This window comes from Lagenorhynchus albirostris, chromosome 5 (assembly GCF_949774975.1).
Source record: "Lagenorhynchus albirostris chromosome 5, mLagAlb1.1, whole genome shotgun sequence".
NCBI classification, from domain to species: domain Eukaryota; kingdom Metazoa; phylum Chordata; class Mammalia; order Artiodactyla; family Delphinidae; genus Lagenorhynchus; species Lagenorhynchus albirostris.
Window position 1 is genome coordinate 20,525,184 of NC_083099.1, and position 72,089 is coordinate 20,597,272.

General features: G+C 36.2%; 1 protein-coding gene and 1 pseudogene across 1 annotated transcript; both read left to right on the top strand.

Annotated features, from left to right (window-relative positions):
* The first annotated feature begins 8,995 nt into the window (after positions 1 to 8,995).
* On the top strand, positions 8,996 to 26,750 carry PLSCR5 (phospholipid scramblase family member 5). The gene is made up of 7 exons (XM_060149147.1): positions 8,996 to 9,049; positions 14,415 to 14,578; positions 18,991 to 19,033; positions 19,965 to 20,185; positions 22,193 to 22,354; positions 23,978 to 24,139; positions 26,668 to 26,750. The coding sequence occupies exons 1-7, from the start codon at positions 9,037 to 9,039 to the stop codon at positions 26,704 to 26,706; spliced, it is 804 nt and encodes a 267-aa protein (XP_060005130.1). The 5' UTR covers positions 8,996 to 9,036; the 3' UTR covers positions 26,707 to 26,750.
* Positions 26,751 to 30,639: 3,889 nt separating this feature from the next.
* Positions 30,640 to 32,388, top strand: LOC132520394 (tigger transposable element-derived protein 1-like; annotated as a pseudogene).
* The last annotated feature ends 39,701 nt before the right edge of the window (positions 32,389 to 72,089 follow it).

Below are 72,089 nucleotides of genomic sequence, written 5' to 3' on the forward strand. Positions count from 1 at the left end.
AGTTACGGACAATCTAAGCTGCTTACAAATCTTCACCACCACTAGCTATCATGAGTGTCCCTTATGGTCCCAACAGAAGAATTTCACTGAGATATCTGCCCTCGGTATATACCCAAATACTGCCAGATTACTCTCTAGAGTGGAAACACCTATCCACACATCACACCAGTTAAAAATTAGAATGTTGCCACGACTTAAGGATCTACTTGTAGGTCTCTCCCTTTCACATATCTTCCTTATCTCTCTAAAGGTAACTAACAATCTGATATTCACTTTATTTTTCTAAAAATGTATACTTTTAGTTTTATGTATGCATTTGGTTTATAGCCCATTTCGAACTTTACAGAAATGGAATCACTCTATACAAGCACTTTTTTTTTTTTTTTTTTTTGCGGTACGCGGGCCTCTCACTGTTGTGGCCTCTCCCGTTGCAGAGCACAGGCTCCGGACGCACAGGCTCAGCGGCCATGGCTCATGGGCCCAGCCACTCCATGGCATGTGGGATCCTCCCAGACCGGGGCACGAACCCGTGTCCCCTGCATCAGCAGGCGAACTCTCAACCACTGCGCCACCAGGGAAGCCCTATATAAGCACTTTTTGATGACTCACTTCTTTTGTTCAATATCATGATTGTAAGAAATAACCATATTGCATGCGTGTAGCTGTAGTTTATTCATCTTCATTTATGTGGAGTATTCATTATATAAGTATGCAACTATTTGTCACATTTTTTGTGAATGGAAATTTTGGTTGTGTTGGAGAAGGTAATCAAGTAACTGAGAGGATGTGACCACCAATTGACCCTCAAGCTGGACCCAGGCAATCAGAGGCTCCTCAGTCCCTCCCCTGTCCTTGGAATGTGTGTTCTTCTTGCCTTCCCTAAGCTAGAAGTTGCCCCATGGACACAGCCTTGAGATACAAGGTGTTGTTGAGAACATCTGGACAGTATACATGACTGAATCCAGTTCAAAGCCTTATATAAGTTTTAAGACTCTAGTGAGCAGTTGTGGAGATCTATTCATTTTGCAGACACCCAAGCAAGCTGCCTAAGTTCCCTTGCTTATTAAAACTACCACCTACCAATTTGGAGTGGTCTGCCTCTTTCTTTGGTCTCTCTTTGTCCTCCATGTACAAGGGCCAGTTTGCAAACCAACAGGTTGCTTCCCATTGGGGGTTATAATGATCAATGCTTCTAACGAGTAGTCTTCCATATTTCTCATGTGGGAGATGTGCAAGGGTTTCTTTGTATATACCTTCAAATATACAGTTGACCCTTGACCAACACAGGTTTGAACTGCCTGGGGCCACTTATACATGGATTTTTTTTTTCAATAATATACAGTCATCCCTCTGCATTTAAGAATTTCACATCCACTGATTCAACCAATGACAGATTAAAATTTCCATCTGCTGTTCATTGAATCCATGAATTCAAAACCCATGGATATGGAGGGCTAACTGTATTCACTATACTACACCATGTTAAAAAAAGGGGCTTGAGCAACTGTGGATTTTGGTTTACCTGGGGCCTCCTGGAACCAATCCCCTCTGATACCAAAGGATGACTGTACTAAATAATGCCAAACTGTTTTCTACATCCTTGTGGCCATACACACACTCACCAGCAGTGCATAAGAGCTAACATGCTCCATGTCCTGTCAACACTTAGTATTGTCAGTACTTTTAACTTCTGCCATTTTAGTAAGTGTGTCATGGTATCTTATTTAATTTTTCTCTGTTTACTACAGAAGCTGAGCACAGTACAGGTCTGTTTGTATAAGATTTCATATGTTTAGAAATTCTTTATATTCCCATATTTTAAGTAGAAGAATTTTTTTAACCTAAAAATATACACATAAAAGTTAACAGTAATGATTTGGGGAGGAAAGGAACTGGTATCAGGGGAGAAGATAATCTTTTACTTTTCATTTATCATTTTCAGTATAATTTCAATTTGTTTGCCCTATCAATGTGTTACTTTTACTTAAAAACTATAAATTACAAATTGAAGTTCAAAATTATCTTAAAGCACATATGTATTTAAACAAACACATAAGCTTAACACACAACTTTTAATCTGTCACCAGCCAAGCCGTTTTCTGGATAATTATGCTAGAATTTCCATGTCCAGTACAGTAGCCACTATCCACATGTGGTTACTGAGCACTTGAAAACTGACTAATGCCACATGTTGAAATTATATGTTTGAAATAGTTGGTGAAATAAATCATTTAATTTCACCTGTTTCTTGTAAGTTTTTTTAATTATTTTTTTAAAAGTATTTATTTATTTATTTTTTGGCTGCGCTGGGTCTTCATTGCTGTGTGCAGGCTTTCTCCAGTTGTGGTGAGTGGGGGCTATCTTTGTTGTGGTGCATGGGCTTCTCATTGCGGTGGCTTCTCCTGTTGCAGAGCACAGGCTCTAGGCATGCAGGCTTCGTAGTTGTGGCATGCGGGCTCAGTAGCTGTAGCTTGTGGTCTCTAGAGCGCAGGCTCAGCAGTTGTGGTGCACGGACTTAGTTGCTCCGTGGCATATGGGATCTTCCCAGACTGGGGACTGAACCCGTGTCCCCTGCACTGTCAGGTGGATTCTTAACCACTGCACCACCAGGCAAGTCCCTCTTTTAAGTTTTTAATGTGGCTCCTAGAAAACTTTAAGTTACATATGTGGCTCAAAATATATCTCTATTGACAACATTGCACTCGAATCTATTTAGTAACTAGAGAAAAACATGACTAAGGATATTGCCAAAGAAAAAATACAACTATGCAAAACATAAATATATTTCGCTTTAAGCCAGCCCAAAATTATTTCTAGTTATGCCAAAAACACAAAGCGTACTTGGATACATCTTATTCAAATCACAACTGACTACAATTTGAGGTCAGGTGCAAGATTATAATTCTCATCAATTTTTACAGTTCATACATTTGCTTGTAGACAAAACATGGAAAGAAGTCCCAAACCACAAACAATGCTTTTGGTAACATCTACTCCCTCATTCTTGGAGTTAACATTTCATGAATGCCTATAATGGGTCAGGACCCGCATTAGACAACAACAAGAAAAAGGATGTTCACTAATAAACACAGGCCTTCCTTTTCCAACCCCATTCAGTGAAGCCACATTCTCCGTGGCTTATAGGACACGTCCCACACTTTTAGCCACCACTTCGCAAAGCATGCATTTAAATGCAGTAACATTTTCAGGATGATCTAGCCTATAAATAGCACCAGAAGAAAACACTAGATATGCACCGTTAAGCATAAATTAACTCTAATGTATGTTGTCTATGCACTTAATGCATATTTGTTATAATAATTATCTCAGTTTCTTGGGAACTTTGCTCTTGGGGGGATCCAAGCTTGGGGAAGCTTATTTTCGAGGCTGGAAATGTGAAGGGAATGTATTGCAGAAAACAATTGGTGTCCTCTGGCTGGCACTGAGCTGCAGCTGCACCGGCTGTGTGTGATATGGCTGCTGTCAATGAAGGCAATTGCATGCAGAGCACTGCTGGGCTGTCGACTGCAGCCACGGAAGGGTTTGTTGCAGTATTTTGGTGATGTCTGAAGATGCAGGCAAATGTTGGGAGGACAAAGCAACCACACTGAGCAAGGCACAAGAACCCAGGCACAAGGTAAGTATATTTAAAATAATGATAGAAATAAAGAGATTTTCAAAATGGTAAAGCAGTTCTTGATGGGGGGCACTGGGGTTTCTGATGATTTTAAATGTCTTCTTAATTCTCCCTATCAGTCTACTTGGTAGCTCCAATTCCCTTCTGTTCTCTTTCTCTCTCTCCTTCTCCTTCTCCTCCTGTCTCTCTCAGAGACACAAACATACACCCTGAAGGACATCTAAATAAATAATTATTGATATGTCATATGTCTGTACAGTTTTCTGCTTGCAATGCTCTTCTTCTAGTACTATAGCTTGCAATGAGCCAGAACCTCTCAGAAGATTCCCACTACTTTTAGACTCTTTAAAGGAAAAATGCCGTTATGAACTGTTAAAAGTTTACATTATACATAAAAGGTCAGAAAAATGCCAGAAGACAAAGTACAGTAAAGACAGACTACTTCAAAGAACTCCACTCAGCTTAACTTCATCTTACCTGAAGAAAACGTACAAGGCAGAAAATTTTAAAAAGAACTTCTATGGACAATCTAAACTTTTGCTTCTGCCTTGGGCTTTACAATCTACTGATTATGCGATACCCTTTGTCCCAGGGAGTCTGTGCACAGGACTCTAAATTAAGAGTCTTTTTTTATGTCATCTTGGTGAGTGGGGACCCCTCTAGATATATTTGTTCCAGAACCAGCTTCTCTTAGTTTCAGACAGATTCTTCTCTGTATCTAGGATTCTTTTCCATTTTTTTTCTAGTCCTTTAAATCAATCTCTTTTTAAGTAGGCAGAAAGAGAGAATGCAAGAAATCTATCCCTCATTAGCAACCAAGAAGCATGATCCAGTATACTATTCTTTCATTATTTAAGAAATAATATCTTAATAGTTACTATTTTTCTGTTTTAAAGTAACAGAGGAAAGGAAAATTAGACATGTACATGTGAAACAAAGAATTGCTCATTTGAATGATACATTACTGATTCTGATTAGCTTGGTTTTCAGAGAGAGTATGAGTTGTGTCATTTTATTTTCAGGAGGTGGTAACTGACTCTTACTTTTTTAAAAAAACAAAAGGAGTATTGCACCTCTATGCTGTGATCCTCCACTAGAGTGGAGGTCATATCATTACAGTCTGTAGGCTCCATATGATATGCCCACAGTAAAAAGTTAATAAATAATTATTGAAAGAATGAATGAAGCATTGTTTCAAAAGGGCAGGTCTGAATAAGACAGCAAAGAAAAGCACTTTGATAGGAGGTTTGCAACATGTGGACAGATGGCTGCTGAAATAGGAGTTGTACTTTCCCAGGGAAGACACATCCAAGTTCGCATTAAAAGATTGGATATCTTGGACTTCCCCGGTGGCGCAGTGGTTGAGAGTCCGCCTGCCGATGCAGGGGACACGGGTTCGTGCCCCGGTCCAGGAAGATCCCATATGCTGCGGAGCGGCTAGGTCCGTGAGCCATGGCCCTGAGCCTGCACGTCCCGAGCCTGTGCTCCGCAACGGGAGAGGCCACAACAGTGAGAGGCCCGCGTACCGCAAAAAAAAAAAAAAAGATTGGATATCTTACATCCACAGTGTAGTTGCAAATCAAATAACTCTGGAAAAAACATTTATACTAATGATATTTCTTCCCATGATTGTGTTAACTAATTAATTAGTACCCACCCTGAATTGTTTCACAATGAATTTTAGTATGGGAAATTATATATCCAGAGATAAGATTTATGCATAGGAATGCATGCCTTAAGTGCTGCAAGTTTGCTAAAAGTGGATTCACGTTTTAGCAGATCCGACCATGAGCCTCACTGAATGAAAGGAGTTATGTTATCACTAAATTGCAGTCCATTACCATACCATTCCTCACCTGTAGCAGTTACTTGTATGATAAGCTGTTCGTAAAATTTGCTATTAATTATTCTTGCATGATATAGTATGATAGGAACAACTGAAAATATAAATACATGCAATCATGTTTACATATATCAGATTATAATGTAATTAAGACTTCTAGATGGTGCCTTCTCATAAATTAATACTTAGGAGTCCACTAGATATTCCCCACTATGGTGACCAAGCCAGTGTTGAAAGGGATATGTGGAAATGGAAATTCTTATCCCTTACTGTTGGGAATGTAAATTGGTACAAGACCATTGAAGATCAATTCAGTGATACCTAGTAAAGATGAAGATCTTCATATCCCATAAGCCAACATTTTTATTTCTGGATATATATCTTCCAAAGGACTGCTATACATGTGCATAAGAACCATTGCCTTACATAATGGAAACAACTAAACATCCATTAAAATGGCAATGAGCAAAAATTGTATTCATTATACTCATAAAATGTAATAACATGCAGTGGCTGAAAACAATGTAATGCTATGCATTATCATAAATTTTTAAAAACATAATTTTAAGTGACTAAAATGTGTTTGAGTTATACCTAAAATAATATTTATATAAATCAAGAAAAACAAGTAATTCTCTCACTTCATGTATATGTATATTTAGTTATATATTTACATATATATGTTTATGTATGTATGTATGTATATAATTTCTAGGAACACATACTTTTATAGTAAAACCAGAGGCAGAATAACTATTAAGCTGATGAAACAGCCTAAAAGTCAGTTCCTACTAGTTCTGGTCCTTGGTCCTGCCCCAGACCTGCAGGCTTACATCTTAATGCACTCCATACTCTTTCCGCAAAGGATGTCATCGGGAGCATATTGCTGATTTTGTTTCGCTTCGTTGTATAACAGGTAGCACTTATTTGTCACTATATAGGCTTAAATAAATAGGCAGTCTCTCCCTTTGTACTGAGAGAAACTATTTTGGTGAGACTTTTCAATCATGAAAATTTAAGTCAAACATCTCACAACTAAATAATTAAATAATGGGGAAGTTCTGAACAGTGATGTAACATTGAATGGATGGACCTTCTGAAATAGTTTTGACAGGTCCTGGGAAAAGGCCATGGGCAGGCATGATTGTGTCAAGATTATGATGGAATTTTTTTTCATTTCCTTTTGGCTGAAACTGAAGATGGAGGATATAGAGTCTTTTCTTTCGGGGGGGGGGGGGACAAGGACAGGCAAGGCAGGACATCCTGAGTAGATGAGCACGCCCAAACAACAGAGCAGCAGAGCTGAGGCTCATGACAGAGAGACCGGTAGGGAGTTTCCTGGGAAGGGGCAGGCCCACTGACACTAGATTTCCTGATATTCATTTTCGCGTCTCCTTTTGTGTACTTCAATCCCACCATGTTATCATCAAGCCCTGGGTCATGTCTGTTGGACATGCCCAACTTGCACTGTCTATATTTCATGGAATCAAGGGAGCAGACTGAAATACTGTAGCCTGCTGGCAAAATAAAACTGAAGCTGCTTGAAAAAGCCCAGGGCTTCATAGCACAGGGGTAGGAGGATTGTGTGACCACTTGGAGTATTGAGAGTGGTCCCGGTTCTTCCATAGAGGCGGCAGGTGTTAGGGGAGTTGGAATGAGAGCACTGTGAAGGTGAATGGCAGCAGGAAAGCAGCAGGATGGGGGTTGAGGGCAACTTGTGGAGCACCATCTCCTGTCTGTGGGAACACTCAGTGACAGGACACTTGAACCTCTGGGAGGTCCCTTAAGGAGGGTTTGCAAGCCTCTCCTTGAGAAAGGCTGGGAAACCGAAAGGAATGGAGGGAAGGGGAGACCTCAGGTTGGTATCTGCTGGGCCTTTTTTAAAAAGAAAAAAGGACGTTGGTGCTGTCTTTGGCAGGACAGAGGAAGGAAGTATAAAGGAAGAAATAGGCAGTACCTACACATCATCAAGTTAGATGGCCTGGAAAGTCTTTGTTGTAGGTCAAATATTGAAAGATTCAGTGAGTCAAATGGCCATGTCCAAACGCATAGATGGTTGGCCTTCTATAGGCCAAAACATATGTTTAATTCACTTAGGTTTCTATATTTTGTTTCAAAATTGGTGCTCTGTTGAAAGTCAAAATTAACTGGTCTGTTATGACCATAATTTAAAATACCATGTTTTTTAAATTAATTTTTATTGGAGTATGGTTGCTTTACCATGTTGTGTTAGCCTCCAATGCACAACAAAATGAATTAGCCATACACATATCCCCTCCCTTTTGGACTTCCCTCCCATTTAGGTTACCACAGTGCATTAGGTAGAGTTTCCCTGTGCTCTACAGTATAAAATACCATGTTTGATAGTGCTAATAACAACTTAGTTTCTTTGGATCAAAGTTTTTCCAGATGCCTGTGGCAAACATTAAGAAATTTAGGAAACATATAATTTAATTTAAAAATACTAATCATATTTATACACAGTTTCTGCAAAATGATAACTCAAATAATGGCAGCTCATTTTAACCTCGAACATTTCAAAACAACAACAAAAAGAAACATCTCTTTGCCACATAAGAAGAACCCAAACTTTTGGCTGTCTACAGCCTGTGAGCTGACTTCATCATTTTTCATCACTATCCATGCCTTCTCAGGCCACTTAACTATTTTTAGAAGCAGACAGTGTCGCTGATAATGTAGTATATCCTACAAGTTCAACCTTTGCAAATCATGCCATCCAGGGCAACTGACTTGGTGAGCAAAATCTCCATGGTCATTTAGAAATATGAACTGTCTAGTCAAGTTTACAGTGCTTTTTTGTTTCCCCTCAGTGTGCAATGCAGTTAAATATTACCTGTATGTTTCATTTAACTCTATGAGATTATTGAAGGTTTCTATTTTCAAATTCCTGATTAATCAAATTCAACTAAAAATAAAAATAAATATTCATTTATGTATGTAAAAAGTAGGAAATAATCCTTTTCTTGTTACGGGGAGAGTAAAGTGGGGAGAAATCCAGAGTAAACATAAAAATATTGCCGTTCAAACATTTTCAAAATTTAAAAAAAATTATTTATAACTGTCAGAAACTTACATGTGATAAGAATGTTTTATCACAGACTCTGGTACAGGAGATTTCTAGAAATTAGAAAAGTAGAATATTTCTATTATAGTAGTGAGGGCAAAAATATATATTCCAAGAAGTAATTTTTAAACACTAAGTGGAAATAAGGCCCATAAAAATGAATGTTGTATGTTGTATATTTTCCTTCCTGGTTTTTATTATTTTGAAATTGGTCCTTCAGCCATCAAGTGGGATGATGGTTTCTGAATAGTGTTTACTTTTGATGATAGCTTTGTCTCCCCCTGTTGTTCAAAATGATAAAATACAGCACTCTGGAAACAGCAAGGCTCTCCGTTCCTCCGGTATTTGTAAGCTGACAAGAAGTATACAGATACCCTCTGAAGTTTTATGCCTGCTGTGTTTCTCTCTTTGCTGCAAGAGGAGCCTTTTCTTTTAACCTGCATGCCTTTGAAGAACTGACTCAGCATATTCATGGCCTCTAAAGGTAAGAGTAAATATAGGCAGCTAATAAATTTTTCCTTATATTATGACTGAAAATACACAGTTCTAAGGGTGTTACAATCGGTGAGATTGATACTTTAAAACCTGTCATTTAGTGCTTTTCAACGTTGGAATTTTTAACTTTGAACTCCAAGGAGCATGTTGCATTACATTTTTTAAAAAACCCTCTATCTGATAGAATGTAAAAGTTAAGATGCAAAAAGTGTTTTTGTTATCATAAATATAAACCTAGTGACTTGATGTGAAAAGCTGCAGAATAAAATTTAGAATGGGAATATTTAATGCCAAACACAAAGACAAGTTGATATTCCCAGTTTCAAGGGATTTGTAGAAAACTTTTCACACATAAGTTAAAAAGTGTTAAAGTACAGTTCAATATTTAAAAATTTCCCATTTGTTGTTTAAAATATGTGATACAGCCATTTCTTATAGAGAATTAAACATGTGTTTTCAGGAAATCCTAGTAAATTTAATGGACTAGAAGTAAAGATTTCTGAACTATGAAGCAAAAATCTTTCAAAATTTCTTTGATGGTAAATTATATCTAAAAAGCAAACAGAAACTAAGCAAGCAGATTAAAGACTTTGGGAGGGGGAACTGGTAAGTTTTCCTCAAATCCCTAAAACTGCAAATATCATTAGTGTTGTCTCACTTAAAGAACTTCTCAGAAGACAAGGGATGTGCTTGTTTTAGGTAATGGGTTGCAATCTCACAAAAAATATTTGTGAAATGATATAAAAATGAAATTATAATGTGTTTTCATTCCATTATCAGAAGAAACCATTAAACTCTAGGCTATAATGAAAGTGAAGAATTATGATTAGTATAATTGGTGGAAACCTTTTAACCTAATTACAAATAGGATAATAGAGTTCACAATTTAAAATATCCTAAATTAAATTAATGATCCATTCAGAGAAACATGTATGCTTATTTGCTTCCTTTATCAAAATAGACTTTGGATGATATTTAATTTGGAACAAAGGAAGTAACCTTTTCACTTTTTGTCAACATGTAGCATACACCAGTCCCTGAGTATCACTGGGAAAGCTCAAACAAATTGTAAAATATAGACGTGAAACATCAAAATTATGAATTTTAATACATGTGTACTTCATTTTTATATTTGAAGACAGACAAAAAAATCTTGGCAAGTTCTTTCTTTCATTTAAGACTGACACTAAGACTTAGTCCAAAACACTTCATCACTTTATCAAGTAAGAGTTACAGCAACAACTGCAGCCTGTAAGGTAAAGAGTTGCAGAGTATGTGAAATATTTATAAGCTAGTTATACATTTTTAAAAGAGTAGATAGAAATTCAAAGCCAGATAGAAATTCAAAGGAGTTCCTTCTTCATTTGGTGGTCTGAGTCTCTGTAGAAACTTGTGACTAGAAAGCAATATTATGATCAAAATACGATTAATCTACCAAAAAAGCAGTGATGTTCAGTAATGATAGGGGCTCAAGACTAAACTTAGAGGCAAAACTTATGGTAGAAAACTAACACTCTTGCTCCATCTCACTCAAAATATTTAACAGATGAAGTGGGTAAAACATCTGTGAGAGACCCTATACTACTTAAAAGAAGTGAAAAATGAAGTTTCTTTTTGAATTAGAAATCTGGTTTTAGGGGGCAAGTTGGTTTATCATCATTATTTACCTAAAATATTTTTGTGGAGTTTTATTCAAATATATTTAAAAACATTATTTATAATGTCATGATGTTTTCTGGCCCATGAAACTGTATTGGCAATTAGCATTTTTCCAGGGAATACAGGCTAATTAGACATTTCACACATTTTGTAGGAAGGTCAATCAGCACCACTAAATCAAAGGACAGTCTGGATACTGGATGCCATTAGAACTGAGGAAATATTTGTGTGGTCTGGAGTCCCCTGGTTTAGTATAAATAAACACAATTTAAGAACAGCTTGGTCTCAGATTTTAAGTTTGAGAAAAACAGGAGTTTCCAGGATGATCTAAACTGAACAGAAGCTTCCTTCGGTTTAGGTCTTCAGAGGCTGTGCTGCTCCAATGTGAGCTGAAATCCCAGAAGAGAAAGCAAGTGATCTCAGAATGGTGATCCCAGCAGTCTCTAACTGAGCCTCTACTCCCCAGTAAAGACTTTGGACATGACCTGCTCTGGGCCCCAGTGCATTAACATCTCTTAATGCCATGACATCTAAGGACCTAAAGACCTGGGTCAGAAATGTAGAGCCACTTGCCAGACACTCAAGAATCTACCACGTTTTGTCACAGCAAAATAGTTTACAAGATAAAATTGGAGTAATTTGCTAATCTTTTCAACAATAAAACTGGCAATGAGAGAGAATCTAAAAGTCTTCTATCAGCTATTATTAGAAATTAATCCCTACACATTTTTTTTAACTGAAGGATAACATGTGTACAGTTAAGTGCATAAAGGCACCAAACTTAAGCTCCATGATTTTAAAAATCAGGATGCACTTGTGTAACCACCACCAAGATCAAGATACAGAACATTTCTGGCACCTCATAAAGTTCCCTTTCTGGTCAATAGCCATGCACCTCCACTCCCAAGATGAACCACTATTCTGAATGTTATCATTATGAACTAGTTTTCCCCAGATCACAATTTTGTCTCTGCTTCTCTGAAAGTCAATGACAACAGTGTTTTTGGCACTAATGCCAAAGAAAGGATGTTTGTTGCCTTTTATTATTTTCTAGCTGTTATTGCGGTAGGGGCCATTTGCTCCTCTCCCAGATTTTACATGGTGTTATCTAGTCTTCCTCTCAGTTTACTCAGTTAGTAGCTCTCGAGAAGGGCTAAGAGCAAGAGGAATTCTAAAGTCTATATCCTTTGTGTCTGCCCCAAATCTGAGAGAAGTTCAGGATGGGGGCCTTTGGGGAAGCAAATTGTTATAATATTATCAGTGTGGAGCTCTCTTTTCATGGGGCCAAATGACAGGTTTGCTTCCATTCATTCCTACCCCTAAAGCATGTCCAAATTCTAAATGTCACAGACCAGTATAATCTTAGAAATCCATATTGGTCTCTTCCCACAACCTTATTGTTAAATGAATAAATGAATCATTTGGCAATTAATGTCCCTCATTAACACTAAATGTACACATGACTTTAATGAGCCAATTGTTACTAGAAACAGTTTATGTCAGTGTCCAAAGGACCACTCCTTAGGTGCCTGTGTTCCTTCACCAGGTTTGCTTGGGCTTTTTTAATCCCTCTCAGATGCTCACCCAGGCTATGCTTGAGAAGAAATGAATGAAGAGGAATTTATAATCTCCAAAGGAAAATCAGTCCTTTCTTCAGATTTATTTTGTAGAGGTTCAAAAGATTCAGAAGAATACCTCCTCCCACTTCACAAACACATATTACATGGACCTGGGTATCAGTGCTGAAGAGAGACCATGCTCATCTACTGTGAATTATATAGCTGTCACTCCAATTTTAGTATATGTACAATGAGTGCTTATCCAAATCTTTGTGCATCTGTTATAAATTTCTTCCTCATATTAATCCAGAGCCAGTTTCCTTGTCCTTCCCATTCATCGTTTTTGTTTGTTTGTTTGTTTTTTTGCGGTACGCGGGCCTCTCACTGCTGTGGCCTCTCCCGCTGCGGAGCACAGGCTCCGGACACACAGGCTCAGCGGCCATGGCTCACGGGCCTAGCTGCTCCGCGGCATGTGGGATCTTCCCGGACCAGGGCACGAACCCGTGTCCCCTGCATCGGCAGGCGGACTCTCAACCACTGCGCCACCAGGGAAGCCCCATAGGTTTTTAAAATAGTCTAAATTACTTTTCTTCATAATGGCTTCTCTGATATTTGAAAACACCCGTCATGAACCTTGCTTGCTCCATACCTACACTCAAGCTAAAACAGCAAAGTGTAAACGAAATGAATGCACATGTGAGAACTCTGACAATTTGGCTTAATAAAGATGAGAAGTAAAAACACTGATAGTCTTTGAAAGAAATAATGGTATCTAATGAGGGAGACAGCCAAATGGCACTCATGTGAGAAGAAAAGGGAAAAATAATAGTAGAAAGGTAATAAAGTATATATATATATATATTTTTTTTGCGGTACGTGGGCCTCTCACTATTGTGGCCTCTCCCGTTGCAGAGCACAGGCTCCGGACGCGCAGGCTCAGCGGCCATGGCTCACGGGCCCAGCCGCTCCGCGGCATGCGGGATCCTCGCGGACCGGGGCACGAACCCGCGTCCCCTGCATCGGCAGGTGGACTCCCAACCACCGCGCCACCAGGGAAGCCCAATAAAGTATATTTTTAACGAAGAAGAAGAATTTTGCACGCACCACGTACATGTCTTATGCATAATATTAGGCTCCAGACTAAGGCAGTATAAATAGCAAATCTCCGAATTTCAATCGAAGAGATAATTGAAACAGTAACAATGTTACCTGGCAATAATATAATATAATATAAACAGGTGATTAAAAAATCAAAGCCAAACATTTTAGAACTCTGTAATTCTTTTATCATTTGTAATTTTGGGTGAGCTACAAAGGGATTCATACTGTCAAAATTTTTTCGGATGCTTTTATACCAAACACTAAGAAATCAAAGCTAAATTAAATATTACACTGCCCTTAAGAAGCTCATAAATTAGTTACAAATATTCCCATTTGTTCTCAAAGTATATATCGTCAGACCAGCAGCATTAGTTTACCTGGGAACTAGTTAGAAATGCAAAATTCTCAAGCTCCACACCCACTCCAACCACAGAATTAGAAAGTCTGGAGTGTGGCCCAGCAATGGGTGTTTTAATAAGCCCCCCAGCTGGTTCTGGTGCAGGTTAAAGTATAAGGGCCCTGAATTACATCTAGCCATAGCAGTATGATTGATAAAAAGAGACAAAATATCCTTGGAAATTATGAGGCACCTTCATAATATTTGAGGAAGGGAGAATATGCTTGAAAGTCATAGTTATGATTTAAAACCTATGTCTAAGGTTATCCTTTTATGAGTAGAGAACATCTAGTTTCTTTTGCCATTGATTTTCTTTTTGCAGTGTATAATCTTTTAGCTCTTTGAATAGAAGTTTCACTTGCCTTCAAAAAATATACTTTCTAAAATCATTTATTTTGCCCAAATTATCCAACTTTTCTCACAACTACCTCTGGTAGTCTTCCACAGTCCTTTATCTCTGGCTTCGGGGTCAAGTGGTGCTGACAGTGAGTAGGAAAAATGAAGGAAAGGGCACTGCAGTGAGAGGCTACTGTGGGAGATACTCTACCCTCTGAATTAAGAGGAAGCAAATATTATAAGACAAACTAAACAAGATGGCCTACATTTAAATACGGACTGGGATGGTCATTCTCTTGCAGATGCACAGAACCAAAGAAGCAGAAGTCTGCCTGGTTTTCTTCCGGGAGCTTCAGACCCAGACCACGACCTTCACATCTCACCTTCCAATCCAGGGAACCAAGTGTGGCAGCGGGGTCCCCCTCCACCAGGGAGTCTCCCTCCTGGTCTAGAATATTTAAGCCAGGTGCTTTTATCTATTTCTACTAAGTGTTTGCCCTTAAAATGAATATAAACTTGATTTCTTGCCTTTCAATCAAGGCTGAAGAACTTCAACAAATAACTTACTGAAGTGAGAAAAGCATTATAAATCATGAAATTATAAAATCTGTCTTTTATTTATTTCTGTTATTTGGGAAGAAACATTTTTCTTTTATGGTCACTTCTAATTTCCTTATTTAATTGTCAGAGGAAGAACACTAAACATTTTCGATTGAGCTGTTTAGCACACTTATCATTTTACTGCTCATTGCTCAAGGTGTCAGCACATTTGGCCTGGAGAAACTGTCTAATATGTCTAGTCACCTACAGCTATTTAATTAAGGACATTGAGTACCTGTCTTAATCAAGGCACATTAATGGTATAAAACCTAGTCCCTCTCACCCAAACGTTCTGCAACCTCATTGGCAAAGACAAAAAACGATGACAAAAAATGCAAGGCTGGGTACTAGAGCCAGATAAGCACACAATTTTAATTTGCGCAGGTGTACAGAGAAGAGAAACGTTGTTAAAGATCAAAGTACTCAGGAGAGACTTCTGCAATGAGCTGAGAGCTCAACATCTTCAACTGAATCTCAAAAAGGTGGATGGAAATCCAAGAGAAAATCAGCCTATCAAGTCAGCATTGTCTTCTGATGCTCTTGCATCTCCAGGCCAATTTGCTTGAAAGATCATATTATCATTAGGTATAGCCACTGTTCTAGTCATTGGAGGGTAAGCAATGATTCAAGCCTTATAATAAATCAATCAAGAAATATTATCACCTGAATTCTATGGCACATAAATGGCAATTGATATTTATGTATATTATTGTTGCTTTTGTATTTATCCTACAAAAGATTAGAAATACACTTACACTAATATTGAGATGTCAGCACATCTGCTGCAATTTTCAGCTTGTTTGGCACTCTTTCAAACTATAAAGTCTATCTCCTTTATCAAAATCAAATCTCTGTGTTAATTCCCTTAAGGTGCAAGAGATTTCTGTTATGCCTGATAGGGTTTAAGCTGCACGCAGCATATGTTCCCGGGAAAATGTTTATAATTGCAGATGCCTTCTCCAGAAACCCACTGGCAGACAAATGTACTTTAGAGACTGGAGAGCTCAGGGAGATATGTAAAAGAGCTGGAAAGGCTAACCTACCATCTTCCATCTGCAGGAAGGATCAGCTGTAATAGCTGACTAGAGTTGATTAACTGCTGCAAGCCGTTTGGGAATGTTGTCAGACAAGGTTTCGCCGAGTATAAAAGTGATATACCAGTGCCAGAGGGCTGAGGTTTGATGATCACATATGGTCATCACATAGTCTTCTTCCATCCATGAATGATGACACACCCGGAGCCAGATGCTTGACATGAATACACTTTTTTCATATTTGATAGAGATATGAACCCGTTGGCTGCAGTTCTAAAATGAAGTCAATTTTCCAAACGTACACCTTTGGCAATCTTTTTCAGAAAACAAAAACATGCCACAAATTGATGGATATTTTACTTCAAAGGGAAAGAAAATTTATAATCTTTATACTAAAAGAACACTAATTTGCTTTAAAGTGGTGCGTATAGAAAAGGATGAATGCACATTTTGGAAGTTTAATACTACTAGTTTGTTAAGAAACATATATATAAAGAATTTTATGAGTTAACTTTTATCTAAAACCATAAGGTTAAATAAAACTATGAACATTTGAAAATAGTACATGCTTCAATAAACAAACAGGAAAATATTTAATAAAAATCCTTCTAAGTTAAAAAACTCAAAGTAAAATTTAAAAAAATATCATCTATTCTCCTTTAATCAAGACTATCCAATGACTACTACTGAAAATCATGTTTCCATTAATAATTTGAAAATAAACTCCCAAGCGGTGTGTGTGTGTGTGTGTGTGTGTGTGTATACATACATATGTACATGCACATACTTATATGTCTAGACATGCATATATAAATGTTGTTCATGTAGATTAAACTTAAGAATAAAACCAATACATTCTCTTTCCAGATGGATTAACATGTTCATAATAGTCAATAACATTATATCCTATAAGCGTCAAAGGATAACTATTTATAATTTAGTCACCTATAGCTAAGAGTAGTGAATCAAAGTCTACAAGGACACATGTAAAGATCACATTTATTTTGCTACATGTATTAAATGGAATCAATGATACCTGTAAACCTGATAAATTATACATAAGAATTGATTCTTAGTTACATATCCAAGGCTGTAATTAGGTTTCCATTCTATACCTTTCATACTTCAGGAGTCCTTTACTTGCCCTGACACCCGAATACATGACACAATCTCTTTAGACTTTCCAACAATTCCCAGTTCATCAATTAATAGCAAAAGATGAAAAGGGTTCTTTTGGACCATGGTTTATAAGTGGCCTGGGGCGATTTAAAGGAAACTACAAGAACAACCAAAACCAAGACCCTCAAATCCAGGACGTTTGCCCACAGAGGTAGATTAAGTCAAATGTTATTACAGAGGACGGGTGAGTATAAGAGTAAATAGGGAGGAAAGGTACTCAGAAGTCCCATAGCATCACTTAAGAATTGTTTCTCCCAGTTCCTAAGATTAGTTTAGTGATGTGGTACAGCAGAGTAAAGAGCACGTCAAAATCAGCGGCATTACTGCCTGGGTTCAAATCCCAGTCTAACCACTTATTGATACATGCTCTGTGACGTTGAGCAAACTACTTTCTCTCTCCGGGATTGTTTCCTCACATGTAAAATGGAATGATATCTAGTTCTCTGATGTGTGTGAGGATTAAATCAGACACAGCGTCAAAAAATCTGGCACAGCGACTACCTCATGGTAGTCATTAAATAAACAACTGCTATTATTAGGTATTAGAGAGGTACAACTTCCCTTTTCAACCAATAGTCTTTAAATTTCAAGGCTGAAAACTTGATCCATGACACAAATAGTCAAAGCTCCTAAACTCAAACTTAACTTCTGCCCCCATACTCCTTCTCTATCTCTAAGTTACTCCTACATAGATCCACTGCTTAATAATCGTGCATGTCCTTTTGAAGCTTACCCCTTCTATTTCCTCAACTCTCCATTTTCCTCAAAAGAGGAGAACAGAACTAACAATACTTCACAACAAAGACCGATTCAAATTTTTTTAAAAAACTTTGTCATAGTTGTTAAAATATGTTTTAGAATATCTTAAATCATAAATTTTGGAAAAAATATTTTTGTGAATCTTAAAATGGAGGTCACATGTACTTTTATCAATAATAAGACTTAAATAGAAGAAATGATATTAGTTTTTACCTCCACCTCAGGATATACAAGGAGAGTGAAGGAAATAAGGTAATGTCATATTTTCTGCGTTTGTGATGCCCAATCAATTCCAACTGTTAGTATTGATTACTTTCATTTAAAAGTTATCAGTGAGTATATTAATGTGAAGGGAGAATAAAGTGAAGAAAATTTTAAGGCAAGATAGAAAATGAAGCACTTAAAAAAGTAATAATCAGCATTGCACTCAGTGATTTTACCTTAGTGAATCCTCAAGTATTGAATATCAAAATGAAAACATACACAAATAAAATTCACTCTAAGAACATATTTTAAATATTTCCTTTAAAAAGCAGTTTGCACTGTATTCTGTTTAATAAGTCACTCCTCAACTGTGGCTACTTTATCTCTGTAAATTAACTTCATTTCTAATTACATAGGCAAGTTTTAATGTGTCATGCATTTAGTGGCTTAACTCTTTTCTGCTTAAATTGGTACTTTGCTGGCATCAGCAGGATTTCTGGGTTTTCTTCCCCTAGTTCAAAGGAAGATGTGAATGAGAAAATTTTAAAGAATAGCTTTTTTCAGCTTTAACAAAGACGTTTCATCACTGTGAGGAATGAGTTACTGCATGACAGAGTGAAAGTAGAGTAATAGGGCTGAGTGGAGAGGCCATGCATGCAGGTCATTACTGTTTTGTTTCATTTTGGTTCATTTCTTTTAAAAAGAGAGAGAAAGAGAGAGAGAGAGGTTTAAAATCTTATAGGCATTCTTATTCAGATTGTTTAAAAATATTCTCAAAGATATTGTTTCCAAGAGCTACACTTTTATCTGATTACCACAGAAAAAAACACAGAGCTAATCACAGTTGCTAATGTTATTCTGGGCAATTCTGCCTTGAAATTTTCAGGGTTCTTGTAATTTTTAAATTTTACTTGAATAAAAACCATGTTAACTTCTTTTTCATTATAAAATGTGAGCTGTTTTCAACCATTTCCCTCACAGAGAACATGAAAATCATCTAATTTCAGGTAGTCTAGTAAACAGGTTAATAGTAATAGCTGCAAAGGTTTTCAAAGACCTGTGATGTAATACTTTTTATTTCCTTTATGTCGTCTTTTAACAGTTAGACCTGATAATTATACACCAGCAGGTGGAGCTTCTTGGAAGTAAGTATATTATATTCTGTAATTATTAAAACTGTTGAAATGTTTTAAGTTTCAGAAGTTTCTTTACATCTAAATATTTTAAAATGATAAAGTTAAATGTTTAAGATAGATTAAAAAGAGCACGAGGCTTATTTTTTAAAATAAATATTGAAGGTAAAATTATTAGTCTGATATAGATAAACATAAAAGCATAAAACTCCCCAAGTCTTTGATGATATTGTCACTAGGAATCTAATATTATTTTTAATCTTAAAGTAATAAAAACTATTTGGTCATTTCCATGGCTGCTAATAGTTTAAATTTTCTTAATACTGTAATTTCAGACATGGAAATCAAGGTTGAGACTAAATAACAAAAAATCATCAAAACAAAATATGTTTTATCATAGTGTCAGTGATTCGTCAAATAGGCAAATCATTTAACAATACACAAATTTACAATGATGACTAACTGAATTCAAATTAATCAAGTATTTTTGTCCTTAACTAAGATATGTCAAAATTGTAATAGATAGCATGCAGCTGTAGATATAATAGCAGATAGAGATTTTAGACAAAATCATTACTATCAGTGTGAGTTGTCCCAGTAAATTCCATAACAGTGATAGAATTATTATCTGAGTATTTGATTCTTCTTTACAACGTTGCTTCCCTAGTTGAAAAGTGGTACTATATGTGTCCAAGTAGGTCATATATCTGTAATCAAAATTTAGTAATTGCACAACTTTGTTCTCAGAGTTTACTTTGATTTCTATGCCTAAATCCTCAAAATTTCGAGCACAGAAGTAGATTTGTCTGAATAAGATACCATATACTTAATAACTGATCACACACTCTGTTTTCTTTTAATAACACAACAATTTTTACTCATATAAAGTTCTGATAGTAAGCAATAAGCATGATTTTGATAATTATTTTTTTTGCTCCATTAGTGATACTTGGCACTGAGACCTCCAACAAATATGAGATTAAAAACAGCTTGGGACAAAGAATTTACTTTGCAGTGGAGGAAAGCATCTGCTTCAATCGTACTTTCTGTTCCACACTGAGATCTTGCACTCTGAAGATCACCGATAACTCCGGTCGAGAGGTGATTACAGTCAACAGGCCCTTGAGGTGTAACAGCTGCTGGTGCCCTTGCTACCTACAAGAGGTTAGTCTTTGGCTCTGGGTGTGCTTGTATTTTTCCATGTTTGGAAAGATCAGCAATTATTTCTTAAATAAATGGCATTCATCTGGAGATATGGGGCAATTAACCTTTCAATTGGTTGAATTAGAATGTTGCTCCTTTAGGATCAGAACAGCTTGAGGATTTGGTGATTCACTAAATTTTTTTTCCTTTCCAACCAAAAACTATAGTGGCTTCTGTGATGTTAATCGGTAACGACAGCTCATGCATCATGTAAATGAGACACATCCTCCTGAATCTCTGTGTTAGCCACGTAATTGTAATAGCTATAAGTTCCACCATTAAGCAAATCTACCCTTTTTCTTCTCTTATCAGTGCAAAGTTCAGGGAGTGCTGAGTGATACTAAACTCTTCTAAAGTATTCTCTTGGGTAGGTATTATTTTTAGTACAGAATCTCAGGTTCCATTGACCCATTTATGACAGACTTCAAGGTTTAGCAAAGACTATGTTCTTGTTCTAGAGGAATCATCTGATTCTTATATTTTTAATATATAATAGATTTTCATCACGAATAGATCTATAGTAATAACTTTCATTGACATGATGCAGCTAAGTTGATATGGAAAATATACTTACTTTGATGTTTTTGATATCATAACACCTCTATAAGTTAGAAGGAATAGATTTTACTCTCTACATTTTGCAATTGAGGAAACTGGGACTTAGAGAGTGGAGGTGGCTTACCTATGATCACACATCTAGAAGATACAATAAATGGAACTTGATCCAGGTGTCTTTATTCAAGCCCAAGCTTCTCTATTGAGGACCTATGTATAAATAGTCTACTTAGCACAAAGGGAAATAAATAGTAATATGGAACTCTCCTTAATTAGAGAAGTTTCTCACAATATATATTGAAGCTAATTCTCCATTTATAGGCAATTACCTGGCTAAGTGATAGGATTGCTAAGGTACTTATATACGGAGCCCAAGAATTTTTATACTTTTACTGGGGATATTCAAGATCTAATATGCCCCAAGATGCTAAACTTAGTATAATCCAGAATATATGCCCATTTGAAAATTTCTGATAATTGATGTTTTATTTCAAAGTAGCTCCATGTCATATAACTTAACCATAAGATGCATCCTAATACTGATTAATATGTTTTTTAATTTGGTTAAAATCACATCAGTTACTTTAAAAGTTATCCTAGAACAAATCTGTATAATTCTAAGAAGACTTGTTGAAACCACATTTGTCCATCTGAAAACACTACAGACATGCACATAAGACTATGAACTTAACAAATAAGGAAAGACAAAAGGAGATCAGATGATGAGCGCTGGTTTGATCTAAAAGCAAACAATGTTCATCATTTTCACCCACTTCCAGCTTATTTTACAAAGTATTTGATTTGGTTACATAAATATGTTGAAATAGAATATTATGGACAATAAAGAAATCAGGGGAATAAAGGATGATGGAGTAAAATACTAAAGTCAGCCCTGAAAATGCAAGTGCTAGTCTTTAACACTTTGGACAAAATGAAACAAATCAAATTGGTGTGTAACTCTGCAAGAAGCATTTGTTTTTAACTGAGCACAGAGAAGCTAGAAGTTGGCAATCCAAAGAGAAAAAAGTCCATAATAATCAGTAAGTGACACTTAAAAATAGATGTGTGTTGTGGCCACAACTGAGAGGGGATGGAAACATCTTCAATGCTTGATCAATTACTGTACTTGGAACAAAATGGCAAAGAAGCCAGTGTCCCAGGGTCAGAAAACAGCTTTGGGATAGGTTCTCCTTAGGGAAGGAAGATCAAAGACATGGACGTTTAGCGCATAATGCAGAACACATATCTATATAGTGAATTTCTTTGTTTCTATAAATTATAAAAAAAAAACCAGTATAAGATAAAAGCAGATATTTAGAAGCTTTTATATACTGTTTAGAAGTAAGCTGACATTATACTAAAATTAAAATACAACAACTTTAGGAAATCTTATTTTATTATCTCTTCTTACAGTTAGAAATCCAAGCCCCTCCTGGTACTATAGTTGGTTATGTTGCACAGAAGTGGGACCCCTTTCTGCCTAAATTCGCAATCCAAAACGCAGACAAAGAAGATATTTTGAAAATTGTTGGTCCTTGTGCAACATGTGGCTGTTTTGGCGATGTGGATTTTGAGGTATGATTGACAAAATGAAGGACCGTTTTCACTTAGGTCCTGATTTTTTGCAACATAATTCAATTTTTAAAATGTTCAAATCATGAAACATCTCTGAAATAAATTTAGAAAATTATGTATTTGTGAAATAATGTAACAAGTAATATTGTACATGCCAATAATAACTCATAATTCCAGAGATAGTAAGTTCAAGAATTTTTTTAAAACATACTACAAAACTTTGATTTATGTGGAATATAGTGCCTATGGTATAAAGCAAATATATTTAGTTCAGAATCACCAAAATTACATCTTCTTTCCTACATCCCTGGTGGTAACATATCCAGTCCTGATCTCAAGAGCACACTCCATTAAAATACCATTAATTCAAAAGCTATGCTCATAAGACTTGCTAACTTCATTTTGTAAAACAATCTATTCTCATGTAAACATATTTGTGTAAATTGAATGTTAAAAAACACTAATTACTTGCAAATTCAATGTGTAAGAATGTGAACTATCTTAACAGGTTTTCCTAGAGGATATAGTCTAATTTAAAGTATGTATTTCTTTTTCATTTCATTTCATTTCAGTCCATTCATTCATGTATATCCCACATAAGACATTAAGGTTGCAGGATTTCAGGGAACATTATTCACCTAGAAGACAATGTACATTTTGCAAAATGAGCTGTCATAACTCCAGCCCACGCCAAAAAGACTTGGTATAACTTTCCTAAGAGTAAAGGATAAAAATATGCCCTATGATTGAGGAGAGCTTAAGAGTTTCATTATTCATTGTCATGGTATAGACATGGCCTAAGTAACTTTCTCTATTTTCTATCCTCTACTCCCATACAGAAAGTGAAAGTTTATACTGAATCACTTTCAGCCTTTGAATGAGAAACAGGGCAAGCAAATGAATAGTGGATAAAGTTTAACTGTAGATTCCTTCTAGCTAAAAAGAACTATAGACTTTTGATGTCAAATTAGTCTGAATTTCCTGTGTGGTACATTAGCCCAGAGAATTTTTCGAATGAAAAATAGGACTTAGGGTTAGTTATAAAGGAATGACCTAGTAAATATCTGAGTATAATATAAAAATGAAATTGAGCAATGACTGATAATATTTAAACATATTAGTAATTATAAAATCTTAGCAATAAAAATTAAAAGGTTATAAATTGTACTTAGAAATTATTTTTTTCTAAAAAATTTCTTCTAAAATATTTCACATATTTTTCTTTTTTGATGAAGAATTCAGATTTAAAATCTGGACTTCAGGTAAAGGAATCATGGTTAGACCATATAATTGAGACTATGTACCTGCTGCCATCTTGTGGTAGCCTGTCCTCAATTACTTGAGGCTATTAAATTCTCAATCTGCATACAAAAACAAAAAGAAAAAAAATAAATAAATGAATTACAATGGATTAAAAAATGTCAGAAAAGCAAAATTCCTGAAGAGTAAACTGGAAAGTTAAATCTACAAACCTATGCTTATATAAAGGAATGAGTACCATCGAATTGTCATTTAAAGATGATGAATAAAATAATTCCTATCTCTCATGAAGTAAATATATGAAGAAATGTAAAACCATCTGTATCACCTTCAAATTTACAACTTCTTATTTTCTTCTCAAAGGTGAAGACCATTAACGAAAAGCTTACAATTGGGAAGATTTCAAAGTACTGGTCAGGATTCGTAAACGATGTCTTCACCAATGCTGACAACTTTGGAATTCACGTTCCTGCAGATCTAGATGTGACAGTCAAAGCAGCCATGATTGGCGCTTGTTTTCTCTTTGTAAGTGCAGTCTTAAAGAGTAAAGGTGATTTATTTCTTTCCTTTTCCCTTGTTGATTATTATAGAGCCAATCCCGTTTTACACAGCATTTACTCCAAAGAGTAAGTTTAATCATAGAAGGTTAGTTTGGGGCCAACATTCTTCAGAAGTCAGAATGTACAAGCCTGCATTTCTATTAGGCAGGTGTCCTCCAGTGGCCCTCATACCCCCTCTTCCTCGAGGATTGATACCCCGTCAACATCCTACTCATCATTTCTCGAAACATGAGTTATCCTTCTCTTTCAACTTTAATTTAGACTTTTGGCTTATTTTCACTTTCACTGAAAAATATTTAAACTTAAATATCATATTATTTATCCTGTGTAAAGTTCAGGACTGCTTAAGAGCTTACCAAGGAGTTAGGTGATATTCAGAATGTGAAAAGTACTGTTTTCTTGCCCTTCCAATATGTACATAGATACATGAGTAGGCAGAGATGAGTTAAGATGTATCAGTTTCTATTAGTACAAAGATAAGATGTCTTTGTCCTTTCTTGTCAACTTCCAATTTCATTAAAAAACATTTTCTTCTAGATTGGTGATAGGAGAACAGAAGTCAAGTAATACCAGTGCCAAAGGTATTGGCCTTTGGGCTGGTTTTCCTGACTTTCCTTCTGATATCTCCCTCATTGCTTACCATCTTCAGTGCATTCACAAAAGCTCATGGAATTATAAAATAAACGTACATTCCTCCTCTCATATTTTGTTATTCTTCAGGGTTTTAGGATCCTAATCTTATGGTGATATTAACGTGTGCTGCTGTGGGGAAAAAAAAAATGGTCCTATTTACTTAGTCTCTTCTAGAGACACTTGGGAATTATATTAACTAAAAATAATTCCCCGGTGACATCACTGATGGATACTTAGAGTTTAATTAAAAATATATATTAGGGGACTTCCCTAGTGGCACAGTGGTTAAGAATGCACCTGCCAATGCAGGGGACACAGGTTTGATCCCTGGTCCGGGAAGATCCCACATGCCGCGAAGTAAGTAAGCTGGTGCACCACAGCTTCTGAGCCTGCCCTCTACCGCCCGCGAGCCACAACTACTGAGCCCCCGCATGAGCCACAAACGTTGAAGCCCGGGAACCTAGAGCCCGTGCTCCACAACAAAGAGTAGACCCCGCTTGCTGCAACTAGAAAAAAGCCCGTGCACAGCAATGAAGACCCAGTGCAGCCAAAAAAACAAACAAAAAACCATATATATATATTAGGATTTTTTTCTCCAGCAGCTTAGAGAAACTATTTTAACTTATTCATTCCCTATCATTGGTAGACATAGAATTAATACGTAGAGAGCTAGGTTTCTATACTTACTAAGTCATCACTTACCCTCAATTCCCGTTTTCATCTACAGATCTAACCAAGTCCAGTCAATTTTGCCTGTCACCTAATACTTTTTCAATTTCCCACTCTCCTTACGTGTTTGGTAAGGCTTTTAATTTGCCACTTCCTGCTCACCCCTTCTATTTTTTGATGATTTCTGCATTTCGACACCAAACATGCCAGCGATAATGTGCGTGCATGCACGTAAAGGTGCGCACGCGTGCACACACACACACACATGCCCTTTTCCCAAAACCTTAATTTGGCCTGTTTAAGCCCCTTTCTTAATATTTATATTAAAAATAGATTATCTTTAATCTGCCCTACTGACCTATTTTATGTAACAAGCTGATGGCAAAAATGCACTGTCAACAATTCCCTATGCCTATAAACTGAAGAAGTACTGATCTAGATAACATCCAAATAATCTGAAAGGATAACTTTTTAACTCCAGTGTCTGAGGGAGAAACACACTCACTGAGACTATCAGACAGCTCCTATCCATTGCTTTTCCTTTCCTTTTTACCATAATATCATAAAATATTTGCACTTTTTTGGACAATATAGCTTTTAAGATAATTTGTCACCAAGAATTGTCTTTATTGCTGTCTCCATTTTATTACCTTGTGGTGAGAGATCTTTAGAAAGCTGTTGGTGTGAGGATATTCCCCGATCCAAACAGCAAAATTCACAAGTGTAATCTTATTATTGGTCTCTTCTTGTTTGAGGCTACCACTACACAACACACAACTCTGACCCCTCCCCGCCAAAGTTCCCTCTGGTATACTTCCTCAGATGACTGCCGAGTTACTGACCACAAAGTCCATAATGATATGTCTACCTCTTGTTTAAAGGTCAGAGTCTATTACAACTTCCCACGCTGACCCAGACTGCCCTACAATCTAATTCTAAAAAGTCTTGATCACCCCAAATTTGACTGGTGATACCATGTTGATTCAGATAAGGTTTCCAAGTTACTTGTACTCTGTAAATTAGACATCTAAGTGTCATGAAGCGAAAAACTTTGATTTCTCTCCTACTGATAAATCACCTGTTCCTGGAGCACCACTGGGAAACATAATTGCTTTATGTAATCAAAGCTTACATGTGAGACTCTTGTTGCCTTTTTGTAAATTCACTCATATTCCATTTATTTATTTGTAGGATTTTATGTTCTTTGAACATTCGCTAGCTGGATTATAACAAGCAAGATGACAAAAACAATAAAATATGCAGAACAGATTTCAGTAAGTAAAAGACAAGTTTAAATGATCTCTTTCCCTTTGAAGAGGTCTATATTTGATGCTAATTCTTTTTCATTTTCTTCTAGAAATCCCCTGGGCTCTGGATTTCATTTCTGAATGGCTTGAGTATTGGCTTTTTTTTGGTAACAAAATGTTAATTATTATATTTATTAAAGCATAATGTAATGAAGCAATTATCTGGTTGTGAATGCATGATAGCTAAAGACAAGATGACTGGCCTTAGCAGAGTGTCGCTTGGAGAGATTACCATTCTTTCTTTTTATCCTTTTGAAGTTATTGCATGGTAAGCATGAAAGATGAGAGCTAAGGCTTGCAGCATCACTGATGAAAATTCAATGTTTAGAGAGCACTTTGAAGTTTTTCTGGTACTAGGGCTGGTTACTAATCAAAAGGACTGGATTTCTAAAGTATTTTTTCATAAATAGTCTTTTTTACTTTGTTTATTAATCTTCTTATTGTAGTGAGACATTTTTACATTATGTTGGAAAAGCTAAAATTTGGGTAAATAACACATTTAAAGGTGAGATGGAAGATAGATGAAATCAATTTGTTCTAGTGGCAAAAGGCACAGTTACATTCCATAAAAAAGATAATATTTACAAATCAAAGCATGTTTTAAATATATACCCATGCTAGGGATTTAAATAAGCATATTAATAGACTTCTAAGTTAGTATCAATAAAGCAGTGGTATAGAGCAGGAATTTTATCTATTTGCAGTAGAAGTTCAGTCAAAAAAGGGATCTGAGGCTCTGAAAAATAGACAACTCCAGGCCTTAAAAACAAGCAAACAAAAAGAAACAAAGCCTTAATACATGAGGCAAATACAGATGTCAGGAAACACAGCCAATTCAACCAATTAACGCCTTCCATGTTAATGTTTTCATAGTCCTCCAGATTACTATGTCTAGTTGTCCACACGCTTCCAAAGTCCATTCAAAAGAAAAATCTTTTTTTTATGAATGACAATAGTCCTCTCCCTTTTCAAAATGAGGAAACAAATTTGTTTTAAGCAAAGCAGCATATAGACTCTACTTTAGAGTTACACAAACATGCCAGACACTATGTTTGCTGTGACTTTCTGGTGGGGTAACAAAACGAAGTAAAACAAAGAAAAATCAAGCAGTATGTGGAAGGCTGCCTGGCAACCTCTCTTTCCCCATGCTACCCTGCCCTCCATGTCCCAAATGTTCTCCCTAAAGATGATCCTGCTTTCAGGGCTTTTTCTTGTCCTTCACTTTGATTTCCAAAATGAAAGATTTTTGTAACTCATGTTACAACAGCAGCACAGCAGTGGTTGAGACTTTCACAGTGAGGCAAGAATTGGAGAAAGAAAACACCATTTGTAAATACTGCCTTTTAATATGACAATGTTTTGGATTTTTAAAATATTTAAATGAACCCTAAAACTAGTGAAAAGAGCTACTTAATACCTACATCTAATGGAGACTCCCCAAGAATCAAAATCCTTCTTAGAATATAACACTCATTTTAAAGTTGGCCGTATTAAATGAAAACCTGCTACAGTATTTGCTCACTCCAACAGATTAGGACCCATCCTTTCTCTCCTTCTTTGTTAAAGATGAAATTGATCTTTGAATGTCTTCTATGCACCACTTTTGTCTTTACCACCAAACATGAGTCCACAAAAGACTAGGGAGACTCTTGCTTTTCAGTGAAAATTTTAATGAAAAGAAAGCAGCTCTAGAATGACATTTTTCCTCACTGTCTTTCCTTGGCCCACTACGCTCTCAGAACACAGGTTCCAACCCTGTTTACTCTGAAATATGCTGGGAAAGTCTTGACCAGATTCAAATTCTTCCCTTTCATTCATTTTTTTATTAATGTAATAAATACTTCTTGACTCCCTCCTATATGCCCAAAATAGAGTGCCCCCGCCCCATGAAGCTTACAGTTTAGTTAAAGAGATGGCTATTAATCCAATAATGACACAAACAGAACTTAGATTTTCAACATGAGAAGTGTTTACAGGAGATAGACAAGGTTCTCAGTAAGGTAGGGGTATGTGACTTGGTCAGGGAGTGAGGGAATGATGGTGGATTTAATATGTGTAGAATAAGTCAGAGCAGGAGGAAGAATGTTTTAGGCTGAGGTACTAACATTTGCAAAGCTTTCTGATGGAGGAAAAGGAGGACATGATAATCTCAAGTGACTTAAAGAAAGCCAGTGACACAAGTTTAGACAATGAAGAGGAATGTGGTACAAGATGAGAATGAATGGAGTCTGGAGGCCATGTTGAAGATTTTAAACTCTGTTCTATTAGCAAACCATCTGATAAAAGTTTATAAGGAGAGAGTTGACTGATGAAAGATTAGATTGGTGAGAGGCCTCGAGAAGGTGCTCATGGACCAATTAGTGTTACTAAAGTAGTTTAGACGACAGCTAATGGTAGCTCTGATTAACGTGATGCTCATGTAAAGGGAGAGAAGTCAGCAGATTCAAGATATATTTGGGAGGTAAAATCACCCTTACTTGATGCTGGGTTGAAAACGGACGTTCAAGGGAGAAAGGGGATTTCTGGCCTATAACATTTAGTGACAGAGAGAACATTAGAAGAGGATCTGGTTTGGTGGTAAAGAAAGAGTGTGGGTTCAGTTTTAAACACATTAAACCAATAATGCCTCTAAGTCTTCCAAAAGGAAATGTCAAATAGCCAGGTGGGCATCTTTTCATCTAGTGTATCTCTGGAGAGAGAGATGAGTTTATGAGAACTATATGGACCCACAGAGATCTGAGTAATCTCTGGTTTACTTTAAGATATCCCTAACAAATATTTTGAAACTTGCATGGACAATGAATTCATTCATTCATCTAAATAATACTTTATGGAATTACTTCTGTGTAATAGGCACTGTATTAGCAGTGGGGATATTATGCTAAGTGGCCATTATTCCTACTCTAAAGATGCATTCGACAAATACTTGTAAATTTCATATTATGTGCTAGGCACCTATGTCATCAATAAGTTGCAGCAGTGAACAAAGCAACAAAGTACCTGCCCTCTTAGAGCTTGCATCCTAATGCAGATAGATAATAAACCAACAGGGAACAAAAATATCATGTAATTATAGGTGATCATAAATACTAATAAAGAGTCTATCACTCAATATCTAAAATAATAAACTGAATGTATTTCTTGCTAAGGCAAGGGAGGGCTGAGCCTATAAGACACAGTTTATAAGCAGAGAACTTACAAAGGGTTTTGGAAAAGTGTGGAGTTTAGAATCTGGAGTATTGGCTTTAGCTATGGAAGCAGGTTTACCAGAGTAAGACTGTTGCTCACTGGCTGACTCTCAGACATCTGTTCACTGGATGGAAGCTGTTGCTGATTATCTGATTTTCAGTCTGATTTTCAGGAGTTGATTGCAGGGGATGTTGCTGATTTCCCTTCAGAAGTGTGTGCACTTTTGTAATCAGTCAGACTGATTAAACAAGCTTAATACAGGCACACTTCATTTTATTTCACTTCACTTTATTGTATATTTTACAAATTGAAGGTTTGTGGCAACTCTATGTTGAGCAAGTCTATGGGTGTCATTTTTCCAACAGCATTTGCTCAATTTATGCCCCTGTGTCATAATTTGGTAATTCTCATAATATTCCCAACTTTTTCATTATTATTTATTTATTGTAGTGATCTGGGACTAGTGATCTTTGATGTTACTATTGTTAATTGTTTTGGGACACCATGAACAGAGTCCATATGAGATGACAAATTTAATCGATAAATGTTGTTTGTGTTCTGACTGATCCAACCGACAGGCTGTTCTCCCATCTCTCTCCCTCTCCTCAGGCTTCCCTTTTCCCTGAGACATAATAATATTGAAATTAAGCCAATTAATAACCCTATAATGGCCTCTAAGTGTTCAAGTGAAAGGAAGAGTTGCAGATCTCTCGCTTCAAATCAAAAGCTAGAAATGGTTAAGATTAGCAAGGAAGGCATGTGGAAAGTCGAGGTAGGTTGAAAGCTAGGCACTTACACCAGTTAGTAAAGTTGTGAATGCAAAGGAAAAGTTCTTCAAGGAAACTAAAAGTGCTACTCCAGTGAACACATGAATGAGAAGAAAGCAAAACAGCCTTACCGCTGATATGGAGAAAGTTTTAGTGGTCTGGACAGAGGATCAAACCACCCAAAACATTCCCTTAGACCAAAGCCTAATCCAGAACAAGGCCTTAACTCTTTTTTGTTTTATGAAGGCTGAGAGAGGTGAGGGAGATGCAGAAGAAAAGTCTGAAGTTAGCAGAGGTTGGTTCATGAAGTTTAAAGGAAGAAACTGTCTCCAAAACATAGAAGTACAAGGTGAAGCAGCAAGTGCTGATGTAGAAGCTCCAGCAAGTTATCCAGAAGACCTAGCTAAGATCGTTAATGAAGGTGGCTACACTAAACAGATTTTCAACATAGGCAAAACAGCCTTATACTGGAAGGAGATGTCATCTAGAACTTTCACAGCTAGAGAGGAGGAGTCGATGCCTGGCTCAAAACTCCAAAAGACGGGCTGACTCTCTTGTTAGGGGCTAAGGCAGCTGGTGACTTTAAGTTGAAGCCAGTGCTCAGTTACCATTCTGAAAATTCTATGGCCTTTAAGACTTATGCTAAATCGACTCACCCTGAGCTCTATGAATGGAACAACAAAGCCTGGATGACAGTGCATCTCTTTAAAACATGGTTTACTGAATATTTTAAGCCCAGTGTTGAGACCTACTGCTCAGAAAAAAAGATTACTGCTCATTGACAATGCACCTGGTCACCCAAGAGCTCTGATGGAAATGAACAATGGGATAGATGTTGTTTTCAGGTCTGCTAACACAACATCCATTCTGCAGCCCATGGATCAGAAGGCATTTCAATTTTCAAGTCTTATTCTTTAAGAAATACATTTCATAAGTCTGTAGCTACCACAGATAGTGTATTCCTCTGATGAATCTGGGCAAAGTAAATTGAAAATCTTTCAGAAAGGATTCACCACTCTAAAAGTCATTAAGAACATTCATGATTCATGGGAAGAGGTCAAAATATCAACGTTAACAGGAATTTAGAAGAAGTTGATTCCTAGCCTCATGGATGACTTTGAGGGGTTCAAGACTTCAGTGGAGTAATTAACTGCAGATGTGGTGGAAACATCAAGAGAACTAGAAATAGAAGTGGAGCCTGAAGATGTGATTGCACTACTCCAATCTCATAATCAAACTTTAAGGGATAAGGAGCATAAGGAAGTTTCTTATGGATGAGCGAAGAAAGTGGTTTCTTGAGATGAAATCTACTCCTGGTGAAGATGCTGTGAAGATTGTTGAAATAACAACAAGGGATTTAGAATATTACATCAATTTAGTTGATAAAGGAGCAGCAGAGTTTGAAAAGATTGACTACAATTTTGAAAGCAGTTCTACTGTGGGTAAAATGCTATCAGCTAGCATGGCATGCTACAGAGAAATCATTTGTAAAAGGAAAAGCCAATTGATGTGGCAAACTTCATTGTCTTATTTTTAAGAAATTGTCATAGCCATCCCAGCCTTCAGGAACCACCACCCTGAACAGTCGGCAACCCTAGACACTGAGGCAACACCCTCTACCAGCAAAAAGATTACAACTCGCTGAAGGCTCAGATGATGGTTAGCAATTTTTAGCAATGATGCATTTTAAAATCAAGGTATATACATTGTTTTATTGGACATAATGCTATTGCACACTTATTAGACTACAATATAGTACAAACATATGTTTTATATACACTGGGAGACCAAAAAATTTGTGTGACTCACTTTACCGCAACATTTGCTATATTGCAGTGGTTGGGAACTGAACCCACCATATCTCCAAGGTATTCCTGCCCAGGTTTTGATTATTATTCTTTGCTATAATGAACAAGCAGTTATTTCCCAGGAGGGTGAAAACTTTATATTCCCAAAAACCATGAAGAAAATAATTCAAGATAAAAAAAATAGAGAGAAATGAAGCTGCTGTTACTTTTGAACAGCAAAAGGAAATAAGGCAGCAATTCATAAGAATATTTGGGAAAAGAGAATTCCAGGCAGATGGAAAAGCAAGTGCAAAGGCTCTGAGTCAATAGGCTGCTGGACAAGTTTGAGAAATGCTGGAAGCCAGGGCAGTTGGAGTATATTAAAACAAAGGAAGAGAGGTTTGAGCTGCAGTAGGAAAAGTGGCCAGGGGCTGGAACATACAGAGTCTTGCTAAGCAAGGTATGGAAGGGTAATTGATAAACCCTGGAATTTGATTGCATGTGGGATGTAAGGAATATTCAGAACTCATGGAAAAAGCCCCAGTTTCTATTGTGGCCATGCCACTCACCAAAACAGGTGCAATTTAGTTTTACAGGTGCCATGATAAAAGAATATACATGAAGGAACAAAAAGAGAAAGAATTAAATATATTTACGGTGGGAAGTCAGAACCCCTAGAGAGTAGATAACAGTACCTGAGATGAGTGTGTGTCCTCCAGGCCAGGTGGGGTCAAAGCCAGGAAGTGTATGTCTGGGAGAACATTCCAAGCCAAGAGCACAGCACTAGGCACAGAAGTGAGGAACGTCATTCTCAGCACCAAGAATGAAAAGCACCCAGGAGTTCAGGATGTACCTAGTAAGTTCATAGTTTTCTTGGACAACGAGGCCATACTTTCCCACTCAGCTCTCCTCCAAATTGTAGCACTAGATCATGATTCAAAGAATAGCTTCTTCTCCTGGATGTATGTTCTATGTCTATACTTGACCAAAGCATCCTCTAAGGGCTGTGAAAAATGATCCAGACACTAGATTGAACTCAGAAGCTGAGTCTGAGTGAACTAACAGGTACAGAGAAAAACAAAACAAATCAACAAAAACCTTGAATATTCGTCCCTATGCAGAATATTCTGGAGGAGAAAACCTAAAACTCACCAGATAAATCACCTATATTTTGCTACAAGAGAGGTTTTGATAGATGATCTGAAGAATCAAAGTATAGTCGAGACAGCATACATAGCAGTTCACTGAAATTCTGATTTCTTGGAACCTTAATTAGAGGTTTATATACATTTGTTTTAGATTTGTTGTTTTTTTTAATCAGAATAAGAATAAACCTAGGAAATAACATAAAATTTTACCATTTACTCATATTTTTCAGTTCTGTCATATTCTTTAATTGTTAAAATTGGAGGGAAGAAATTCTTGTTTATAATAATTTGAGTTCTCAAGTTCAGCAATTTCCCTTACTATAAACTGTGATTTTGTCCTTTATCCTAACATTTTGTTTTAGAATCTGCAGATTATCTTAAAAAGAAAAAGCCTTTTTTAATAAAAATTCTCTAAATGCAAATGGATTTTGTCTATTTCTTATACTATGACATTTTTTGCCATAAAAACAAGTGAGCATGGTCCTTAGTGACATGTATGATAGTTCATCCAACTGCCCAGGTATTAAATTTAGACATCACAGATTTAAATAATTTAAGGAATCTATGATTTATTTTTAAGAGAAAAAACACAGTAATTAAAATCTTGTTAAAGAAAAGGAGAGCTCAAGAGGGAGGAGATATGGGGATATTTGTATATGTATAGCTGATTCACTTTGTTATACAGCAGAAACTAACACACCATTTTAAAGCAATTATACTCCAATAAAGATGTTAAAAAAAAAAGAAAAGGAGAAAAAACACATTAGATCTTGCTGACTGAACCAGTATTTTATGACTATCTGCTGAATATTATCAAAATAATTGAAAATGCATTTTCTGGGCATTTTCTATTTAATTATAAATATCTGGTTTTTAAAGATCTGTTACAATAGAAATAGAAGAGATTTCACATATGAAAATATGGCATTTTGTCTGAAACCAAACATGATGAAACAATTTGTTTTATGAATATATAAAAGCTAATATCAATGGGTCTGTTTCAGACATTGTGCTACACTTTCCACACTCAATTCTCATCCAGTTTCAATGCAACACAACAAGGTGATCATTATGAGCCCAAAAGCACAGATGAAGAAAACAATGCTCAGGAAAGTCAAGTAACTTGCCAAATTCTACAGAACTGGTAGCTTTTTGTCTACCTTCTATGATGAGAATATCAGTGGCCAAGAAATGGCAAGAGGAGAAGAACTTTTAAAATACATGGAATGAGAATTCGGAAACCTAGGACAGAAGTATTCTCATCCCTTAAAGACCTGAATAAGTAATATTCTCACCAACCCCATGAGCTATCTCTATTTGGAAAACAACATATAAACGACTTAAAATCTTTCATCCATTGACAATATACCTCTGGTGTCATTTTTGTGGATGTCTCTGTGGTTACTATTCTATATAACAGATTAAGTAGGTAATGGGTAAACCTGAAAAAAATCTCTTTGAGAAAAAGTTTAAATTTTATTGGAGTAATTTGTTTTTAAAACTTTGTCAAACATAATCGATTTAGAAAATATTTTCTGGTATCAATAAATCATAAAGGCTATTTTAGTCTATCATTTAATTGTTTTTTAAATTAATTTTAGTATAATCAAATAATCAATAAAAATAATCTCAGGATTCATTTTGGTACCTATACTATATTCATAAGTACTTTGTGATGTAAAATTTAAAATATATTACATTTTTAAGTAATATTGAAAGCTAGCAGTTGAAAATACATCGAAAGACTAAGAGAGAAATCAAAGTTCTTAAGTAAGCAAGTTGTTCAAAACCTATTTACATACGTACAGATAACATACACTTTTAATGTTTTTCATGCTGCAGATGGCAGCAACACTTCACATTATCAGCTCTGCTTAGCTACACCAGCAAACTCAAGGAAATACAAATGTCTATTGAATATTCACTTTGTTCTTTCTGTAATTTGGAAAAGAAAATGTGCTGATTTTGTATGCAGGAGGGTGAAATTTGATGTTATTTTTCCTATCAAACAAGAAACAAACCATTATGGTTGCATTATGCCCAACATAAAAGTTCAGTAATTACTATTTTTGATGACAAAATATAACTTCACAATTTCAATCAATTTAGTGAATGTACGTATTCCTATTTTTCCAAGGAAACTGAGTAACACTGTGTTATCAAATAGTTAATTATAGGCAACCGTAAAGATTAAGCATATAATTAAAAATAGATTCCCACCTCTGATTTGCTATTTCTCACTTAAGAGATCTAAAATTATTCAGAATCATGCAGGAAATCTCTTCACTTTGGTCATTTGTATGTTGCATCTTGATCATCGCAGGTAATGTACAGGCAAAGCTGAGGCACATACATGGGGTCAAACCTCTTCCAGAATTGGTGATTCAAGGTCATCAAGCAAAAGTGAGTAGGTCTGATTGTGGATGGGAACATCCCACTATTTCAAAATAGGCTTTTAAGATGATACAGTCATAGGAACTCAAAAACTGTAATTAATGTTTTATCCAGAATGGTGAGAGGAGGAAGAGCAATAGTAGGAGAAATGCAGTGTAAAATATAGACAAATCAGCTTTATCCTGTATGGGTCATTTTCAATCCAGCCTGAATGTTCAATGTGGACAGATTTTTAAAAATATCAATTCTCAGGCCTCATTCCAGATCAATTAAATCAAAATCCCCTTGGAGTGTCCTTGGGTCACTGCATTCTTTGTTAAAAATATTCCCAGTAATACAAATGCTCAACTAGTGTTGCAAACAATTTCCTATTCAGTGCTGACAAAATAGTATACGATTTATTTTTAAGTCCAGTTCCCAAATTCGGCATTCAAAACCTTCAGTAATTTGGCTCTCATTTACTTACATAAACTTCCCAGTAGCCTATAAGCCCTTTATAGTACACTCATGTCCCCCTGGGATTCTTGTGCAGATCCCTAGCCTATTGCCCATGTTTCCAAAATACTGAGTGACTGCAAAATCACAACAACAGTGGTGTCATCTATATCCTGGTAGAATTCTTCACAGTAGTTTAAAGCACTTCCACACGTATGAATGACCTGAGCAGAACCTCACAAGAAAACAGAGAGTTTCAATTGTGCACAGTTTGTAGATGACCAGGTACAACCTCCATACATTGAAGTTATAGAAAATGAGACATAGAAAAATGACATTTTTCTACTTCATGTCTACAGGTCAATTTTATAATAGCAGAGTTTACATAAAAGACTATTAATAAATATGTAAAATGCTCAATGATGGTGAAGAGATGAATAAATTATGGTTCACACATCACATGGTATTCTCTTTTCTTAAAATTAGATTGTAATTTAGACAATAGAGAGGATACATAGATATATGGACAGACAGACTAGAAAACATCTATATTATAGTAGGTAAAGGAAAAGCAAGTTACTTTGCAGAAGCATGCAGAATTATGATCACCTTTTGTAAAATCAAAACTAATTACATGTGGGTTGTGGGTATAAAGAGAAGTACAAAAGGTTAAATTGTCTATTTGCTCTAGCAGAAGAAGCATACAATTATAAAATCCATATAAAATGTTTTTAGATATATGTTTAAAAGCATGACAGGCAGAATATAGGTCTATTCTATAGACTTACATCTGTTCTAAAACTAATTTGTTTTCTCAACTTCTTTGTACCTAGGGGTCCCCATGTAACTCAGATTTGTCAGTGAAGCATAACTAGAAGTCTCTTAGGGCTTCCAGTAAATTATCTGCTGTTCTGTTAACAAGGCAAATATGGCTTGTTATTTTTCTGCCCACTTCTTCCTTTCTGGAACATTATATGATGCCTAGAAATATAGCAGCGATCTTAATGAGTCAGCAAGCCAATAGTCTAAGGATGGCAACTCTAATAGAAAGAATATAGGTCTTTAATGATATGATGTAGCTCGTGTACTATCTATCTCCAAAATTCTTAAGTGAGATTATCATTGTGCTTAGGAGATCATTTATTGCTAGTATTTAGGTAGACTGTAACATGAAATTGAGAATATTGCTATATGATATATCCATTTAGAAAAAATAAAATATGACTTAAAGTCACACACAAAGAGAACTTTAGATATAAAAATAAAACCATGAAATTTTAGAAGACTAAGATTTTCTGTTTTGCAAAACACAACCTAAATTAAGACAAAGGAAAAAGAAGTTGCGACACAAAAGAAGACACAGATAGTGCTTATTTATAATGAGGAAAGAGCTTCTATCAATGTATGGAGACAAATATTTTAAAAGAAAACAGGTCTAACAATGAATATAAAATTCATTAAAAAGGAAATATTAGTGGCCAGTAAAAATACAGTCATGTTCAAATAGTCTATTAAAGAAAGGAATCAGATTAGAAAAGATTCAAAAGTTAAATTATCCATTGTTATCAAATGCTCAAAAAAGCAGCACTTTTTATACACTCTTGGTGAAAGAGTAAATTGATATTAAGGAGGAAAATTTGGTATCAAGTGTAAAAAATTTTAAATGTAGATATCAGTTGAGCAAGCAATTTTGTTTTCTTGGAATTTATTCTATAGATATGCTAAATAACTGCAAAAGCTTTCAAAGATATATGTACCATGGTGCTAGTTACAAAACTGTTTTAATATTCACAATAAAATGAGTGGAGATATTCTAAAGGTTCGCCAGTGGTAGATTGGTTAATAAATAATTGTTCACAAAGGGAAGGGAATTTTTCTTTCTTAAAATTACAAAAATTGATCGCCTTTTAGATGGGGGACAGGAGACGGGGGCAGGAGATAGGGAAGGAGGATGGAAAATATCTACACTATAGAAAGTAAAGGAAAAGTTACTTTGCAGAAGTATGCAGAACTATAACTCATTTTTTTGGTAAAAAATATATTCTAAATACATATACATTATATAGGATATTCTTTTTTTAACTAAGACTTTTATTTATACAAGAAATATTTTTTTGATTATCTGAGACAATTAAAAACAACCAAAATAACTCACACAGTACACCGACGTTCGATTATGCAATGATCAAAAATTCTGTAGGGCTGCGCTGTCTGCTGTGGTAGCCACTAGCTACATGGGCCTATTGAAATATTTTAATTAATGAAAATTAAATAAAATTAAAAATGCAGATCCTCAGTTGCACTATTCACGTTTCAAGTGTTCAATAGCCACATGTAGCTAGTGCCGCTGTATTAGTGCAGATAGAGAACATTTCTACCATGGCAGAGAAAATATATTACAAATCTGTTCCACAGTCATCCAATCTCTGAAACTGCTGAAACCCTTATCCAGGTGTGACTGATGAAAACAGTTCTGTCCAGTCCTGTCCATATGTTCCTCATCATTAATTCTGAAGCTTTCTTACCTGTGACCCTCATCCTATGCTGTCTGACCCACAAGGAGTAACTCTTGATATCTTTGCTGATCTGCTCATTACAAAGAATTCTGTCTTTCCATCTGCGATTGCTTGGAGTTTACCTTTTAAGTGCAGAATCCTCTTCAACTAGCTCTACACCGAAGGCTTTAGAGAGTGAATCTTAGGAGCTTGCATGAAAACCTCTCCTTTCTGGAACTTGGCTGAGTTGTCTTGGGAACATGTGTCCTGCATTTACACAAGTCTGAGGCAGTAAGGTGCCAGACACAGAGCCTAGGGCAAGAACCAAGGTCTTCAGAGTCTGCTTGTCCTTTGGTTCAAACGCCCTTGGGCTGCTGTAATCATTAACTCTTGCAGGAGGCTCAGAGCATCTGCTTCTGATCAACTAGAGGCAGCTTCTACTGAAGTCCTCACTCCACTCAGGCTGTGACACCTTTTGCAAGCCAGCTGTTCCCCATGTGGCATCTTCCTTACTCCAACCTCACAGGATGGGTCACTCTTTGTCTTAGTTCAGGCTGCTATAACAAAGTGCCTTAGACTAAGTGGCCTATGAACAACAGACATGTATTTCTCACAGTTCCGGAGACTGGACATCTGAGATCAGGGTATCAGCAGGGTTGGTTCTGGTGAGGACCCTCTTCCAGTTTGCAGACTGCTGACTTCTTGCTGTGTCCTCACATGTGGAAAGAGAGTGAGGGACCTCTCTGGGGTCCCTTTTATTTACAAGGGCACTAATCCCATTAATGAAGGCTTCACCCTCATGACCTAATCACCTCCCAAAGGCCCCACCTCCTAATACCATCACATTGGGCGTTGGAATTTCAACATGTCAATTTCGGGGGACACGTTCAGTCCACTGCACTCTTCTACCCAGATGTCCCCTTACTCTGCTGAGGCTCCAACACCACTGCTTTTCTCCCCTCCCTCCATGCATGCCTGTTTTGCTTGGTGTCAACAAATGTCTTTGGGACTGAATTGACTAGAAGGGAAAGGGAAAAGAAAGAGGAAGAGAAAGAGGAAAGGGGATTGTGTCTTTATTTTTAACATCTAATATGTCTCGGCACATACTGAACACTCTTTGTCTATTTCCCCTGGTGCACAGTGTGTCAAGTTGCCTTTTATTTCAGGAACATTCTTGCATGATTTGTCCAGAATAGGATATTCTTAAATTTAAAAATCTGGAAGAATACATTCCAAAATTTTAATAGTGATTACTTCAGAGTTGGGACAGGCATAAGGAGGGAGTAAATTACTATTTTATATATTTCTGAAATGTTTGAACAATAAACCCATTCCATACCTACATACACACACACACACACACACACACACACACACATCAACCCCACATACAATGGTTAAAGTGCAAATATCTTTAAAAACAATTATCCAGATTTGCCTCGTAAGGGAACATTTGTGACATTTTTTGAATTCATAGAAAAGGAATTATTAAGGATAAACTTAAGAAAAATAATGTCTTTTTTCTTTATGACTACTTCCAATATTTTCACTTGTGTTCTAAATGAGTCCATCTTTTATGCTTATCTATTCCTATTTTTTCAATTGATTTGTTTGTCATAATGTCCAGTCTATAAACATGTACCAGGTTTCCTGGGCTCTATGACACTACCCAACATTTTAAAATTCCAGTCTGTTAATATTCCCCTTTGCATAATTTAGTAGAAGTCAGATTTGACATAGCATCAATGGACATGAGTACTCAACATGGGAAGAATAAATATCCTTCTGTCAAAATACTAAATAGGACAAAATTTACACTCTGAAATCACTTGGTATCTAATTTATCATTAATACACATTATAACCTTTTTTCATTACTAGTTTATTTTCCACTCACATAAGAAATGCGGTCAGAAGATAAATTGGGAAGGGAAGTTCATCTCTTACTGGACTGGCTTTGAGGTGTTTATGACACATCAAAGTGAAGAAATTTGGCAGGTACGATCAGGAGAGAGCTTTAGCTCAAAGGTTTAAACTTAGGAATTGAAGCCATGAGTACATGACTTAATCCACTAAAAATATATGGCATGAAAAGAGAAAAGTGTCAAAAGTGGAGGGAAGCCTTCAGACACTATACTTTAAAACTGTGAAGAGGAAGAATTGTCCACAAAGGACAGAGTAGAACTGCCTAGACACTAGCAGGACAGACAACAAAGTATGATGATACAGAAATTAAGAGAGAAGACATTTCTATGAGGTGTGTAGTAATTCACCACATTCAATGCTACAGTGAGTTAAAATGCTACAGCGAGTTTAGTTATTTCCTTTGGATTTAGGCTTTCAAATATTATTAGGCCTTAGAGAAATACTATTAAATGAATTTTGTTAAGGGTCCTAATTTAGTGCATTTGGGCATGATGAAAAGAAAGATTAGAGAAAGTGAGTGAAGAATTTTTTTTTATGTAACAAAACTAACTTGCAATTAATATTAAGAACAAATATCAGCAATCACAAGGATCTGGAAGAGGATGGCCATGTCAGGTCTTAACTGGGCAGGGAGGATTTTATTATGCTGCAAAATCACTGTAGGAAATTACATAAGAGAAGCTGAGAGAATAATACGCCCAAAACAGGTGGATAAATCTGTTATTCTGCTAAGAGTGAGGTAGTTCTTCCAGAATCAAGAACATAAACATTTGATGAGTCTGAGTTAAAAGGCTGAGCCTCAAATATCATTTTATGGAGTGACAGTAAAAGACGAGGAACAATGAAGAATTATGGCTTCCAATGTTTCAGTGAATTGCTCCATACTGTTTACATATAAATCCAGACATCACGGCTCCATGACAGATTTCAGAAAATATATCAGTTAAAGTTAGTAGATCAAATTTTAATACTTAGAACCTAATTATACAGTTAGAAAGCAGTTCTGAAGAGACATGCGTCCTGGAGTATTATATATTGTTTTTATATTAAAATTATGTTAATTGACCATGCAAAAGGAAAAAAATTATTTCCTCCTGTGTATTCACAACTGCCAATGACAAACTAATTAGTCACCAAATGTTATAAAGTCTATCTTCTTTTTACCTTTCTTCTCTCTCTTCATCTCCCTTTCTACTGTCACTATCTTATTTCTGAACCTGCTTACTTACATCCCTGGCACAAACCTCTCCTTCCTATAATCCATTCTCCATATAAGTGATAGATTGACTTCTTAAAGCAAGAGTCTCAAAACATCTCTTCCAGTTCAAACAACTAAAAGTGAGAACTGACCTCCCCTTTCACCTAAATCTCTAATAAAATTATAGTAAATGAGATATTAATGAATAAGACAGAACCAGCAAAAGGCAGGCCAGTACACATGAATGGTCTACAAAGGAGAAAAGCCTTTATCCCAGGGAGGCATCTGGCTCACAGACCACAGTGTCATGCAAGGTGGGACTAGGAAGAAGGTTTAAAAACAGAGTTAATTGAAAGTCTGTCTACTGAAATGCTACACTAGTCAAGTGCCCCACACTGACCTCACCCTAACCTCTCCCTTTTCTCCACACACACTGAGGAAAATAGCCCAACATTATACTCCCAGGCATCCAAAATAGTACTCTTAAATAATTTAATTAACTGCATGAGCATAACGTTTCTAATGGTGCTGGAACGGTCTCCAGTGCCACAGAGCAAAGATCTCAAGATCTCCCCATTTTAGCATCCAAAGAGTGGTTTCCCCATCTACTCGCCCTAAAGATAACAAGCACTGTTCACACCTGAGCTTCCAATCCTAGTCCTATAGCTGGGAGAAAGCTAGCAGAGAAACAGGCATACAAGAGCAGAGGGAAATAAGTCACCAGCCTTCTATTCTCAAATATGAATGAACTAAGGACCACCAAATATATGGAGAAACAAAAAACCAAATTAATAAAGAATTACTTACCAAAAAGAAACAAATATAAGCCAAGGAACAGAAGAGAACTCTTATAAACAAAACTCCAGTGTATGTTGAGGAATTTGAAAAATCAATACATCCACTGAAGAAGAACAGCAGGCTGTAAAAACAAATAAAAGAACTCTTGGAAAATAATATATTACTACATTCCTGGGACCCCTGTGACTTAGTATCATGTTCTGAAAAAATTTTTGAATTTTTTATTTAAGAGTTTTTGCTCTCTTTCCAGGAAATATTTATTAGAACTACTAATAAGTAGCATAATTAGCAAATTTTAAATAGTAAACCTTTTCAGTCTCATATGAAGGAAAATAACAGCAATAAAGATATCATTAACCAAAAAGAGAAAAGGTATGCAAAGACACATAGATTATACATAAACCAAGTATATAATCACTTGCTGAAAATTTTGTTTACATTTCCTTAATGAATGTATCATTCATGTGCACTTTGGCACAAAAATTAGGAGCCATATTGCAAAAAGAAAAAGGTTTAATTTTTAATGTATTATTTCATAGAACATAAAAGAAAATTACAAATGCATAATCCATATAAATAATCCACATAAATAACTGCTAGTTCTTCTCTTAGATTTTAATGTTACTGAAACAAATGCCAAATTCTAACAAATAAGTATCTTATAAAAAATTTTCAGCCTACAGGAAATTAATACGTTCTCTCCTTACCCTACAGTTTTTAATAACCATTATAATGAACTATGCAACTATTACATGAGTCAAATTGTATAAAAGCATTATTGTACTTCTTTATATTATAGTTAACATACATTTTCAAAAATTAATACCAAGAATAAAGTATAATAGATAAAAAGTCATGTATTAAATAATTATAAGAAGAGATATGGTGATTAACTCAAATAAATACTATACTACAATGTCTTATGACTATTGTAGGAAGTAAAACAATTTTATCCTTGATATGTACATTGCAGTAGATTAGAGATGCATGTTAGAGTACCTGTTTATGCCAATAAAATTGGGTTCACTATGTACATTTATGAATGCAAAATTTTTTACACGGGTTTATCACTCAATGCTTTATGCCAGTTGTAGCTTCCAGAGAATGCCAAAATGTAACTCTTTTGGCAGGATGGAATGCTTCAATGATTCAAACAGCAAATGGGACATTGTGAACATTACAAAAACACAAAACCAAAACCAAACAAGCCTGCACATCTATTAGCCTCACAAGGGCTGGAAGCAGTGAAATCTCACTGTTAAAAAGTTAAAACATTATAATGAAGCTTTTCAAGATGAATTTTGAAGCAAAAAGCATGAAAATATCTAGATTTTACATAATCTTAGGTGATATGCTACATTCAAATTCAGCTATGCTCCAAGCACTTCTATTTCCCTACATTTATTTATACTTGTCTCCCCCAAGCATATTTTCATATTTTTCTGCCTATCCAAACAGGCCTGTCATCTTTTTAATGCCAAAATTGCTTCTGCCTCAAAATTCTTTTCTGATTTTTGTTCAGTTTATATTACTTTCTTCATTCTCTTTGTGTCAAAATATAACATTATTATGGAAGTTAGCATGTTCTATTGTACATTAGAGGTATTTATCTTCTGTTTATGAGTCATCTTTTTTATTTTTAATTTTTTTCATTTTTTAATTTCTCTTTTTTTATTGAAGTACAGTTGACATACAAGATTACATTAGTTCCAGGAGTGCTACATAGTGATTTGACATTTATATACATTACCAATTTATCACCATGATAAGCCTAGTAACCATCTGTCACCATGCAAAGTTATTGCAGTATTATTGACTATATTCCCTATCCTCTGTATTATATCCCTGTGACATATTTATAACTGTAAGTTTGTACCTATTAATCCCCTTAACCTGTTTTTCCCAACCCCCAACCCGCTCCTCTCTGGCAACTACCCGTTTATGCTCTGTATCTATGTGTTTGTTTCTGTTTTTGTTTGTGAGTTTGTTTTTAGATTCTACATATAAGTGAAACCATAGGGTATGTATATTTATAGTCTTAGCATAATAGCTTCTAGGTTCATCAGTGTTGTCGCAAATGGCAAGATTTCTTTTTTTTTTATGTCTAATATTCCATTGTATAAATATGCCCTATCTTCTTTATCAATTCATCCATCAATGGACATTTAAGTTGCTTCCATGTCTTGGCTATTGAAAATAGTGCTACAATGAACATAGAGTGCATATATTTTTTGAATTAGTCTTTTCATTTTATTCAGATAAACATCCAGAAGTAGAATTGTTAGATTGTAAAGAAGTTCTATCATTGTTTGAAGAATCTCCATACGCTTTCCATAGGGGCTACACCAATTTACAATCCCACCAACAGTGCATGAGGGATTCCTTTTCTCCACGTCCTCACCAACATGTTTTTTCCTGTACTCTTCATAATAACCATTCTAACAGGTGTGAGGTGATATCTCATTGTGGTTTTAACTCGCCTTTCCCCAATGATTAGTGACATTGAGCATCTTTTCATGTATCTGTTGGTCATCTGTATGTATTCCTTGGAAATTCAAGTCCTCTGCTTGTTTTTTAATCAAGATTGTTTGGGGGATTTTTTGATATTGAAATGTGTGAGTTCTTTATATATTTTGGATATTACCCCCGATCAGATATATCATTTGCAAGTATCTTTTCCCATTTAGTAGGTTGCCTTTTCATTTTGTTGGTTTCCTCCTCTCTGCAAAGGCTTTCTAGTTTGATTTAGTCCCACTTAATTTTGCTCTTGTTGCCCTTGTCTGAGGAGACAGATCAAAAAAATATTACTAAGACTGATGTCAGAGAACATACTGCCGATTTTTTCTTCTAGGAGTTTTATGGTTCCATAAAACTCTTTAGTATTTGACTCTTTAATATACATTTTGAGTTAATTTTTGTATATGGTACAAGAAAGTAGTCAACTTTCATTCTTTTGCATGTAGCTATACGGTTTTCCCAAAATTATTTATTGAAGAGACTGTCTTTTCCCCACTGTACATTCTTCAATCCTTTGTTGTAAATTAATTGACCATACAAATATGGGTTTATTTCTGGGCTCTCTATTCTGTTCCATTGATCCACGTGTCTGTTTACTGTGCCAGTACCAAACAGTTTTTGATTAGTATAGCTTTGTAGTATATTTTGAAATCAGGGGCCGTGATAACTCTAGCTTTGTTCTTTCTTAACAGTGCTTTGGCTGTTTGGGGTCTTTCGTGGTTTCATACAAATTTGGGTATTATTTGATCCAGTTCCTTGAAAAATTCCATTGGTATTTTGATAGAGATCATGTTGAATCTGTAGAATGCTTTGGGTAGTATGGATATTTTAACAATATCAATTCTTCCAATCCATAAGCATGGTATATCATTGCATTTTTTGTATCATCTTCAGTTTTGTTCATCAGTTTCTTACAGTTTTCAGAGTATAGGTCTCTCATTTCCTTGGTTAAATTTATTTCCAGTATTTTATTCTTTTGGATGAAATCGTGAATGGGACTGTTTTCTTAATTTCTCTTTCCCATAGTTTGTTATTAGTGTATAGAAACACAGCAGATTTCTGTATAATGATTTTGTATCCTGAAACTTCACTAATTCATTTATTAGTTCTAACAGATTTTTGGTAGCATCTTTAGGATTTTCTATATATAGTATCATGTCATTTGCAAACAGTGACAGTTTTACCTCTTTTCAATTTGTATTCCTTTTATCTCTTTTTCTTGTCTGATCTCTGGCTAGGACTTCCAGTACTATGTTGAATAAAAGTGGCAAGAGTAAACATCCTTGTTTTGTTCCTGATTTTAGGGAAACTGCTTTCAGCTCTTCACCACTGAGTATGATATTGGCTGTGTGTTTGTTATATATATGGCCTTTATTTGTTGAGATATATTCCCTTTATACCCACTTTATTGAGAGTTTTTATCATAAATGATGTTGAATTTTGTCAAATACTTTTTCTGCACCTATTGAAATAATCATATGATTTTTAGTCTTCATTTTGTTAATGTGGTATATCACACTGACTGGTTTGCAGATGTTGAACCATCTTTGCATCCCTGTAATAAATCCCACTTGATCATAGTGTATTATCCTTTTAATGTATTGTTGAATTCTGTTTGCTAATATTTTCTTGAGGATTTTTGCATCTATGTTCATCAGGGATATTGGCCTGTAAATTTCTTTTATTGTAGTGTCTTTATCTGGTTTGGGCATCAAGGTAAAGCTTGCCTCACATAATAAGTTTGGAAGTGTTCCTACCTCTTTCTTATTTTGGAATAGTTTGAGAAGATAGTTGTTAACTCTTCTATAAATGTTTGGTAGAATTTTCCTGTGAAGCCATCTGGTCTTGGATTTTTGTTTGTGGGAAGTTTTTTTTTTATTACTGATTCTATTTCATTGCTAGTGATCAGTCTGTTTAGATTTTCTATTTCTTCTTGATTTGGTCTTGGAAGATTATATGTTTCTAAGAGTTTATTCATTTCTTCTAGATTGTCCAATCTGTTGGAATATAATTGTTCATAGTAATCGCTTATGATTCTTTGAATTTCTGTGGTGTTGTTTGTAACTCCTCCTGTTTTATTTCTGATTTTATTTATTTGGCCCTCTTTCCTTTTTTTTTCTTGATGAACGTGGCTAAAGGCTTATCAATTTTGTTTATCTATTCAGGGAACCAGCTCTTGGTCTCATTGATCTATTCTGTTGTTATTTTAGTCTCTAGTTCATTTACTTCCTCTCCAATCTTTATTATTTCCATACTTCTGCTAACTTTGGACTTTGTTAGTTCTTCTTTTTCCAGTTCCCTTAGGTGTAAGGTAAGATTGTTTGAGATTTTTCTTGTTTCCTGAGATAGGACTATATTGCTACAAACTTCCCCCTTAGAAGTGCTTTTGTTGCATCCCATTAATTTTGGAACATTATTTTTTTTTCATTTTTATTTACCTCAAGGTATTTTTTTATTTCCTCTTGGATTTCTTTGTTGACTCATTGGTTGTTTAGTAGCAAATCATTTAGTCTACACACATTTGTCATTTTTTCCAGTTTTCTTCTTGTAATTGATTTCTGGTTTTACAAGATTGTGGTCAGAAAAGATTCTTGATGTGATTTCAATTTTCTTAAATTTATTGAGACTTGTTTTGTGGCCTAACATCTGATCTATCCTGGAGGATGTGTCATGTCCACTTGAAAAGAATGTGTGCTCTGCTGTTTTTGAGTGGAATGTTTTGTATATATCTACTAAGTCAATCTGGTCTAATATGTCCTTTAAGGACAATGTTTCCTTACTGATTTTCTCTCTGCATGATCCATTATTTGATGTAAGTAGGGAGTCAGAGTCCCCTAACATTATTGTATTACTGTCATTTTCTCTCTTTCGGTCTGTTAATATTTCCTCTATATATTTAGGAGCTTCTATGTTGGCTGCATATATATTTACAAGTGTTATATTATTCTCTTGTGATTTAATACCTTTATTTAGTGCTGTTTGTATTTCTTTCTCTTTCTTTTTTTGTGTATCTGTCATAGATTTGGTTTGTGTTTATAATGAGGTTTATATATAGCAACCTATATATATAGCATACATATATCTACTTTAAGTTGATGGTTGCTTACATTTAAGCGCATTCTAAAAGCATTACACTTTTACTGCTCCCCTCATGTTTTATGTTTATGATGTCATATTTTACAGCTTTTTATTTTGTGTATTCCTTAACTATTTTAAATATAGACGATTTTTACTACTTTTGTCTTTTAATCTTCATAGAAGCTTTATAGGTAGTTGATTGACTACCTTTACTATATGTTTGCCTTTACCAGTGAGTATTTTCCTTTCAGTTTTCTCCTTTCTAGTTATGGTCTTTTCTTAGTCATCGAAAGAAATCCCTTTAACATTTCTTTTAAAGCCAGTTTAGGGATGGTGAACTCCTTTAGCCTTTGCTTGCCTGGGAAACACTTTATCTCTCCTTTGATTCTAAATAATAACCTTGCTGGGTAATGTATTATTGGCTGTAAATTTTTCCTTTCAGTACTTTGAATATATCATCTCACTCCCTTCTGACCTGAGAAGTTTCTGCTAAGAAATCAGCTGATAGTCTTATGAGGGTTCCCCTGTATATAACTAATTGTTTTTCTCTTGCTGCTTTTAAGATCCTCTTTTTAACTTTTGACATTTTAATCATAATGTGTCTTGGTGTGGGTCTCTTTGGGTTCATCTTGTTTGAGATGTTCCGTGCTTCCTGGACTTGGATGTCTGCTTCCTTCAACCAATTAGGGAAGTTTTCAACAATAATTTCTTCAAATAGTTTTTCTGTCATTTTCTCTCTTGCTTCTCCTTCTGGGAGCTCTATAATGCAAACGTTTAGTACTCTTAATGTTGTTCCACAGGACCCTTAAACTATCCTTATTTAAAATGTTTTTTTTAATTTTTTGCTATTTTGATAAGTGATTCCCTACCTTGTCATCCAGATCACTGATCCATTTTTCTGCATTCTCTAATGTGCTTTTGATTGCCTCCAGTGTATTTTTCTTTTCAGTTATTGTATTCTCCCATTCTAATTGGTTACTTTTTACATTTTATACCTCTTTGTTGAAGTTTTCACTGAGTTTATCCATTTTTCCCCTGAGTTTGGTGGCATTTTTATGACTATTTGAACACTTTATCTGGTAAATTGCTTGCCTCCATTTCATTTACTTCTTTTTCTGAGGTTTTATTATTTTGTTTAGAAGTTATTCCTTTGTCTCATTTTGGCTCTCTGTCTTTGTTTCTACGTATTAGGTATATCAACTACATCTTGGAAGAGTGGCCTTATGTAGGGACCCAATGATACACTTGACACACTTCCCCCTGCTCACCAGATCCAGGTACCCCAGGGGTGCCCCCCATGTAGGCTGTATGGGCCTCTTGTGGTTGGGTTACAATTGCTGCAGGCACATTGTTAGGCAGGGCTGACCCCTGGCTCAGTTGGATGTGTGGCTCAGCCATGACTACTGTTAATGTCCTAGTGGACAGGTCTGATCCCCAGCCCAGCTGTCTGTGAGACCTAGCTGTGAGTGTTGTGGGCATGCTGGTGTGTAGGGCTGGCTCCCCAGAGCAGAAACCACTTTAGTGGGGTGCCAGTGCAGGCCAAGCTCAGCTACTGAGTTGGTGAGGCTACTTCCTCTGGAGGGATCCTGCTCCTTGCTGGGTGGGGCAGGAAGGGAGCCATTTCAGAGGGGCCAGCCAGGGCAGGCAGGTTGCACAGGGCTGATCCTCAGGGGAATGTCAGGGTGGGGTGCATGGTATTATCTATGTCCACAGAGAATGACAAAAATGGCTCTTGGCAGCACCAGGACAGCTAGGTGAAAGGAGAGTTAAAAAAAAAAAAAGGAAGAAGGAACCTGCCAGTGCTTTCATCCCTGGAGAAAATTCCCATCAGACCTCTCCCATACACACCCTAAAATTAGTCAGTGAGTTTCCTTCTTGCATGACCCAGCAGTTTTCAAGCTGCTGCTTCTGCACTCGGACTCAGAGTGAGTTTGTGTGTGAGTTTTCCTACAGTGGAGCCTCACTTTCCCACAGCCCTCTGGCTTTCCTGAATATAAGCACCACTGGTTTTCAAAGTGAGATGTTTTGGGAGTTCATCTTCCGGTACAGGTCCCCTGGACTGGGGAGCCCAACATGGGGCTTGGACCCCTTGCTCCACAGGGGGTACCTCCACAGTTGTGATATCACTCCCACTTACAGGTCACCACACTGCTGGTATGGATTCTGAGTAGACTGTGTTTCTGCCTCTCTTATCCTTCTTGATGTGACCTTTTAAAAATATCCTTAGTTGTGGAAAATCTGTTCTACTAATCTTCAGAATGTTCTCAGAGATAGTTTCTCTCTATGTGGTTGTAGTTTTGGTGTGTCCATGGGAGGAGGTTAACTCAGGATCTTCCTACTCCACCATCTTGGTCTGGATCCTCTGTGATTCATCTTCTTTCCTAGACTATGAGCTCCTTCTTGGAAGGGTCTGCCTCTGAACCATTTTTGTACTTATCCTCAGTGATACCAAGAACACTGCCTTGCATATAGTTAATTTCAATAAGTATTTCTTTTCTTGTGGTGGAATAAATGAAAAATTTAAACAGTTAAATCTACATTCTCACACCTGACTACAAATCATCTTCAAATTTTCAGAATGGAGAGTGTGCCAACATTTCATGTAAATGAAGAACAAGGGTTTTATTTAAATACATGCTCAAGTAACTACTAAAAAGTCAGAATCTTACTAAGATGATTTGACAGAAGTACAATGTCTATAACAAAGGTGGTAGCTATGGCACTGTATGTGTCAAAAATCCTCTTCCTTGGGTTTTATAAACACTATAGTAATGTATTTCAAACTTCAAGAACACTGGAGGACATTTGAAATAGAATGCTTAAAAAGATGAAGATGAGGGGTTCCAGTTCAAGGTAATGATGTAGGAGACCCTTGAACTTATGTTCTCCTACACACACACCAAATCTACAGCTATAAATGTGAAAATTCCCTCTGAAAGAAATACAGAAACTAGATGAGTGACTTGTACATATCAGGCAAACAAGAAAATACCCAAATCAAAACAGGCAGGAGATACTGAGACACATAAACCTGACCCGCATCCTGGCTACACACAACTGGGAGGGAACTCACAACTCCTTGTATCTTCTTGAGTATCAAAGTGTTTGACTCCACATCTGATACCCCACCTTTTAATACTTTCACCAGAGAGATGGGCCCCCAAAACATCCAGCTTTGAAAGCCAATGTGGCTTGCATGCACGATACCCATGAGGCTATAGCAAACACAGAGAAAGATCTTAAAATGTTAGTGTGGACTCACTGTGGTTATAACCCTAGGGCCCAGAGCAGACACAGCAGACTAAAACACAACCACTCTTTTCATAAAAGAGGCCTATTTTCTTATCTTAATAGCTGTAGCCTGAGGAGCAGACTTCTATTTTAGCACATATAAACGGGCTAACTGCAATACTCTCCAGAGACCAGGAGGAAAGCAGCCCCTTCTTCATGCTGTCTCTCCACCTTGCTCCAGGTTGCTGATATGTCTCAGAGAAGCTCGTGTATGTGTCTGAAGCCCTGGTTTTTGTCTATACTTACGTCAGGAAAAACAGACTTTAAGCCAAGGACTGTAATAAGAGACAAAGAAGGTCATTATATAAAGATAAAAGGTCAATTCAACAAGAGGATATAACATTTGCAAATATTTGTGCACCTAACATAGTAGCAGCTAAATATATAAAGCAAATATTAACAGACCTAAAGGGAAAAGTAGACAGGAATACAATAATAGTAGGAGACTTCAATACCCTGCTTTCATCAATGGATAGATCATCCAGATAGAAAACCAATGAGGAAACACTGGACTTAAATGACATGCTAGACCAGCAGGACTTAACATTTACAGAATATCCCATCCAAAAGCAGCTGAATATACATTCTTCTCAAATGCACAAGGAGCATTCTCCGCAATAGATCATGTCAGGCCATGAAACAAGTCTTAATAAATTTAAGAAGACTGAAATCATATCAAGCAACCTTTCTAACTACAAGGGTATGAAACTAGAAATGAATGAAAAGAAGAAAACTGGAAAATTCACAAATACGTGAAGATTAAACAACATGTTACTAAATAACCAATGTATCAAAGAAGAAATCAAAAAAGAAATCAAAAAATATCTTGAGACAAATTAAAAAGGAAATACAGCATTCCAAAGCTTATTGGATGTAGCAAAAACACTTCTAAAAGGAAAGTTTAGCCTACATTAAGAAATGAGAAAGATCTGAAATAAATAACACAACTTTACACCTCAAGGAACTAGGGAAAGCAGCACAAACTAAGTACAAAATTAGTATAAGAAAGATCAGAGTGGAAATAAATGAAATAGAGACTAAAAAAATCAAAATGATTAATGGAACTAACAGCTGGTTTTTGAAAAGATACAAAATAGACAAACTTTTAGCTAGACTCACCAAAAAACAAGAGAGGACTCAAATAAGTAAAATCAGAAATCATAAGAGGATACTATGAACATTTATAGACCCCCAAATTGTATAACCTAGAAGAAATGGAAAAACCCTAGAAACATACAACCTACCAAGAGAGAATCATGAAGAAACAGAAAATCTGAACAGATCAATAACAAGAAAGTAGATTGAATCAGTGATCAAAACTTCCTAACAAACAAAAGACCAGAATCAGCTGGCTTCACTGATGAAATCCACCAAACATTTAAAGAATTAATAACAATACTTCTCACACTTTTCACCCCAAAAAAAGAATAGAAGGAAATATTTCCAAACTCGTTTTATGAGGCCAGCATCATCCTCATACCAAAGCCATACAATGACACCACAAGAAGAAAAAAGTACAGGCCAATATACCTGAGGTACATGGATGCAAAAATATTCAACAAAATATTAGCCAAACCAAATTCAACGGCACATTGAAAGGATCATACACCGCAACCAAGTGGAATCCATCCCTAAGATGCAAGGATGTTTCAACATATGCAAATCAATCAAGGTGACAGAACACCTTAACAGGATAAAGGATGAAAATCAGGATCATCTCTGTTGATGCAGAAAAATCATTTGACAAAAATCAACCTCCTTCAATGGTAAAAGCTTTTGACAATTTAGGTATAGCAAGAACTTACTTCGACTCAATAAAGGCCATTTATGACAAGCCTACAGGTAACATCATACGTAAAGGTAAAAAACTGAAAGCTTTTCCTCTAAGATCTAGAAAAATAGAAGGATGCCCACTCTCACCACTTTTATTCAACACAGCATTGGAAGTTAGCCAGAATAAGTAGGCAAGCAAAAGAAATAAAAGGCATCCAAACTGGAAAGGAAGAATAAAACTGTCTCTACTTGCAGGTGATATGATATACATAGAAAAAACCCTAGAGACTTCACCAAAAACATTTTTAAAACCAATAAACCAATGCATTAGAGTTGCAGGTTACAAAATCAATATACAAAAATCAGTTGTTTCTATACACTAATAATAAACTATCAGGAGGAGAAATTAAAAAGGCAATCCCATTCACAATTGTGTCAAAAATAATACATTTAGAAAAGAATAAGTTTAACCAAGGAGGTGAAAGATCTGTACATTGAAACTATAAGACAGTGATAAAAGAAATTGAAGAAGACACAAATAAATGGAAAAATAATCCATGCTCATGGATTGGACAACTTAATATTATTAGAAAGTTTATACTACCCAAAGTAATCTACAGATTCAAAATTCCAATGGCATTTTTCACAGAAATAAAACAAACAATCCTATAATTTGTATGGAACCAAAAAGACCCCGAAGAGCCAAAGTAATTTTGAGAAAGATAAATAAAGCTTTCCCAAGGCTTTATGAGAGGCGTTATGCTTCATACTGTATTACAAATATATAATAATCAAGCTAAGGTGGTTTTGGTATAAAAATAGACACAATTGATCAGTGGAGCAGAATAAAGAGCCCAGAAATAAACTCATGGATGATCTATTCATTCACAACAAAGGAGCTAGCAATACACAATGGGCAAAGGATAGTCTTTTCAAAAAATGATGTTGAAAAGACTGGACAGACACCTGCAAAAGAATGAAATTGGACCCCTATGTTACACCGTTCACAAAAATCAACTCGCAATAAATTAAATGCTTGAATGTAAGACCTGAAACCATAAAACTTCTGGAAGAAAACAGACAGTAAACTCCTTGACATTAATCTTGGTGGTGATTTTTTTAGATTTGACACCAAAAGCAAAGGCAACAAGAGCAAGATTCAGCAAGCATGACTACATTAAAGTAAAAAAGTTTCTGTACAGGAAAAGAAACTATTGATAAAATGAAAAGGAAACCTACAGAATGGGAGAAAATATTTTCAAATCATATATCTGGTAAGGGGTTAATATCCAATATATATAAAGAACACTTACAACTCAATAACTAAATAAATAAATAAACCAATTAAAAAATGTGCATAGGATTGGAACAGACATTGTTCCAAAGAAGAATTTCAAATGGTCAACAAGTAAATGAAAAGGTGTTGAACATCATTAATCATCAGGAAGTGTAAATCAAAACTAAAATGAGCTATCCCTTAACATCTGTTAGAATGGTTATTATCAAACAGAGAAGAGATAACAAATGTTGGCAAGGATATGGAGGAAAGGAAACCCTTGTGCACTGTTGGTGAAAGTGTAAAATGGTGCAGCTACTACAGAAAAGAGTATGGAGATTTTCAAAAAAATGAAAAATAGAACTACCATATGATCCAGCAATTCCACTTCTGTGCATTTATCCTAAAGAAAATTACTGTCTCAAAAAGGTAACTGCTCTCCCACGCTCACTGCAGTATTGTTTACAACAGCCAAGACATGGAAGCAACCTAAGTGTCCATAGATGGATGGATAAAGAAAATGTGGTATTTATATGCAATGGAATATTATTCAGCCATAAAAAGGAAGGAATTCCTGTCATTTGCAACAACATGGATGGACCTTGAGGGCATTATACTAAGTGAAATAAGTCAGGCTAGAAAAACAAACACTATGATCTCACTTATATGTGGAATCTAAAACAAAAACAAAACCTCTAAACTCATAGATACAGAGAAAAGATTGGTAGTTGCCAGTAGGGGATGAAGGTGTCAAAATAGGTCAAAGTGGTGAAAAGGTACAAACTTCCAGTTATAAGATAAATAAGCCCTTGGGATGTAATGTACAGCATGGTGACTATAGCTAACAATACTGTATTGTATATTTGAAAGCTACCAAGAGAGTAAATGTTCAAAGTTCTCATCACAAGAAAAAAAAAGTTTGTAACTATGTGTAGTGATGGATGTTACTAAACTTACTGTGGTAACCATTTTGCACTATATACATATATCAAATGAACATGTTGTACACCCAAACTAATACAATGCTATATGTCAGTTATACCCGAATAAAAAAAGATGAAGATTGTGAAGACCATGCTCTATGAAGAATGATTAGTGGTATATAGCCTCAGGAAGGGAAAATGTGGGTGCTGAACTATGGAAGTGGGAATAAGCTTACTCTGAACTGCTCTGTAATACCCTGGATTTCTCGCCTGCAAAACTTATATAACAATTGTATATTTCTCATAGGGTTGTTGCGAAGATTAAGTAAGTCATTGCATGTTAGACACTTAGAATAGTTCCTGGAAAATAGTAAGCACTATAAAAATGTTAGTTACTACTATTGTTATTATTCCTCCAAGAGTTGAACAAGGACCAATGATACAAACAGACAAATTTTCCTCTGTATAAGAAAGAGTGTCATGATCATTAGAATTTTCTAACCTCTCAAAATAGTAAAATAGTTCAACATTCAACTTAAATGACTTTAAGTCAGAAACTTAGAGTATTTCAGTCTTGGGAAGAAGTCAGACTGCATAACCTCCCAGACTCTATGTAGGGACTACTCATGAGCTGAACAAGGCTTTAGCCATAAATGACAAGTATTTTGGAAAGGCGTTCTGCACATGTTTGCAAGACGTTCAGGAACATTCTGCATCCTCTTCCCATGGCATTTGGATGGAATTATTTATTCATTCACAGTCAGTAAAGTCTCACATCAGTCAGTATATGTGCATGGTGAGATTTATGACCGTACATACAGAACTCGAAAATTAGGATTCTTTAGACATAAAGAACAATGAGGGTATGGGTTCAGGAGAAAGCCACAGGAAAGAAGTCAGGCATTGACAAAGTGCCCACTTCACAACGGTGTCCAAAATACACTTTTTTTTTTTATAGAGGCTAATCAAGGATGCTAGTTGGTGAATATGTCATTGAAAGCCTAATGTCCCTAACCTGACTATAGTGTTATCATCTATAGGAGAAAGCCAAGAGCAAACAACGATGTTTTATTTCCACCTAGAAAATCCATAAAGGCTTATATAGGACTGGCTATGCGTTGTTGTACTTCATTTTGTGTGTGTATATATTTGGGTAAGTATGAAGAACTATGCAGAGAATATGTCAATTTTCATATAAAAATAATTATCTTATATTAAAAGAAATGACATCAGAGACACCAGGATTCTACACAGCAGTAAGAAAGTGAGCCCAAATAATTCTTCATAAAGGAAAAGTCCATGTCATAGGCTCAGCAGTTACACTAAAGCTATTAATTTGAACTTAAGTTTTCATAAATTCTACTGTCTCAAACTAATAAATCACTTGCATATGGAAAGATGTCAAACAAGTTCTCTCTCATCCTACATTTGGCAAACACCACAACTTCTTAACCCAATTGTTGGTTTCAACCTGTAACACCTGTAAATTTTCACCTAATTAAACATCTACTATATGTTGAATGATGGGGCAGAATTCTTGATTTCAAAAAAATAAAACATACTCTGGATAGTTGAAACATAAAATAAATGTATTAAAGGATATTAGTTTGCAGGTTCTTGGGGGAGGGCCAGAGAGTCTGGCATGCAGTAAGAAACAATGCCCAAACCCTTCGAGGAATTCTCCAGAACGCAGGACTCGTGTGGAATTGCAGAAGGAGAAAAGTAGGAATGAAGAAATTAGGAATTCATGAAAAAGATGAAAAGGTGTAGCAGATTTGTTAGAGCACACTGAAGTATCAACATATGGAAAATGCAAGCTCTTACAATATATTCTTCTTCCACATTTTTCATTCCTAAACTCAACTGATATGACCGGTGCCTTTGGGGATAATTAAGTTGGGGGAAAAATGTGGACACACAACAAGTGAAAGCAACATGTAAAGAGAAGCCACAGCTCCAAGAATGCAGATACAGCTACACTATGAGAGTATCTGAAGACTTCAAGTTTTAATTCAATCAAGTTAATTAGAAATGGCTGTGAACACAGGGGCCATAAAACAAATTATGGTGGTTACTGGAGTTCAAATGATCCCAGCTATATAGAGACTGGAGAATTGCTGTCATTCGACTGAGAAACTGGCAAAGCCTACTGCGAACAAGTACTCAGAGCGTGGGGCTTGAGACGTTTAGGACCAGACTGAGTAAATGCCCTAGTAATACGGATGATAAGTAATATGGATGTTGTCATATAACAACGAAGATGAGGGAAGTCTTGTCATGATTACCTTCCATTATTAGTATCCCAGTTTTCTACAGAAGGTATTTAATGCAAAAGATAAATCAATTTTAGGATAAAATTAAAATACTAGGTTTCTGTTTTGTTCCACCAGGAACCGTGAGTCTTATTTGTTATGTGATATTTGCTGAAAATACGGATAAATTCATTTTTATATAGAGAAAACAACATTCTTTCAAAAAATAGCATTAGCTCTTAACTTTGAGGAGACTAGGCAGAGACTGAGAGGGAGAAGGAATGAAACAGAACATGATTTGTACTTTAATTTGGAAGAAAGCTGGAAATGCTGAAAAGCTCTTTCTAATGTCCTAAAATAGGTCCCTGTCCTTATTCCTATCCAACACCCTCCAAACTATTAATGACTCTGAAGTTTAACCCTAACCTCAAAGAATCCAAAATAGGACAATATTTATAACCACCACACTCCGGATCTCCTTTGAAGCAGGCAGACTGCAGAGAATTGTATTCTTACCTTTTTTTTCTGCAAAAAACTTTACTGTTTCCATTTGGTCCACAGCTTGGGGGAGGGCTCCTGGGTGTTAGAAAAGCTGCCTAGTGCCTGCAGTGAGAGGCTCAGGCAGAAGCCCTGACACGAAGGGAGAGCAGAGGAGCCCCTCAAAGGCCGCTGGGCTCTGGAAGCTCTAGTCGTGCTTGAGGGTGAGTCTTTGGAAGAAGAGATACTCGCTCACCCCTGCCTGGGGCCACCAGCCTGCAGAGGGAGGTCAAGTGATTGCCATCATCTTGATGAGTTTCACCTGCTCATCCAGAAAGTGGTTCTGCAGGAAGTCACAGAGATATAGGGGTCTATGCAGGCAGAATGCAGGGCATGCAGAATCCAAACAGCCTGGTTCAGGTTCTTTTCCAAGGCCCCTGTGGCTTCCACGGTGTCCAGGGCTTTACCTCACTTACTGTGAATGGCTTCTGCATGTCCCAGAAGTGAGTGTGGCCTCCACGCTGGTTTTGCATCTTCAAGAGATGCTGGGCGCCCTCAAGCTTCTCCTTGGCCAACTCGAGGAAGAGGTGAGTGGCCCAAGCCCTGTGGAGCCACAATGTCTCCATCGAAATAGAAACCCTGAGAGAATTTTTGTTGATGAGGAATGGTATCCGAAGCTACTGCTATTGTCCTGCAGGAAAACAAAGGCACAGCTCCACTCATCCATTTTTAGCTGCCGAGTGTATTTCTTCATGAGGAAGCGGAAAGGCATGTCTATCACCCTTTCTTGGCCAAGCACAAGCCTCAACTTGCAGGATTGTATATCCCTCAAAGAGAGTAGCAGCACCGAAGGACAGCTTGTTGGGAGGTGTAGGCAGCACCCTCATCTCCATTAACTCTGTCTAAACTGCAGCTAAGGAAAGCAGTGTGTGTGTCTGGCAATGCAGCTTTGAAACAAGTCACAGCCTAGTTCCTCCCTCCATGCTCCTACCACGGAGACATTCTGCAACTTCTGCCTACCACTCCCACCCCAACTTCTCGCCCGTGAACTCTACTGTACAAAGTCTACAGCGTGCGGTTTTGTCCTTATTAAATGCTGCCTGCTGTTGTTTGATGTCTTTTCCCCTAAATGGCTGCACGTGGAGGGCAGAGGACTTGCTCTCAACACTTTTGTATCTGACCCAGAGCCCAGTGCAGTAGGTAAGCCACCATGCTTGCTGGACTCCTACCAGTGCTCATCTTCTCCATTTCTACCTTCCACCACTTGCTTCTGGTCTACAACAGCAGCTTGCTGGCAAAATGTTCACTTCTAGCAAGGCTGTTTCAACCCAAGTTGGAGAGGTTTGATCTGAGGAACATAAAGACCTACCTGAGGGGAAAACATGATCAAGAAAATGTTAATGACCAGCTGAGTCACATCACACAGCGTTGCATTGTGACAGCATGAGGGATCCTATTGGGGGACCTGCAGAAATAATCTTTATATTTGAAGGCACTGTGGGAAGGAGGGTAAGTGAGCTGAGGAGGTACCCTGAGTTTGGGACAAGCTGGCCCTTAAAAGGCCATGAAAGGCCAATCAGAAAGGCTCAGAATCACCAGAGGTTGAAATCAAACCCTCCCCTCCAAACTGGAGTTCCCTGAGGGCATCTCAGAAGAAAGGTTGCATTAGGAGGTTTGGAGAGGGAGCCAAGATGCTAATGAAACATAAACTGGCTGCTTTCTGCAGAGCCTTCTGGGTAGCAGGCCACCCTCTCCCCCTTTCCTACCCATTTATTTATTTATATTCTTAATTAATGGAAATTTCAAACCCCATTAGTTCAGGAGGGGTCAGTAATAAACAGTTGGAGCGTTAGGTAGGCAGCACTACTGGGGAAGGGCAGAGGCTCTTCTTCCTGTCCCTAGATTCTGGTCACATGGCTAGCTTGGGATGGGGAGAGAAGATCCATTTTCTGGTTCTATGCAGGAGGGCTGGAGCCTGTTTTGATGGGCCACTGACCTCCACAGTATCTGAGTTTCTTTTCTTTTTTTTTTCTTATTGAAGTATAGTTGATTTTCAATATTATATTAGTTTCAGGTGTACAACATAGTGATTCAATATTCTTATAGATTATACTCCATTTAACATTATTACAAAACAGTGGCTATATTTCCCTATGCTGTACAATATATCCTTGTTGCGTATCTATTTAAAAAATAGCATTTGTGGTAACTGATGACTGTATGTTTTTGTTAAGGTATTTTTTAATAAAAGTAGTTATATGGATGGAGAAAGTATTTATTAGAAAAGGAAAACAGTTTATCTTACCAAGAAGTCTATGGGAAAAAGGAAAGTCCTATTGTTCACTGCCCAATGTCCTGAGTACACAATAGTGTTTGCTGAAGCCAAACTTTGTTACATGAGAAAAAAATAGGAGTCCTATATTTGGAAATAATTTGAATTTTCCATTAATAACATAAATAATCAAGTAACATATTACCATTTAAGAGAATTATAACTTAGATTCTCTCACCTGGTAAAGTTTCCCAGGAAGAAATTTTAGAAAATTACAAAAATCTATAGAAAAGTATCATACATGACTGTAAAACACCAGAAACATGCATGTCTTTTTTTTTTTTTTGTGGTATGCGGGCCTCTCACTGTTGTGGCCCCTCCCGTTGCGGAGCACAGGCTCCGGACGCGCAGGCTCAGCGGCCATGGCTCAGCAGCTATGGCCCACGGGCTCAGCCGCTCCGCGGCATGCGGGATCCTCCCAGACCGGGGCACGAACCCGTGTCCCCTGCATCAGCAGGCAGACTCTCAACCACTTGCGCCACCAGGGAAGCCCCATGTCTTTTAAAGTTAAGAATAAAATATGGGTGCACCTGGGCTTCCCTGGTGGTGCAGTGGTTGAGAATCTGCCTGCTAATGCAGGGGACACGGGCTCGAGCCCTGCCTGGTCTGGGAGGATCCCACATGCCGCGGAGCAACTGGGCCCGTGAGCCACAACTACTGAGCCCATGTGTCTGGAGCCTGTGCTCCGCAACAAGAGAGGCCGCGATAGTGAGAGGCCCGCGCACCGCAATGAAGAGTGGCCCCTGCTTGCCACAACTAGAGAAAGCCCTCACACAGAAACGAAGACCCAACACAGCAAAAATAAATTAATTAATTAATAAACTCCTACCCCCAACATCTTCTTTAAAAAAAAGAAAATATATGGATGCACCTTCAATTACTGATGCTATCCAACAATGTCTTTGAAGTTCTAACCAATGAATAAGGCATGAAAAAAGTAAACTTAAGAATATTAGAGAGAAAAAAATTGCCAGAACTTTAAGAGTATATTATTTTATTTTTAGAAAATACTAAATAATCAGCTGAAAAACAATAATCAACTGAAAAACAACATTTAATAAGGTATTAATTATTTTCCTGTAAACCAACAATAACAAATTTGGAAGGTTAATGGCAAAATGTCCCATTTAAAATTAATCACAAATACTGTAAAATGTCTGAGAATATATACAAAAATAAATGTGCAAGAGCTAAACTTCAAAACAATTATAAAACTTTACTGAGGGTCATAAAAGAAGATGTGGGTAACTGGAGTGATGTTTTAGTGTATTGTCTACTTGATAAGCTGATTCTAAAGCTTATCTGTAGGAATGTATAAGAAAAAATATTCAATATATAACATTAATAAAGAACAGTGAGGGAGAACTATTCTAGGTATCAAAATATACTATAAAGCTAAATCATTAAATCAGAGTAGTACTGTACACAGTACTTGAGGAAAAAGGTAAATAAAAAAAGTAAAAAAAAAATCAATGGATTAAACTAGAGAAGCCATGTACACATAGAATTACACATATGATAAAACTGGCACCTTTAAAGCAGTGGAGAAGAATTAACTATTTTTAAAATGGCATTAGGGTAATTTGACAATATTTAGAAAAAGGAAGAAAAAGTTAGGACCGTTTTATATGTCATATACAAAAGTAATTATCAGATGAAATGGAAAACAAAACGCAAAAAACAAACTATAAAAAGGTTAGAGGGGCTTCCCTGGTGGCGCAGTGGTTGAGAGTCCGCCCGCCGATGCAGGGGACACAGGTTCGTGCCCCGGTCCGGGAAGATCCCACGTGCCACAGAGCGGCTGGGCCCGTGAGCCATGGCCGCTGAGCCTGCGCGTCCGGAGCCTGTGCTCCGCAACGGGAGAGGCCACAACAGTGAGAGGCCCGCGTACAGCTAAAAAAAAAAAAAAAAAAAAAGGTTAGAAAAACCAGAAGAGATTATTTTCATAATCATTGTTTGAGGAAGGTGTCCCAGTGAAAAACTCAGGAAAATATTTTCAAACTTCACCCATTTAAAAATTTAGAATCTTTACATTTTGCGGGTAAAAATCTTAAAATAAAAATTAAAAGTCTCAAAAAATAGTAACATCAGTGAGCAATTTAAAGTTTCTATAAATCTATAAAAAGTAAATTCAAAAAGTCAAAGTAAATGAACAGGAAATGTAATATAAATACTCACAAGTATCCAATGTATCTACAAATAGACATTCGATTTCAGTAGCAATCAAAATCATAAAGATTATGAATTTTGTCTCTTTGAAGTCAACACTCATGCATATTTGTTATTTCAAACAATAGTGTTAAAAGAGGTTTTTTCTTTTAGATGTTTCAGCAATGAAAGTTTTATATACTTATTCAAGTGCCTTAACTGTCTACTTTTGCAAAAATGTAATCATCTTTGAAAACCTGTTTTAAACAACATTAAAAACTCAATTAAATCACAATACATTTACACAATTTTAAACCTCTAAAGATATAGGCATTTTAGAATGCTAAATTTCTCATATTTAAAAACACACAAGAAACAAAAAGAATAATGTATACACAGTTTTTAAAAGTTACTAAGAGTTTAAAATGGTAATACACATATTGTCAGCATAGCTATGCAACCTGTGTGTCCCTGCCACTAGAGTCTGCATACTTTCAAGCAAACAGAGTCTTCTTCAATTTTTATTTTCTAGTGCACAGCGCAGTTCTTTATATCATAGAAGCCTAATAAATATTTTCTGAATGAAAGTCAATCTTTATCCTCCTTCCCAGAATGTATGTATGCCAAGTTTTTCTTTGTTTACCCCCATGAATATAAATGAAATATGTCCCACACATAGATTTACTTGAATTATCTAATAGTGAATATATATATGTATATATCCTGTAATCTTCATCTGCTTCTGAATACTTGTAAATAAATTATGATATCATGATTTAACAGAGCTGCAACTATTAGGCTTTGTGGATGTATTATCTCAAGTTAATTCTTCAGGACTTCATTGAATAGAAAGAGGCAATTTGGAAGATTCTAGGCTGTTAGACTAACTTCATTAAAGTTAGTACCTTTCCTAGCAGTTGATTTCTACATCACAGTAACAACATGAATGAATGAATGGAATGTGTTCATGTTTGTCTTCTACATTGGGCAGATTTAATACATCCAGTAAATCAACAAAGAAAACCCAGAGGAATAGGCAGAAACTAAACAGAGACAGATAACCACCAAGAGCAAGCCAACTTCATACATGTTTCTCAATCTTTTACATTTCTAGCCGGTAGAAATGAATAAGCATTTTTCAATTATAAATATGAACTTTCAACCACAAAGATTGCAGGGAGTATAATTCAAGTTATATGTAAGGAATGTGGCTGGTTTAGTGCATTGCGTTCATTGTTCCAAGGTAGTAAGTCCACCTCCAATTTGTCTAGTTAGCTGTACTTTCTCCCACTAATACACACTGCTCATTTAATGTGGAAATCTCTATTCCAAAATAGGGCTAAAAGAAAATGAGAAAGACTTAGAAACAAAGAATAGGTTAGCAATAAAATAAAGTACATTTCCTACCACTAGTGGGTAATAATGATGATGATAGCTAACATGTACCGGGTTAGTTCGATATCTAGTTTTCACTGTATATTAGGCAATATACCAAGTACTATATATTAACTGATTTGACTCTAATATCTTTAAAATATTATTATCTTCACTTAAGAGAAGAGACAAAAGAAGAGGAAACTGAGGCAGAGAGGTGTGCTGGTATACAGTATCTTTTTTGAAGAGTTTACACTTGAGTCTGCACTGAGTCTGTAATGCTCGTGTCTCATATTTAGATGTACATGAACAACTAGTAGTGAATGTTAAGGAGTTTGAAATTTTGTCATGGCCCATTGGCCAATTAGCTCAGTGAATGTAGCTGTAAATATACATACATCCATACATATATTTGACTCTGTGTGTGTGTGTGTGTGTGTGTACCTATACCCATATACACATGAGGCCGTCAGCTTAGAAAGGTTTTTCTTTTTGAGAATGAGAAGCGCTGATGATTCCATCTAGTTGCTGGGACCATAGCAGTGATTAAGGCTGACTGATCTGCCCTCATCCTTTCTTTTCCTTTCCTGTGTGACGTGCCCCATGTGGCTAAGGAAAAGGTAAAGCAGTTGTGCTGAGATGGCGGACATTTATCTCATGTAGAAATTATTTTCCCTGAGTGGCACCGTGAAAGAGGACTTCTTATATTTTGTTTCGGAATGAGCCTTTCAAAGGAACACATCCTGAAACTCAATTAAATCAAGAAATTTATAGATTGGAATCATGGTTACATACCTCAGTAAAACAAGGGGAAAGTTCAACTGCTAAGTCTCATAAATGAATATATTTGATGTCATTTGAACCAAGAAGCAACATATAATGTTTAAGAATACTGACCCTGGAGGTAGAGTGCCTGGCTTCAATTCTACCAGCTGTGGTCACATTCCTTAACTCTCTACAAACATCCACCATCTGTAAAACTGGGGAAAATTTAACCTTAAATACAGAGAATCAAATAAGTGTGTGTATATGTATGCGTGTGTGTATATATATATATATATTTTTTTTTAATTTATTCCCAATATAGTGTTCAAATCAAGGCCTGGTATATAATAAGTGCTCAACTGCTATTTTATTTATAAAAATATGCAGATTTGTCCATTTATGGCATTTTTAATCTCTTAAGCCTTGTAAGGGCTCTGACTGTTCTGGATCCAATCACCTACTATATCTGGAGACTTACAAGAGTAAAGCATTAGTAGAAAAATATGAAGTGGCATATTATTTCTATTGTGTCTGTTATTAACATTCCAAGTACATGCTGAGGTAATTAAAGTTTAGTCTTAAAAGAGAATCTATGAATTCATATAGTTTGATATCTAGTTGATACCTAAGATTGAATATCATAATTTACAATTTAATTTTTACTAAAATGATATAATTGCATTGCATTTTTTTCCATTTGGGGGCTTATAGAAAGGACATTTTCATATATGAATTTTAAATAATATTTCCATCAAGGAGCTCCTCAGAAATACTGCCTAGGAAACCTGAAGTTTACTGGGAAACAAATTTGAAATATTTTAAAATTAATCCAATAGGTTCCCTGTATCCCTTCTCTCTTCGTATGTAATTTGCATACCAAAAATGATTATCAAATTGCCTACAAATGTCAAATATTTAACATAGCTGTAATTAATCCTGATTAAATACCTCACATGATGTACAGTTCATAATGTTCATACATATATGAACATAAATATATACATGATATACAGTATAACACAAAAAAAATAGGAGAATTTAAAAAATATCCAACAATTCTAGATCCGGGTAAGATGGAATAAGCACACTACTCCCTGACTCTCCCACTCAACATAGCTACAAACCTGGATTGCACATAGACCTGCTATTTAAGAACTCCAAAAATTTAATAGTAAAATGCAGATTAAGTGAAGACCCCAAAGAGCTTTTCTTTATGTGGGTTTTATCTACTGATACTTACTATATTAGAAATTTAAACTAAGAAACTGTTAAAACACAAGCTCATCTTCCATTAGCTAACAGAGTGGTGATGTCATCACCACATAACACAAGCCTCTGGAAATTTTCACTGTGCATTCATATGAGAAAGAGTGAAAAGTACAAATAACATCGTAGTGATATAGGAAATACTTTTGACCACACTTTGAGAACTCTGTCTTGTGTGCAATGAATAAAGAATAAATATTGTTTTGATGCATACATGAAGTGTTCACCAAATTGTGAAACAAAGATTCACAAATATTTTAAGCACTAATTTCATACTGAAAATTTTTTTAAAAAGAATACTCTATCAAAAAGCTAAAAAAAAGTTTAGAAAAAAGACATTTCTAAATAATACAGACACATGTCATTTGATGTCTTTTCCCCAGCTCTGGTTCCGAGCAGTACCTTCTAAGGCTCTCCATTCACAGAGGATCATGGTAGAGTTAAGAAAGACACCAGGTTCATGCTCCACCACTACCCTTTTACAATTAGGATTACATTGCCATTGAGAAAGAACTCACTTGAATAAGTTAGATGTTTATATATAAAGACTGTTTATATCAAGCTCTCCTAATTTGGGGACCAAATTCAACACTAGCAAGGCCATATCTGGGATAGTAGAGATGACCTGAATCAGTATTCAAATATCTGTGAATGGTCAAAATTTTTCCAGACTTCCAGAGAGGAAACCTGTCTGTTAAATTTCTTATTATCCAAGAATTACTCTGAAAAAGATAAATGGTTCAGCATTCATTAACAAACATGTGTAAGAAATATTCAGATACTACACCTATTAAAAATTATGGACTTAAGATGACCTATCTAGAGTAATATTCTTGAACCTGTAGGAAAAAAAATATTATATAGATTACCTTTCATTTTACAAGGTAGCATTAATTTCTAATATTTAAAAGAATTTCCAGTAAAAATAATTTTCCTTACTTGGCTTTAAAAATCTCAGGGGCTGGGAATTTTCAGAACTCAAATAACTTATTTGATTTTTTCAAAAATATTTTAACCTCAGTAGAAAAATATATATAAATTATGTTTTAGAAGTTTAGAAATATAAACAAATATAACACACATAATAGAACATAAAACAGGTTTGAGCAATGTTAAAATATAAATGTTTAATCTGTGACTTTAAAAGGTCTTAATATATTTTAGACCTGGCTATGGACTCTGGCACCAAGGGAAAGGATAGTCTCTTTAATAAATGATGCCAGGAAAACTGGATACCCACATGCAAAAGGATGAAATGGGACCCTTATACTGTACACAAAAATCAATACAAAATGGATCAAAGAGTTGAACAAAAGACCTGTAACCATAAAACTACTAGAAGAAAACATAAGGGAAAGCTTCTTGAGGTTGGTCTTGGCAATAATTTCTTGGATATGTCACCAAAAGCACAGGAAACAGCAGGAAAAATTAAAAAGTGGGACTTATCACACTGAAAGACTTTTGCAAAGCAAAGAAACAACAAGATGAAATGACAACCTACAGAATGGGAGAAAATATTTGCAAAACATATCTGATAAAGAAAGAGTTAATATCCAAAATATATTTTTAAATTACACAACTCAGTTAAAAAACAATCCAATTTAAAAAATGGACAGAGGAAATGAGTTAATATTTCTACAAAGAAAACATACAACAAACAAGCATATGAAAAGATGCTCAACATCACTAATCATCAGGGAAATGCAAATGAAAACCACAATGAGCTATCACCTCACACCTGTTAGAATGGCTAATATGAAAAAAACAGAAGAGAACAAGGTTGGCAGGTTGTAAAGAAAAGGAAACCCTTGTACACTGTCAGTTGGAATGTAAATTAATGCAACCACTATGAAAACTCCTCAGAAAATTAAAAATAGAAGTGACATATGATCCAGCAATTCCACTTCTGGGTATATACCCAAAGGAATGAAATCAGGATCTAAAAAGGTATCTGCACTCCCATGTTCATTGCAGCACTATTCCCAACAGCCAAAAATGGAAGCAGCCTAAATGTCCCTTGATGAACAAACTGGTAAAGAAAATGTGGTATATACATACAGTGGAATATTATTCACCTTTAAGAAGGAGGAATTCCTGCCATTTGCAACAATATGGATGAACCTAGAGAACATTATGGTAAGTGAAATAAGTCAGGTACAGGTGGATAAATACTATGTGATACCACTTATATGAGAAATCTAAATAGTCAAACTGATAAAAGCACAGAGTAGAATGATGGTTGCCAGGTGCTGGGGAGAGGGGAAATGGGGAGGTGTTAGTCAAGGAGCACAAGTTTCAGTTATGAAAGATGACTAAGCCCTAGAGATCTACTGTAAAATATAGTGCTTATAGTAAACAGTACTGTAGTGTATATTAAAAATTCACTGAGAGTAGTACTTATATTAGGTGTTCTTATCAAAAAAATAATGATGATAAATAAAGAGGGCAAGAGTGAGATATTGGAGGTGATGGATATGTTTCTGATTGTGGTGGTCTTTTCACAAATGTATACTCATGTCCAAACTTATCCAGTTGTATACATTAAATGGACAGCTTTATGAATGTCGATCATACCTCAATAAAGTGGTTTAAAAAACATATTTAAGTGCCCAATTTTGTTTCTACTTGAGCGGATAATATTGGTTCACTGTCATATGGGAGGACTAAATGATATGAACTCACTAATCTGATAATAATTTCAGAGGACAGGAAAAAACAAAACTGGTAATATGACCATGGTCCTGTTCTGACAGGTGAGTAGTAGAAAGAGGGAAGAAAGGAATTAAAGCCCAACTACAAATTACATTTCTTATCTTTGCTATCTTTGTTATCCTTAGTAAAGCGAGTCATGTCATTTTTGGCATATTTTCTCCAATCTGTTATTAACAATTTCCACAAAGCCAAATGCAGACACCCCCAAGATAATCTAGCTTGCTGCAAACACTTTGAAATTGAACAGGGACCAATCTAGCTTGAGGCTGTCATGGTCAGAAAATTGTTTCCTGGAGAAATTGAATAGTCAAAGGAAAATAAAAAACGTCTAGATTTCTGGGATATCTGAAAGAAGAAAATTCAGTTTCAACCCATTAACGCTACAGTTAGGCACACCAATCAACAAGGTCTGCTGCTGAAATCTTTTACTGAATATTTTACTGCCTCTGGCATATATATAAATAGGCTATCTAAGGATCACCAGACACCTAAGGTAGGTATCAGACAAGAGAGACAAAAACAAACAAAAGAAAAGCAAAACTTGGGAAAAAAAGACACATTGCTGAAAAAAATAGGAAAAAAAAATCCAAACCCATAATTAATATCCTCTGAGACATAAAAATCAATTTATAAAACAAGAATACAAAACTACAAGAAAGAGTATTTGGGGTGGTGGGCAGGAGTTGAAAACATAGCAAAAGTTTTAAATTGTTTGGGTATAAAAGATAAATTGAGAAAAATCCCTCAGAAATTTTAACAAACAAAAAGTACCAAGAAGGAAAATAGGGAAGAAAAGGTATGAGAGGGTAGAGGGGAAGGAAAAGGGAGAGAATTGAAAGAGAAAGGTGAATTGAAAACCCTATTAGGAAGGGAATTCTGGTTTACTTTGGATGTTGTCAAAAAGTGAAACCAATTAATCACCAAAGTAGTAAAAGTTTTCTGTGCACACACCAGAAAGACAGTTTGAGAATTGGGAACACTCAAATTAAATATTGAATGAGACTCTGGGTAAATTATTAAAAGTAATGACTATTTTTTCTTCACAGTGATTGGTTATAACCTTAAAATTTTCTTAAATAATAGAGAATTGGTTAGTGGCTACCTCATATCCATTTTGGGAACCAGTTTAAGTTGTGCTTATGATTCCCAGACGCATAAGCAAGAAACGACCCAAGTCAATATCATGAACAAGCTAAATTAAGCTTTGTTTGTATGACTAAACTGATTTTTGTCGCTCAGGGAATTTTCAAGGCTGCTTGTCAATTTGCGTTTGATTTTAACACCAATTAAAATGAGAAGTTAGGGCTTCCCTGGTGGTGCAGTGGTTGAGAATCTGCCTGCTAATGCAGGGAACACGGGTTCGAGCCCTGGTCTGGGAGGATCCCACATGCCGCGGAACAACTAGGCCCGTGAGCCACAACTACTGAGCCTGCGCGTCTGGAGCCTGTGCTCCACAACAAGAGGGGCCGTGATAGTGAGAGGCCCGCGCACTGCGATGAAGACTGGCCCCCGCTTGCCACAACTAGAGAAAGCCCTCGCACAGAAACGAAGACCCAACACAGCAAAAATTAATTAATTAATTAATTAACTCCTACCCCCAACATCTTCTTAAAAAATAATAATAATAAATAAATAAATTAAATTAAATGAGAAGTTATATGTGCAACCAGTGTTGGACTCACTGAAACACCAGGCTTCTCTGGTCCAGAGGAAACTAACCTAGGAGGTTGTTTTTTATTTTCCAAGAATAGAGGAAGGATAGAGGGAAGGGGATAATTGAAGCACGTCTACTGAATCTCTATGTTCAGTTTCACAGCTCCTGAGTACTCTTCTGTAAAAAAAAATGGTCCATCTCTGCTATGAAGAATTACAGACAATTTGTGAGACAGTCCTGTAAGTATTATTTGCAAAGCATGGCTCAGCTCTAATTATAAATGGAGATAACGCTCTTATTTTGAGAGATCTCTCTGTATCCCAAAGTAACTGAACCAACTCTATGGTTATTCCAGGCCTCAAAACTTCTCTAAAGAATGCATTCTGAATTTTCACAAACTCTAATCCAAAACAGGTCTCTTCATGACACACCATACTGAGACCTATTCATATCTTTTGTAGCTAGAGCAGACCTGTATTTTTTAATTTTCTATGATCCCAAGGATAATACCAAATAAACAAGCATCTTTCTTCCAAATCTCAAAGCTTAAAGTATTTTTTTACAGGCACAACAGATGATAACGTCTAATTTGATTGATCTCTGAGAATCTGGCCTCTCAGTGAGGGAGTTAGCCTTGCAGAACTTCTGAGAGAGTGCTGAGGTGGGGATCAAGACCGGTCCACATGATACATCAGCGGCAGCTACTAGATTTGGACTCCCTTATGATACCCAACCACGGCAGAGGAATAAGTGGTGCTTCCTCAGCCAAGATGAGTGAGACAAGGAATAGGGCTGACTGCCAAGGCTATGACACATCTCACTGCCACTGGCATTAGATTTTATTCAGGAATGACAATCAAACGTGTAACTGGGCTGGCACGAGACCAACGTAATAGAATAGTAGCTGGGATAGATTGTAAGGATTTCTCCCCCAGTTTTCCATTCCCTGGTTAGTTGATCAAACACTTATCTAGGTACTGCTGTGAAAGTTATTAAGTTTGCTAATCAGCTGACCTTAAGATAGGGATAGTCTCTTGGATTATCCAGGTGGGCCCAATGCCATCACACGAGCATAAAAAGCAAAACAGGAAGATAGAAGACGCAGTATGAAAGAGGCAGCAGAGATGGAGGTCAGACAGATTTCAAGCATGAGGAAGATTCAACACACAATTGCTAGTTCTGTGATGTATGGACCCTTGTGGAGCTAAGGGTAGGCCCTAAGCTGACAGCCAACAAGGAAATGAGGACCACGCTCTATAACCACAATGAAAGGGATTCTGCCAACAACCCGAATGAGTCTGGAAGTGGGTTCGTTCCAGAGCTTCCAGTTAA

Excerpts from the sequence above, each read along its gene's own strand:
- PLSCR5 (XM_060149147.1), top strand. Across the intron at positions 22,355-23,977 it reads TTGGCGATGTGGATTTTGAG|GTGAAGACCATTAACGAAAA; the intron begins GTATGATTGACA and ends TTCTTCTCAAAG. Across the intron at positions 24,140-26,667 it reads TTGGCGCTTGTTTTCTCTTT|GATTTTATGTTCTTTGAACA; the intron begins GTAAGTGCAGTC and ends ATTTATTTGTAG.